A 53,602-nucleotide genomic window follows, 5' to 3' on the forward strand; every position below is an offset into this window, starting at 1 on the left:
TATAAGAACCCAGACAGCAACATAGCGTCGGCCCAGATCCGGCCCACATCTGGGCCGTGTGTAATCCATGTGTACCAGATGTGGGCCGGATCTGGGCAGACACTATGTTGCTGTCTGGAAAACTATAATTTTTTAATTGCTATGTACCCTTGTGAAAAAAAAAAGAAAAAAGAAAATAATATATAATAAAACCTGTAGGTCCACTTGCAGATAATAACACTGAGGAATTATAAAAAGCCACTTAAGTGTACACACCGTACACTTTCATAAATGTCAGACCTGCCAGCCAAAGTGCCTATGATATATACACACACACACATTAACAAACCAATGACATACAGGTGGATGTAATCACACTAAAATGAGTCCAGGCAAAGGTTTATGGAAATGGAAAAGGTTTAGGGAGAAGTGCCCTCTGGTGGCTATCATAGCGCTTCTGCTGGCAGGAGTGACATTAAGTACATCATGTAAAAAAAAAAAAAAAAAAAAAAGTAATGTCAAACTAAGAGTTTTACTTTAAAGTACATTATGTTTTACAAATCTTTTTGTTGTGCTTTAAAGAAGTACACTTAATCTGATATGTTGTAGCCTACATGTTATTCAATATAAAGTTAATATTTTCTGATATTTTTCACAAGGACAGGTAAAATAAAAGACAATATCTATACTTTTGCTTAAACTAACTTTTTTTAGTCGTACTAAATCAAGTCAGTTGATGGAGAAAATGGAATGGAGAAAAAAACACAAGCCTAAAACAGCAAAGGTGCATTACCGTATAGCTGAAAAGTTGTCCTCAATCCGTGTGGAGCCTGAATATTGCAGTCACAAAAATACTACGACGCTTAATCCGTGTGCAGTCCTGACCTGGGGTTGAATGAATGTTCCTTTGCAATCACACTTTTTGCTGATCTTTTAGGAACTCATGTTGAGCTACAAGTTAACCATGATAGTCTGTGATGGTGCCTTCACGTGCTATGGTAATTATGGTAAATACCAAAAGCCGACATGGAAAATGCACATGAACACCCCCTCATGTGGTATTTTCCACTGGGCAACTCGTAGAATATTTTGATGCACGAGTTGCCGAGATGAGATAACCTTTGACCTTTTCAAAATGGCGGAGAGCAACGCAAGAGTCATGAATACTGTTAGCGGATAGTTTTTTTGTTGTGTCATTAACGATTGTAATATAATGCGTTAACACTCAATTTTCAACTTCGCCGCAATTTCCTTGGTTCATATTTAATCATTTTATGTCATGTTTTATTTTTTTTTTAATTATTAATTATGTTTTAATCATCAGAAAGCACCACATTTACGTTTTTTTTTTTTTTTTGTAAAGATAAAAAAGATACTCTACTGACACAGACCTTGCGGGTACTACATTACGACAACAAAAGCACTTGAACACAACACACTGGTAAATACCAGTTCACAAGTGGAAAATATCATCTTTTCCATAGCACGTGAAGGCAGCATGAGTCACTAATTAAGTTCACCTGTGTTTCATTTAGCTCCCTTTGTTTGCCTGTTTATATATAGCACTCAGTGTATTCAGTTCTTTGTCTTGCAATGCACAATGTGTTCTCCAGTGTAGATTACCTCCATTGTTTTGTGTTTATTAAAAGAAGTACTGCTATAGATTCCTCTTCTCTTCATTTGGTGGCTCATTTGTGACTCATTAATTCTTAGTGTACAATTCCACTTGACACCACTTCTTATAGCAGATATTCATCTCACATAAGTGAATAGCTGACAGTTCTTCTTTTTCAAGAAACCATTTCTACAGACTCTGATGTACCAAGCCTGACAAGCCTATATTACACATGCAATTGGACTGTTATTTAATTGTCTTTGAAGGCAGAAGTAAAAATTTCGGAGGGAATGATTCTTCTATGGCATCGATGTTTACATCCCCTTTTAGCAGAGTGAATGCAGCAGGTAAGGTGGGACACTTTTTGCTAAATGTATTTAGTTTATTTCTTTTTATTACTTTTGTTAACTTTAATATTTCATTTTGAATACAGTTGATATGTGTTATTTGCAAGGTATATACCAATAAACATTTTGAGATCATGCACTCCAGACAAATTTCTTTTCAGGTAATGTGACCCATCCCTAATTTATCCAAAATGATCCTGGATCTTAAAACCACATGATTTATTAACACATCACACAAACATATACCACAGCATATTTAACAGACCCAAAAGCACATAGATAGGCTATGATGAGTAATACTCATCAGTTCACTCAATGCATGTGTAAAGTTCAAAACAACTAGAACATGTTATGTTGACATGAAATTTTATGAAATTTGAATATCAGATATCTTAATGAACTCTACAACATATTACAAATGGAACTACAACACATGCAACAGGCTAACAAAAATTCAATAAGAGGAAAATTTAAAATGGTAACCATCTTGTAAAACTTTTTTTCTGTCTGTTTTCTCTAAACACTGTAAATGAACTTAAATTGTGTCCATATTTAAAGCGTTATATTCTGCATCTACATTTTAATAATAATAATAATAATTTGTTACATTTATATAGCGCTTTTCTGGGTACTCAAAGCGCTTTACATGGAAGGGAGAATATCCTCAATCACCACCAATGTGCAGCATCCACCTGGATGATGCGACGGCAGCCATATTGGGCCAGAACGCCCACCACACACCAGCTCAATGGTGGAGAGGAGACAGTGATGAAGCCAATCAGTATATGGGGATGATTAGGAGGCCATGATGGACAGAGGCCAAGGGGCAAATTTGGTCAGGATGCCGGGGTTACACCCCTACTCTTTTTCGAAGGACATCCTGGGATTTTTAATGACCACAGAGAGTCAGGACCTCGGTTTAACGTCTCATTGGAAGGATGGTGCTCTTTGACAGTATAGTGTCCTGATCACTACACTGGGGCGTTAGGTCCCACATAGACCAAGGGTGAGCACCCCCTGCTGGCCTCACTAACACCTCTTCCAGCAGCAACCTGGTTTTCTCAGGAGGTCTCCCATCCAGGTTCTAACCAGGCTTGCTTAACCTCTTACAATAACAAAGGTGTAGGTTGATGACGCATAAGCGGAATTATGGAACTTGCCGTCATGCCGAAGGATCTAATAATGTTTATGGATGAGTGAATACATTGATATTTTTAACATGACTGTGGTATGAAGCAGGTCAAGATTGCTAATGAGAGACAGAGATCAGCGCCACATGCGAGTCCCGCGGATATAAAGGAATAAGGACATTTCATTCTACCGATCTACCCGCAAGTGCTGAATTAATACTCACACATACCCCTTTTCCACCAGCATGAACCGGGTGCCAGTTCAGAGCCAGAGCTATTGCCAGTCCGGAGTTGGTTCGACTGACGAGCTCTCTAAGATCCGGTTTGCCTTTCCACAAGGCCAGAGAGCCACCGCAGAGCCAGATCTTACGTCACTGTATACATCTTATGTTGCCCAGCAACGCTAGCGTGGCAGCGCCAAACACAAACACACCAGGCTTGTTCGAGATGGTTCGGCTTCTCGCAGACCGATCGGCTCATGACATCAAAGCACTGCGAAAGCGATCCAAAAGCACAAGGAGTCGTATGCTCTCCAAACACTCCCGCAGCTCCGATCGGTCCGTGCCGCTCCGATGCATCTCGAACAAGCCTTCCACCAACAATGGAGGTCGTTGCGTTACTATTGGTGCTCATGGCTTTGCGGACCTACATCGGTATCCAAACACGGCGAATCCAACGTGTTCGTGCAGCTCGCCGTAACTTGCATAGACGGAGATTACAACCAAGCTGCTATTAGCTCAATTAGCTGCTATTTGAAAAAATGGCGGTCACAAGTTTCTGTTCGTCTTGTTGGTCACGGTAACCCCGCCCCCAGCCCCTGACGCAAGCGGTTCTTACTTCTAGACCAGCAATGTTTTGGTGCTACTTAAACCAAACCTGCCAAGTGTGAACACACCAAAAAGAAGATGCTATTTAATATATAGTCTTAGTATAAATATTGATTTTAATATAAATATAAGTGCAGAACTGGCTCGAGTTTGGAATTGTTTGCATGTGCATGACGTTATAAGCACTGGCACAGACAAATATACTACACAGATACATTTAAAAATTCAGGTTTCAGCATATTTCAGCAATATTTTGTCACTACTTCATTTTATTGTATTCAGTCCACTAGTACTTAATCCATTTGTGTTGGGACTGCTTGAATCATTTTTGCTGCATTAACTGATAACTAGGCAGTGGATTTTAGTTCCTGCATGCTTTTCATAAAACTGGATTAAGAATGAACTTATTCTCAAAATGTGTGTGTTAGTCTGTGATTACATGCAATGCGTTTGCAGTCGTATTGTGCTGCGTTACGAACGTGTGTCAGACTGTCAGGTGATGGCAGTGGATCCCTCTAGTGGCGCAGCTTTGTGTCATTTCCACTTTGAAGAGCTAGTCTACAGGCAAAGTACCTGGTTCATTGACATCAAATATAAGAATCTCAGTATCTAAATGTAGTATCGCCCTCAGAATGACAGATCTCAGTCCACAACACATACAAATGTGACACATCATTATTTTAATACCTTTATTTTATTTAAATTAGAAACAAAAGTTTGATCAAAAAAGTTGACATAAATAACATCATTGTAATTCACATTTCAATAAGTTACAAAGTTTTACAATTGTTTTAATGTATTTCTTTAAAAAACAGGAAAACCAAAAGACCTCACCCCAAACCATGTTTTTCAAATATGAATAAATTGATAAATAAAAAGATAAAATATTAAAACTTGCCCCCTTATGTCCCCTTAAAAAGTAGAAATCTTACGATGTTTTTTTCTAACAATAATAATCATAATAATAATAATAATAATACTGTAACTATCATCATTGCTTTAATGCAAACTATTCTTATTTCCTTTTTTTAAATAGATTATTTTAAGCTTAATTATTTAAACCTGATTATGGTCATTTACTGTGGCTGGTCTTCTCTCTTTTATTTTTAACATATATATTTTTTTTGTTTTGTATGAAAAATGATACTTTTTTGTATTTGTAGAGCTAAGAAGGTCCATAGGAAGTAGCGTGTTTTTTGTGTTAATACTCTTGACATCTTTCCGTAACTGTGTGTGCTTGTGTGTTTGAATGCGTGTGTAATTTATGTACATGATTTTTTTTATTTGTCCTTTGCATATTCACACATGTGTGTCTGTGTGTGCAAGATAACAAACATCTCACGTTAGCAATTTAACCTGTGCAGCTCAACACCTGGCGTCCGTCTGCTATGTGAATGCTTCAATAATCTCCATCCTGAGAGAGAGAGAGAGAGAGAGAGAGAGAGAGAGAGAGAGAGAGAGAGAGAGAGAGAGAGAGAGAGAGAGAGAGAGAGAGAGAGAGAGAGAGAGAGAGAGAGAGAGAGAGAGAGAGAGAGAGAGAGAGAGAGAGAGAGAGAGAGAGAGAGAGAGAGAGAGAGATTAATTGCATTACACTGATTTAGCATTTGTTCAATGTTCCACTTTGCTGTCTGTCTGCTTGCTGGATCACAGGCAAAAACCACCTTGGACAAGGAGCAGACAGTGACTCAGCTTTCAGTGTGAATCGCTGTTTCATCAGGTACCATAAATGAGAATTACAGCACCCACAGCTTCTCTGCCATGTTAGATGAACTTCCAAAGTACTCCCACTCTTTCCAGTCAAGTGACTCCTGCGACGGTTCTTATAATGAATCGAAAAGATTGTTGCTGAGTCATTGTTGCTGTGTCGGGCTGGTCACGATGCTCAAACAATCAGATCAATGTTTTACAGAGACATGGTGTTCAATATACAAATGTCTCTCCATATTAATCTGAGAAATGAGAAAGTATTTTGAGAGGGATAAAGTTACACACTTCAGCATTGAGGAGGTGAAAGGGCCAAACCTGACCTAAAACCTAAAGAAATGTGAACCTCAGAAGACCAGCCGTCAAACATCTCAGATATGGCATATCAAATGTGCTTTCCACACGCAAACACACACACACACACACACTGTCCATGCAAGTCACAGTGAAGCTCAAGCCTGCTGCATGTGTGCTCTGGAGATCATGTCTATATATTTTGCACATTTATGCGCACATGTGTTTGAATGTGTGTGTGCGATTAGATTGACTTATGAGTGCTTCTCATTGCAGCCAACATGCATCACTCACAGCAACTGGAAACAGGAATTCTGGGAACTTGCTGTAGAACTGAACACCTCTTTTGGAGTACAAACACAATGGCTATAAAAATGAGGTTCACTGATTTGTGATATGTATAGCATCTTCCCCAGAATTGCTGTATTGCTCGTGTTTCCTCCATTCAGGAACTTTCACTGCACTTCCTGTAACCCTCACTATCAAGTGAAGCTCAGGCAGACCCACGATGAAGAAGATTATACTTCACCCAAAAAGAGAATTTTTTTTATTAATCCTCATGTTTTTCTAAATCTGTATGCTCTTTCATGACATGTCAACTTTGGCTTCAGACGACGTAAATATAGTGCAGAAGTCAAATGTTTTACTTTTATGGTACTTTTTGGAACTTTACACAGTTATTAAACTGAACTGAATCAACATTGAACCGACTCGAGCTGAATAAAAATACTAATGAATTTTACAGTTATTGAACTGAACTGAATCAACATTGAACTGACTTGAGCTGAATAAAGATACTAATGAATTTTACAGTTATTGAAATGAACTGAATCAACATTGAACTGACTCGAGCTGAATAAAGATACTAATGAACTTTACACAATTATTAAACTGAACTGAATCAACATTGAACCGACTCGAGCTGAATAAAGATACTAATGAACTTTACACAGTTATTAAACTGAACTGAATCAACATTGAACTGACTCGAGCTGAATAAAGATACTAATGAACTTTACACAGTTATTAAACTGAACTGAATCAACATTGAACTGACTCGAGCTGAATAAAGATACTAATGAACTTTACACAGTTATTAAACTGAACTGAATCAACATTGAACCGACTCGAGCTGAATAAAAATACTAATGAACTTTACACAGTTATTAAACTGAACTGAATCAACATTGAACCGACTCGAGCTGAATAAAAATACTAATGAACTTTATACAGTTATTAAACTGAACTGAATCAACATTGAACTGACTCGAGCTGAATAAAGATACTAATGAACTTTACACTGTTATTGAACTGAACTGAATCAACATTGAACTGACTCGAGCTGAATAAAGATACTAATGAACTTTACACTGTTATTGAACTGAACTGAATCAACATTGAACCGACTCGAGCTGAATAAAAATACTAATGATCTTTGCACTGTTATTGAACTGAACTGAACCAACATTGAACCGACTCGAGCTGAATAAAGATACTAATGAACTTTACACTGTTATTGAACTGAACTAAAAATACATTGAACCGACTGAATAACGACTGTCTTCTGTAGAGCTGCTTTACAGCTGGATTTTATGCATAATTTTGTATTCCTGTTTATTAGAAGCTGCTTTTTAAACAACCTGTAACGTATAAAGCGCTACAGAAATAAAGGTGAAGGTTATTTTATGAGAAAGAGCAGCATGAACATTCCTCCAAATATCTTCTTTTGTGTTCCAAAGAAGAAATAAAGTCATACAGGTTTGGATCAACATGAGGGTGAGTAATCGATGACAAAATGATCATTTTAGGCTGAACTATCCCTTTAATCACATCTGAATTTACCAGTTATGCTCTTATGTTATATGATATACATTCTGAATATTTTACATCGTTCATCTTCATGTCTCACACCCAAATGAAAAGCACTAATAATTATAAGTACACTATTTATAGCACACACTAGGAAAAGTTTAAAAAACGGATCAATAACAAACTGCAGTCACAACGTTCACTGCAGGAATCATCATAGAAATAGAGTGAGAGGGTTGCGCAGCGTGTAGTTAATTTACAAACAAACTGAAAAATTAGTAATTTATCAGAGAAATCAAATTCACAAATGCATCAAACAGTCCCATCGTAGCCACGGCAGAACGGCATGCAGCCCACCTCATGGCCAGTCGCCGGGGGCAAGGGTACAAAAACAAACAATGTTGCTAGGGCAATCCAAACATAGGCAATTGCCAACGGCAACTAGACAGGCCAATCAACTTACTACAACTTCAGAGGTAGTGGATTATGGTTGCTAGGTAACCATAGCCAGGGTCTCCCGTCATTTATGATTGGCCGTTTGGACCTTGTTGTGTGGTTTGTGATTTTCATAGAGAGAATACAAAGAGAGAATACCATGTCTACCATTGTTCAGACAAACAGATAGTCGGCCCCAAACTCAGGCTGGTCGTGATGATCAAACAAGCAGATATTTCGAAGCAGATTAAATTGTGTGCACGATTTATTAATTTGTTCCCTCGATTTCCCTAAATTGTGCACAATTTAGCCTACTATTTTTTTCCTGCATGTCACGTGCACGCTCCGTATATTCTGACAATAAACAGGAGTGTTTATACAAAAAAATATACAGCTTTAGTTAGGTGTTATGACTTTTTTTTCTCTCATTTATCGATGATTACTGATTACACCTGAGACACACTTATGCTTTAATTATGCTTTTAAAGCCTCATCTATGGCTCAAGACAACCCTTGTGAAAAAGACGTGTGCATAATTGGACTGAATGTGCTCTTATAGTGTACTTCAAATCTTAAGTATATATTTTTTAAAACTGTACTTGCAGATAATTTGATATTAATGAAATAAGTGCACTCAAAGTATATGTACTATGACTATATTTCTTAATATACTTATGTACACTTTTTTAAACCTGCAATTAACAGTCAAATTAAAAGTTTTACTTCTTTAAATCATTTTGTTTTAATGATTTACACTTATTTTGATGTATTGACTAACATAATAAAACATGTAAAATATTTGTGTTTCATCTAACTAGTGTTTTATTCAAAATTACATTTAAAGTGAATATATTTGGTAACACTTTACAATAAGTTTTCATTAGTTAACATTAGTTAACTACTTTATTAAACATGAACTAAGAATGAGCAATAAAAAGCATTTATTAATATTAGCATTTACTAAAGCATTATTAAAATCATTATTAATGCACTGTGAACTAACATGAACAAACTATGAATGACAGTATTTTTATTAACAAACATTAACATCGATTAATAAATACTGTAATAAATGTATTGCTCATTGTTAGATCATGTTAGTTAATGCATTAACTAATGATAACAAATTAGACATTGACCTTGACAACATTCCATTGTATGAAAAAAAAAAAAAAAATACCATGGGAGTCAATCTTGCCCCACAACTGTTTGGTTACCAACATTCTTCAAAATATCATCCTTTGTGTTACACAGAAAGAACAAAGAAATGTATACAAGTGTGGAACAACTTGAGGGCGAGGAAATTATGACAGAATTGTCATTTTTGGGTGAACTACCCCTTTAAGTGCAAACTGAATGTGATGTGTATTATTTCCATAAAAAGTGTGTTTTTAAATGTGTGCTCAAGTCTACTTCTTTTTCACAAGGGATAATTAACCATTTTATTCCTATTCACTTTTATAAGTATGTGTTTAGCATCCTTATACAGACAAACCCCTGCAGAACTCTAACCTCGTATCCACTTTCTCTTTCATTTTCATCTTCTCCGTTTTTTTATTATATCCTCCTTTTGCATGTTCACTTTTAAGTAAACAGTAGATCTCTCTCTTTGTAAAGGTTTTAGAAAGTCTGTCCTCTCTTACCAGTCTCTGTCTCAGTAGGGTCTGTTGGCATCTTTTGGCCGTTTCAGCTGCACTTTGAGTCTTTTCATGCCGATCTGAAATCCGTTCATGGCCTGGATGGCCGTCTGAGCACTCGCTGGGTTATCAAAGCTCACAAAGCCTAAGAGAGAGAGAGAGAGCAAAGACAAAGAAAAATGTTCAGTGTCCATGTAAAACTCACCATTGTGATGCAAGAGTGCTGTGGGTGTTCGCAAGAGTGTTGCTATACAGTTGCTAAGGTGCTCTGATTGGCTGTTAGAGTGCATTGCCATGCAGCTGCTTGAATGTGGTAGTCAAGTCACATTTGTTAATATAGTGCTTTAAACAATACAGATTGTTTCAAAGCAGCTTCACATTAATAAACAGGAAAATAACTAGGTAACACTTTATTTTACAGTGTCCTTTTTACACATGTTACATGTAGCTAGTAATTACTATAAATTGTGCATTATTACTGTACATGCAACTAACCATAACCATAAACCAAACCCTAACCCTACAAGTACATGAAGTTAATTAATAATTCTCTGCACTTAAATGCATAATTACACTGTAACATGGACACTGTAAAATGAAGTGTAACTGCTAACTGTCAATGTTGCAAAGTTCATCAATTATTAATACACAAATCTTATGCCGCTGTAAAGCAGCTCTAGCGAAGGCAATAGTGTCATTATTCATCCGATAGTACAGTCAGATCGATAATAGTTCTATTGTGCACCAGAGTTTGAAGGTTAGTATTACGAACACATACGTTTTCTCATTCTTACCGAAGCATTTGCTTTGATTGGTGGCTCGATCGACAAAAACTTTTGCAGAAATGACGTTACCGAATGGTAGAAACATCTGGAGCATTTCAGAGTCAGTGAACTCTTGAGGTAAATGGTAAATGAAGATGTTACACCCCTCAGGACCTGCATCACACACATTAGACTCAATGTAAGCTTTATAGACAGATATAATCATGATGAGAAACAGCTCACATGCAATGATTTATAAAAAATATATATTTCTTGAAAAAAAACCCAATGATTTGCCTCCATACCCCTGAGTAAAAGAAGTGCACTTAATTGTATTGAATGTGTACTTCAAATCTTGAAAGTATATGAACTGTACTTGCAGATAATATAATATTAATTAAATAAAAGGCCACTTAAGTGCACTTAAAGAGAGACACTTTCATGACTATAAGTGCGTTTCATTCGACCGTAAGTGGACTTCACGGGGTATTCCACCATCTTAAGAGAGATCACAATCCGAAGGGAGCGAACATGTTCAGTTCGAAGGGCACTGCAAACGGCGTAGGGAATAAGGGAACATCGATACATCACTTCACACGAAGTGGAGAGCAAAATCCCCCTATTTATGAATGGTTGCGGTGATGAATGTTACATTTTCATAGTCAATCATATGAATATGTAAATCAATTAAAAGTGCTGAGAAGCAGCTGAGGCGCTGTAATTTTGTATTTGACTTCATTTACCTCAGGAGTGTTTATGCATCTGCACGCGGGACAGAAAGCGCTAGATTAGGCCATGGACCATAGATTAAGAACACATTTATACATAGTTCACTTCAACGGATATACCGTGTTCAGGGTTTAGGGAGCAGTGAACACTGCGTAGGGACCCTGTCGAATGGAACGCACCAGATGTTTCTTAACCCACTTAAGTGCACTTATAACATGTGCACTTTGTAATAATATCAAATTAAAAGTTTTACTTTGAAGTACATTTTAAATCATTATGTTTGGTCGTGCTTTAAAGAAGTACACTTATTTTGATGTGTTGTCTAACATAGGAAAGGACATGTAAAGTACTTGATTATAATTTTAACTGTAGTGTGTTACTCGATATTTCATTTAAAGTTAATATAAATGTACTAAATTACAACTTCATTAGTACAAATATATTTAAATACAAGGCATACAAGTTTCAGTAGAAAAGGCATTAAAGGATATTTTTGTTTACCATAAATGCGTGTCAGTATTCTGGAGTACACTTTAACCATATTCCAAATTAATAGAAGTAATTATGAAATTACATTTAAATATGTACTTAATTACTTTAAGTCCAGGTAATTGCATTTAATATAAACTGAAACTGTGATACATTTTTATTTAATTGCAATTAACAGGCATTTCAGTGTCCGAAAACAATACATTCAGTTCACACTCAAGTATGTTGTTTTAAAGTATATTTCCATAATAAGTACTTAAAAGTATGGTAAAGTGTACTTTTACTTCACAGGGTACAGTCTAACTTCTGAGGACGTATAAAAACACTGTGTCTGAAATTGAATACTTCCCTGCTATATGGGGACAGATTTACTAACAGCTCCAGCGCAAACCCTCTTTTGGTGTTAAAAAACTACTGTCAGGATTTACTAAAGACACGCAGTGAATAATTAGCACTGAAAAGGCTGGACATGGATATTTTTACACATGCATTTGTAGGAGTTTCCATTTCAGACGCAAACTTTATGGGAGGAGAGTATTTAAATGAATCACGCAAGGTGATTTACTAAGGTTTGCGCTTGTCAATTTACTGGTATTTGCGCCATTATTTACCGGCCAAAAAAAGCCCGTCTTAAACGAGACGCTAATTTAGTTTGGTAGATTGTGTTGGTCATTATGGAAATGATCCAGTGCTTTTCTGGAATTGCTCTTTCACACTTATTTGCCCTGTTTGGTAAATCTGGCCCATAATATGCAAAGAACAGTACGGCAACAGAGTAGTATGTCAGAATACATATGTATTGTATGTCAGAACAGTAAGCGAAAGGTACCCGGATGACCTACTATTTCCACCGAGATTCGATAGACACTTTACTATCCCATGAGGCACCGGGAGAGTGCCCTACACACATGAACTACACACATTCATACTATATAGAACGTATTCTGTAACATTCTGCGAAGTATGTTTTTAAATCAAACCAATGGACTATAAAGTATGCGATTTCGGACGCAGTGAATATGTCCTTATTTTTTTAACAGGAAATGAAATCACCTTCTCTCTGTTGCTGGGTTTGTTGCTGGGCAACCAGGGTGGGTTGCTGTAGAAACGGCTGGCTGACCAATCCATACGCAGTCGGATAGGCTGCTGTGAGACACAGAGTTTGACACATGCTGAATCAGAGAGACAAAGGCTGATCCGACACAAAAGCCTGTGCGTGAGAGATGCAGCTGCTGTCACCTGTGTAATGCTGCATGCCCGCGTACGCCTGCTGGAGCGGATCTAACTGAAGAGCTGGACTCTGGGCTGGAGAGACCATGAGGACAAAGCATTTAGCATATTCTGAATACATGCGACTGGTTCCTGTGTATGCAAAACTCACCGCCAAGATCTAAGAGGATTGTGGGTGGTTGATATGCAGTTGCTAGAGTGTTCTGGCTAGTTGTTGTTAATTCAAGCCTTCCCAAAGCATTAGGGATTCTCACCTTGATATGGATGAACACCATTGGTGTAGATTTCCAATGCTGGCTGTCCATTGGTGGTTGCCGGGACGTGACTATAGCCGTTCACTCCAATTGGTGGAGGCAGAGCCGACAAAGGTGTTGCCGCCATAGTGGGAGGGGTGTTTGCACCTGTAGCCAATCACAGAGCAGCGAGGAGTTTAGACTGACAAGAGCGCTAAACACTGGCCCTGGTCCAAATGAAACCCTAAGTCTGATAGAGGTTTGCAGCAGAGCTCGCCTCGGTGCGCATTAAGGGCGCATATCGGTTGCTAAAGGAAACCTAAAATGACAAACTAGACAACCTACGGTCCTGTGGACCATTGTAAGTCCACAAGACAGCAAGTGAATATGAAAAGTGCCATTTGGCCACTGAGCTCTTTGCATAAAGACCATTGTGCTGAATGTGCACTTGTAGTGTACTTCAAATCTTAAAAGTATAATTTTAAAAACTGTTCTTGCAGATAATATAATACTAATGAAATAAAAGGCCACTTAAGTGCATTTAAAGAGAGTACACATTCATGACTATTTTTCTTAACACACTGAGGTAGATTTTAAATCGCTAAGCATTAATACTCTTTTGTCCTGCTTTACAGAAGTACACTAATTGTTATGTGATGACTAGCATATCAAAAGACATGTCAATTACTTGTGTTATTCGATATTTCATTTAAAGTTATTATTGTCATGATTCCCTTGTGTGGACTTTTGTTATTTTCCTGTTCTGTGTCATGGTTTGTAGTTGTCTGTGTCATCCTTTGTCATTTTTCTTGTTGATTAGTTCCTGATTGTTCCCCGGTGTGTCTTGTTTGCCAATCTCCCCTTGAGTGTATAAATACCCAAGTGTTCCTCATGTTCTTTGTCTGGTGTTGTCCTTTCTTGGATGTTTCGTTTCAGTGTCTGGATTTTCCTGTGTTTGGATTATTTGGATTTTGTTCTTTGCCTGGTTTCTTGTAATGCTCTGCCTGGATTTACTTCCTGACTGTTTTATTAATAATAAATGTCAAACTGCACCTGAATCCAATGCCCTGTCATTACTGAAAAACCAACCGTTACAATTATTCTCATCATCACTGCAAATGTGTGGGCTAATTACAAATATATTTAAATACATGATCTACAAGTTTCAATATAAATGACATTTAAGTATATTTTAGTTTACCATAAATGCATGTCAGTATTCGGCAGTACACCATATTTCAATTGATAGAAGTAATTTTGAAATTACACACAAAGCTGTACTTAAGTCCTTAATCAGTGGGTGAAAAGCACTCTAAAGTTAAGCTAATTGCATTTTATATCAATTTAAACTATAATACATTATTTAATTGTTAATATTGTAAAGTACTATTCTTCTGTAGTTCTTCTGTAATGCTGCCAGTAATGGTGGTAATTACCAGAAGAGGGTGTGAGTGGTGTGAGGATGCCGTTTGCATTGAGTGCCGCCATGTGCTGCATCTGCAACCCTGCAACTGTTGCAACGGGTGACAAGTAGGCGGACTGGGCCGCCAGCGCCTGTTGCTGAACCAGCTGCGACAGACAGAGGAGAGAGTTAACGCTGGACAACTTCAACATGTGGTTGAGTCTTCAGTTCACTTGCAAGCTAAATCCACAATGACTGTCATTAGTAATGGAAAGGACATGCAAACTCAACAGTATAACGGAGTACAGTATTGTGCAGGGATTGAGTAAAGCTTACGTGAAATATTGGATAAAGGGCTTAAGCTATGAGAATTCATCATAAATAAAAATGTAATTACTGATATTTGTAAAGATAATACTCCAAAGACTAAAATAAACAAGACACTTGAATACTTGGGTGTTCAAAAGCACTTTTGACACAGTGGACATAAAAAAAAAAAGGATTTTAAAACACACTCTCATTATTAGTTTATAACAATGTCTGTATATACTGTACATACAACTGTATACACAAACAGGGGAATAAACATAACCATTTCAATAATTACTGTGTACAATTATTATTATTATTATTGTGGTTATAAAGGAAAAGCCGTTAGCCTCATAGCATAATTGCCTAAGTCATTTTTTTTTTAAATATCACTTAGGCAATTATGCTATGAGGCTAATACCTTTCAAAAATTTGGGTTGGTAAGATTTTTTGAAATAAGTCTGTTATATGCTCACTACGGCTACATTTATATGATCAAAAATACAATAAGAACAGTAATATTTTGAAATATTAATACGATTTAAAATATATTGTGAATATATTTAAAAATGTAATTTATTCCTGTGATCAAAGTTGAATTTTCAGCATCATTACTCCAGTCTTCAGTGTCACATGATCCTTCAGAAATCATTCTGATATGCTGATTTGCTGCTCAAAAAACTATAAATGATAATAATCATGTTAATAATGTTGCTCATCTTGCTACATGGAGAGACTACATGAAATATTTCTACTTTAAAATGTATGTCACAGGCACACCTAGTGAAGGAAAATATTTATTAACCATAGACATGGAATATAGAAAATTTATTTTAATTACATTTTTTTCACTACTGTGTGTGTGTGTGTTTACTCACTGCTTGTGTGTAGGCATTGTATGCGTTAAAGTTGAGCGTCACTGGACTGAAGACGCCGAGCTGTGAGGCGACCTGCTGCATACGCCGAACACCTCTCTCCTTCTCTGTGTCTGCAAACTTCACCACCAGACTGGAGGAGGCGCCCTACAGACAGACAGACAGACAGGCGGACAGACAGACAGACAGACAGACAGACAGACAGACAGACAGACAGACAGACAAGACAGACAGACAGGCGGACGGACAGACAGACAGGCGGACAGACAGACAAGAAAGACAGACCGACAGACAAGACAGACAGACAGACAGACAGGTGGACAGACAGACAGACAGACAGACAGACAGACAGACAGACAGACAGACAGACAGGCGGACAGACAGACAGACAGACAGACAGACAGACAGGCGGACAGACAAGACAGACAGACCAACCGACAGGCGGACAGACAGACAAACAGGTGGACAGACAAGACAGACAGGTGGACAGACAGACAGACAGACAGACAGGCGGACAGACAAGACAGACAGACCAACCGACAGGCGGACAGACAGACAGACAGACAAGACAGACAGACAGACAGACAGACAGACAGACAGACAGACAGACCAACCGACAGGCGGGCGGACAGACAAGACAGACAGACCAACCGACAGGCGGACAGACAAGACAGACAGACAGACAGACAGACAGACAGACAGACAGACAGAGTTAACCGCTGACAGGAGAGCAGGAGGAGATGCATGCTGCATCTCAATTCACCTACTTCTACTATGCCCTAAAAGTATGTACTCTTTTTGTGAAGAAAAAGTACATACTTTTGAGTGTGTAGCAGAAGAGCAGACAAGCTTTGGGACATACTATCACGTCATAAAATTGTCTTTAACGGTTTCTCTCTGTCGCTTAGCCACACGCATCCTGTCATGTAAACTGACCTGTCAATAATCTAATCAAAGATAAAATCCTCCACATTTAATTTAATTTAATTTGCTACTGTATCGGATAGAAATGCAGCATCACACTGATCTGCCAGTCACGGGTCTTTCATGCAAAGACTCTCCTCATATTGATGCATAACGATGCATTTAAAAGTTAATGGCCAAACAGATCTTTAGAAAAGATCACGTTGTTGTTGCAGATGAAATATGCCACGGATAACATTACATAAATATATTTTATCGCCTTACATGTTGATTATTAGTCACTCAAACCCCTTTATCTAAACCTCTCTACTTAACCGTCGGTCGCACACATCTGCCATGTTTTATAGTTTTCTGAACACTTTTTCCTTGTATTTGTAGTTCTGAACTGGATCTGGAACAATATTAGCTGTTATAGTGAGCAAGGATCCACAGTTCGAGAATCTACCGGAAATAGTAGACCATCTGGCATCTGGCATACTCTTTTCAACATACTATGCTTTGGGACACACTTATTTTAATCTCACATACTGTTTAGGATGGATAGTATGGACACTGAGACGCAGGGAATGAGAGGAGAGAGGAGAGACACTCACAGGCAGAGTCCGGCTCCCGTGAAGACTGTTAATGGCAGACTGGGCCTCAGAGTGACTCTGGTACTTCACAAACGCACAACCTGTGAAAACAACATAAACATCAGACTGAGTTTGTGTTTGTTAACACACAGTCTCCCACGCATGTGTACGTGTTTGTTAACAGACCTTTGCTGGTGCCGTCAGGTCCTCTCAGCACTGTGCACTCATCGATGCTGCCGAACGGTTCAAACATCTTCTTCACGTCCTCATCAGACTGTTGCTTTCCCAACATCCCCACAAACAGCTTCCGGTCCTCTGAAAAGAGGGAGAGAGGGAGAAATGGTCATGATCAGTTATTCAACATCATGGACCTGACTTTAATAAACTCCAGGTTTATTAGAGGTATCAGTTTAGTCAACAAAGCCACAGTCCCGTCAGCCTCCAGCAGAGGGCCGGATGAGCCGACTATAATATGAACTCTGTGTGAGTGTGGGTGTGTTGTGTTTTGCTGCATTTACATTTTAAAAGCATTGATAGGGTCAGTTTAACAAATCTTTTTCACTGCTGAAACATCCTTTTAGATTGTTGGTGATATTCAATGTAGTCTATTTTATTCCAAATTTAGCAAACATTCGAACTCACAGGCCTGTAATTACACATTCAACATGTACATCTGCTCTACACTCTTCAAAATAAAAGGTTCCCTGAAGATCCTGTAACAGCCATGGAAACTTTCCATTGCACAAAACTGAAAAATACTGCATCAACTAGAATATTGATAACTCATAAATGCTTTCTAGAATGGCAATTTATCAATGTATTATGAATAATTTACTGTAATTGTGAGAATAACATGTAATCATGTAATCAATGAAAAGTAACTGTAGTCTAATTACTGTCACGTTATGTCTGAGTTTTTAGTTTAGTTTGAGTTGTACTGTTAGGCTATGTTCACACTGTCAATCCAAATCTGATTATTTGTATATCCGATTGGAATCTGATCTAAAATTATTGACTGCCAACACAGTGTATCACAACTGTTCATATCTGTTTTTGTGTGTAGGAACCATAGGAGGCTGGTCTCGTTTATATTGTCATTTTCTGCTCGTCCGGCACTTTGTAACAATACAACCTTGTTTCTGTAGCGACATTCAATGTTTCCTATAACAACGAATCCGAAAATCCGATCATAGCGCTCAGACTGAAACGCATTTTCTATTCAAACGCGATTTGAATAGAATTTCAAACCACATATTAATGTAGCTCTAAATGTATTTGTATTTCACGTGATTTTTTTATTGTTGCCGTTCACACTTGCTAAATCTGATCGGATTTCAATCGGATATGCACAAAAATTGGATTTGGACTGACAATATGAACGAGGCTTTAGTTGGTTTGTCATTGTGGCCTGATTTTTCCCTTTGTTTCCTTGGTTTTCACATTTGCATTAGTTTCTATGGTTATTTATTGTTGGATTGATCTGCCACACCTGATTCTTGTTGTCCTCCCTTTGATTATCCTTAGCCCTGAGTTTGAAGAGTTCTTTGTCCGTTTTCGTCGTTGTTTAATGGTTGTTCTTTTGCTTCGTGTTTGTATTCTGATTTCTCGAGGGTGTATATTGATTTAAGTGTTTATTATAATTAACTGCTGTGTTTAGATCCAGCCTCTTTTAATCCTTGCCTCAACCACTGCTGACAGAAGATCGGATCTTAGAAAGTGTTTCCAGCAGTGGTTCAGATCCTCCTCCTCTCACAGGGGGATCGTTCCTTCGAGGACTTCTTAGCCTGTGTGTTTTTCCAGCCAGGACTCAACTCGCAGACGAAAGCGCTATATCAGCACTACATCATTTGGACTGAATTGTAATTTTAGAAAATGATAAATAAATGTGTAATCATGAGGCTTGAATCCATCAGGGTGATTTGCATCAAAATTAAGGATTATATCAGTCCGATAAAAAAAAAAGTCAGGTAAGTGTCAAACAATAAATGTTTAAATAGCTTGCCATAGCTTTCTGATGGGATAGGACCTTCCTCTCTTTGGATGTGTGCCTAACAGCTGGAGTTTCCCAACATCACTACATTATTCTCTACTCTTACATAGGCATTATCTTTAATGATATAAAGACAATAAAGATTGCTGGATAAAGAGAGCACTTATTATTGATACTACTATCAAAAGATCGATCTTCAAAAGGAAAGCTCAACGTCTGAATTTTAATACCAAGTTCAATCTGCCCTTCAGTTCCTGTCAGAGAGTGAAATACAGAAGTGTGGAGCCACTAACATGGATGTGCAATAAAAAATAGCATTAAAATAGAGCTTTGCATTTTTTATACATTTATTCTGATGGAAAAAGAATCCATTCAGCAGCTCTACAAACGTTCTTTGTTGCTTGTGTGTGTTTTGCGCTGAGCTGATGAACCGAACTCTCGGTCTTCTGCCAGTTATGGTTGTTTTAACCTCATCAACGTCAGTCAGATAATCATGCAAAAAAATAAATAATGCAGGTACCAAGTATGTAAACTTTTCAATTAAAAACAGTAGATTTAGTAGAATCCGTGATGGATTTTATAAATCTGTGGTTAACCTTAATTATCAGCCCACAAATGTGATCATCATATGTGTGATATACACCATTGTACAGTATGTTGATTGTTTTGAAGCTGAGCAGCATGACTGACACATAACAATACTTGCTTATGTGATGTCATGTTTAAGTTTTTTTAAATGAATGTCTTTTATTTTGAAGTTTCTGTTACTGACGGAACTGACGTAACTGATGTAACTGACGTTCCTTCCTGTTTCCTGTTTCCTTGTTTTTTTATTTCATGCCGTCTGATCCTTCTCTATAGTTGTCGTTTATTTTGAACGTTTTATGTCATTCATTTAAATAAACTGCACTTGGCTACACGCCACAACTCAGTCTGGGTGGAAGAACCTGTTTCAGCGGATTACCAAGATGATGTATACGCTGCAACTGGCTGTCATACTTACAAGTTTGGTTGGTAAGTACACACACACACACACCCACCCACGCACACAAACACACACACACAGAGATCATTAAAACTGTCTCTTCTATGTTCTTTGTTTCAGAAGCAATCTCCCAGGGTATTAAATCAGATTTTGTGTTACTAAAAAGACCATATAAATTCCCCGGTAACGCCAGCATCTGTGCGAGAGCTGAATGGAGTAAAAGTTCCCCCACAGAAGCAACTATCGCCACATATCAAAACCAGAACTTCCAGATTGAAAAAGTTTTTCAAGAAGAATTCACATGGAAAGAAATGCACCTGCTTCTCAAGTCAGCCAAATTGACTGACCGTGGGTACTATGAGTTTCTCTGTGATGGGGTTAAAAATTCACTCAAACTGGAAGTTTTCTGTAAGTATTCGCTGTATCTGAATACCTATAAAACTTGAGTCGATTTGTGAGCAGCATCAGCACATGATCAGCGACTGATTTTGATTTAAAATATTCCCTTATAGATGCAATAAATGTGACAGCGGCAGAGATGGACAACATCACCCTCGACTGTCACGCAGACAGTGCCAATGATGTGACCTGGCTGCATAACAGTGAAAGAGTTATGCACTATAAGAAAGATGGATCCATAAACCTTGGTAAAGGCTACGAGGGAAGAGCATATCTGGAGAAGAACTGCTTCAAAACCAGTGATTTCTCTTTGACCATCACTGGAGTTCGCAAGACAGATGCCGGGATATACCGTTGCTTCGTGGATGATGAAACGACTAAAGGATACCCACACGCTTATGCTCTGTCACATGTGAACGGTAAGGCTGGGAAAGGCGATTCAAATCTCATTTTTAACTTGCATCATATGGTCAGACATTACATATTTTACTTGTCAACTTTGGCATAATAACAAGCCTTATTTTCACTCTAAAAAATAAATCTGCTCTTTGATTCACACAGAGAAACGCTCCAGTCCAGGAAACCAAACAGACTCCAACTGCAATGAAGCCCAATCTCCCATTAATTATAAGCATCTCACCATAGTTTTTGTCATTATCTCAATCATCCTTATGTTAGTCATTACATACCTATACATAATACCTAAGCTGAATTGTCAATCCACATCGGCTACAGCCACTTATCATAAGAGTGACGAAAACGACTGTGTGTTGTTGGGTACCGCAACATCACCCAAAAATGACAGTCAGCCAATGGTCAGTCATCCTGTTCAGGAGGAGAGCGGCACCACAGAAAATAAGTATTCCAGCACCAAGCCTTTTTAATCTGGCAGAGCGACGCCAGATACAAAGATACTCTGTAAAGATACATGACACCAGGCCTGTTTCACGGCGCCTGCTCAAGCAAAGCAACAGCATTACTACAACACCAGGCTCACGTTGACCTTTCACAGCATTTTTCTCCTGCAAAATGAACGGCATCTCATTGAAAAAGTAAAGTGAGTGTGAATACTAGTGGGGCCTTTAAGAACTATTACAAATTTGATTGTTGTGAAATGTAATTTATATGAGGAGGAGCGGGACCACATTTACATCTAAATGGTGATGAGTCTACATGATCAAGCCCAAGTGTATACAGTCTTAGACCAGTTTTGGTGATCTAGTTCATTGTTCTGCCATAATGATGTTTTTTTTTTCTTCTTCTTTTGGTGAGAAAAAAGGAGACTTTCAAATTGGCCTGTCAAGATAATTAAATAACCGTCTGATCGCGGTTATCTGATCTATTATTGCACTCTTTTATAAGCTTACGGCACAAGGGGGAGTCATGGACCAAAAGAAATAGACAAGCACTAATTAAGTTTTCCAGCAATATATTCAAAGTCATCTGAAGCCATTCCATAGTTTAAAGTGAGGGTCAGAAGTATATTTCCATCATGACACAGCACAAGGACTATGAATTGGCATCAAATAACTGAATTCACAATAACTTAAATTTAAAACTGTGAAGAAACAAATGATCAAGGATGAGCGTCGAGCGCACTAGGATTTGTGCGCTCGACATTTCTTCGCTTTGTGCCGTGAGCTTTTAAATGCGCACTGTGACTCCATGCGCACCTAAACGTGAAGCGTTGTCGTTTTATCTGTACAGAGTCCCCACGTGGCTACGCGGACGCAATAAATAATTCTGTATTATACATTTTTAAGGCCAGACAAGTAGTTTGTTGATGGTTGATTTGTAAAGAAGGACTTCACACCTGCGCACATATATATTCAAACGCACATACCTATAGACTGAACACGTGATGCGCATGTACGCAACACCGGTGTTTGCGCAGAGGTTGCGTAGGTTTGCGCAGAGATAACTGATAATCGTGTGCACCTTGGAACCTATTTCCGGGAGTGCGTTCTCGAGACACCAGGCACTGTTGTTGTGTGGATGGGCGGCCGGAGCGCGTTGAGGATTTTCCTGTTAGAACGGTGTCATGTTAGCGGCCCCTAAGTTAATAACTAATGATCTTTAAAAATAATGATGACAATGAGCTGGACAATAACTTTCTTCTTAGAGCTGCTGTAAAGCCAAAACAATCTGTTACTGTAATTTCCTATCATCACTGTAAAGCTGCTTTGAAACAATATTCTGATATTGTTAAATGTATGAATACATGAATTAATTTTATAAGAGTACTAATAGTAATTTGTTTTAAACATGTTTAGATTTTATAAAAGATTTTTTTAAGAATTATTTTTGCTCCTGATTTATACAATCACTAAGCCCTAAAACTGACAATCAGCATAACCGCAACTATTTTTTAGACAATTAATCGTCAGCCAAATTTCATAATTATGACAGGCCTACTTTCAGATCAAAAGTATATTTATTTCCCTTTTTCCTGTGAGCTTTTTAGCCTTTCTAATGGTCATTTATTACGTGTTTTGAAAGGAAGACAATCTTTGTAATATTTATAGTGCCTTTGCTATTCCATTTATTTTCTTTTAACTATATTTTAAGAGTTTAAGTGGTTTTTCAGTGTTTAAGGTGTTTAGCTTTATTTTTGTCCAGTGTTACTTTAGAACCAATATATAAAATGACCTATTACACGGCTCTGTGGAATACTTGATTCTGATTGGTCAATAGCGCCATCCAGCGGTAAATTATTCCCAGATAACCACTCAAAACAGATAACGCAGGCTCATCCGGGTTACTGAAGTCAGCAGTGCTGCTAGGAACGGTTTTTCTTCATGGAAGTTTTGCGTTTGGTGAGCTAATAAAATATTCAAACTTAGTCGAATAAATATTTTGTGTACAGTTATTTAATTATGCCATCCAGTATTGTGGACTCGCTCTCTCTTGTTTCATACAAACGCAGCTGCTGCCATTTTGTGACTATTGTTTTGTACACTGTTGGATTATGAGATGCAAACAGGTACGATTTTAAAACAGTTTCATCTCAAATCAATATATCTTATCCCCATAATTATTTATGTGGTGAAATGATGTGTAATAAGTGATATGAATGACTGTATATCGTATATCTTAAATGTCCGTCTAGTTTGAACTTGCCGCATTAGCAACTGCTCTCTCCGCGGAAGCTTTATGTTTAAAGAGCTAATAAAATATTTTAACTCTAAGATCAATATTTCGTGTCTAATTATTTACTTATGTGGCAAAAGTAGCTGTGTATTAAGCGGGATGATGAACATCCAGCCTCCGCTTCGCGTCGGGATCCCCATCATCCTGTCGGGGCTTATTTTGAGAGAACCACCGGCTGGATGTACATTATCCCTTACAAAATGCCCTGTTGCCCGTCAATAAAATATATTTTATATTGAGCAAATTATATTGTTTACACACACACACACACACACACAAGGTTTTTTTTTTTTTAACACTGATAATAATAAAAATGTTTGTGGAGCAGCAAATCCGCATATTAGAATGATTTCTGAAGGATCATGTGACACTGAACACTGGAGTAATGATGCTGAAAATTCAGATCACAGGAACAAATTACATTTTTAAATATATTACAATAGAAATTTTTTTTTTAAGTAAGGGATAATGTAGAGCGAGGCGGTTGTTATAGCGAATACAACCCCGACAGGCTGATCAGGACCCCGACGCGAAGCGGAGGTCTTACCGACCCCACACTTCAAATAAGCCAAATAAACATGTGAATAACAGATGATTTACCTCCTTTCCCCTCACTGTCCGCAGGCTTCACTTGAATGGGCCGATTCATCTGAAAAAAACAAACAAAAAAACAATCAAAAGTTAATGGATAAAACGTCTAAATAATTAAAATGACATATTACCATATTCTATACATGCAACATACCTGACAATTCTACCAATGGATTAATACTTCACATACGCAGCATTTTATAGCAGTGTTTTGCTCAGAGTGGCTTTGCTTTTGAAAGTGAATTTCTGTACAGACACAAACCTTAATGTTGTGGTTACAATTAGGCTATGAGTACCTGCAGACTCACTCATAAACAGTCATTTGTCGCTTGTCATCTACTGGCGTATCAATTCACCTTGCAGAAAGAGTCACTAACGTAAAGACTGACAGTCTGTCTGGAACGAACACTGACAACTGGAGTGATACAAACAGTGAAAAGCCGCAGTGCTTTTGGTCTGTCATATCAGCACTTTCTTGAAATGCTGCTCGACCAATCAGATTCCAGGAACGGAACTTATTGTTGCATAAAAAAAGCTATTGAAAAGTTATTAAACACCATTATTGTCCAATATGTTGACCCTATCACGGGGCATGTTGTCACACTACACTATGAGGTGGATGACAATGCAAACAAGCTGGAGAAGAATATAATACTGATTGGAAAAAAAGTACTATTATGAAAATACTGAGGGCTTCCCTAATATTCCACAACATATCTGTAACTGTCTTCTCAGCAGCATTTTAACAGTAAAACAAATGATAAACAATTCACAAAACAGCAAAAATTGAGAGAGGTAAATATATCTTATTTGTAAAAACTGTCCTAAATAATGAAACGAGCTACATTTCAAACACCTGACCTCTGCAAAGTTACTGGATCATGTGTGTCCTGTAAGCCAATCAATCATATAATGACCCTCACACCTGCAAATCAAATCATACAAGCTGTTTCCTCATTGTAAAAGCAGTTTATTCAGCATAAGCTGCTCCATTGACTCTCGTTGCACGTTTTTAAGATAACCTTGATGACTGCTGCACCATTCCGATCATAAAAATGATCATTCTAGAAGAAAATTTCAGATGGCACTTAGAGGCTTTTGCATCTGAACTCTTCATATGCTCTTCAATACATGTGTATATATGTGTATATATATATATATATATATATATATATATATATATATATATATATATATATATATATATATCAATAACCTTTTGACACTGCTGTCTCTGCACTTAAACTAATGTGCACAGGATTGTAGAGAGATCAGCTTTAGAATGATGGCCATCTGATCAGGATTACAGAGACACGCTGGATTACACTGAAGAGCGTGTGTGTGTGAAAGAGAATGTGTGAAATCCGGCGAGATGTTTGGAATCAGTGTTGCTGAGTGGTTTAAAATGCGTTGCCATGGTGTGGCATACTATGGTGTTGCTATGTTGCTTAATGGCTCAAGACGAAACCACCAGGACTGATCCCACTAATAAACCTGGTTTCAGAGAGAGAGAGAGAGAGAGAGAGAGAGAGAGAGAGAGAGAGAGAGAGAGAGAGAGAGAGAGAGAGAGAGAGAGAGAGAGAGAGAGAGAGAGAGAGAGAGAGAGAGAGAGAGAGAGAGAGAGAGAGAGAGAGAGAGAGAGAGAGAGAGAGAGAGAGAGAGAGAAAGAAACACAGGAAGACATAAAGAACTGTAATCAACCAAAGTATCAAATTAACCATTGGTTGACATTGTGTGTGCATAACTCAGACATATATGTTTTGTTTGCATTGGTAACAGTCCATTGATGCTCTCCATGTGATTTGTCCTGTTCATTTACTGGCGAATGGCAAGTGTTGAGATCGTAATGAATCATTCATAATTGATTTACACATTAGGCTCCTTAAAATCTGCTTAAAATACACCATAATGACACAGATGTCAAAATACTAAATGTAACTCATACACCAACATATATAATTGATAATGAACATAACAAAAATAACTATTTAAATAAAATACACTCCTTAAATATGATAGGAACGTTATTGCACAGTTTCTCCACTTTTTAAAAACTGCATGCGTTCTTTTATGAATATAATATAGATTTTGACCTTAAATTATAATTCATATATATATATATATATATATATATATATATATATATATATATATATATATATATATATATATATATAAATATATATATATATATATATATATATATATATAATTTTTTTACATTTTTAAGTTGAATTTACTGTCCTCATAAACCTAATATAACTTAATTTTATAATATATACGGCAAGGTAACTTACAGTTAACTGGTTTAAAAAGTAGTATTAGACATTCTTTTTTCTTTTTTTTTTAATTACAAACCTTTTTAACAGTGTCAGAGTGAAAGAAAGAGAGAACAGACACGCTCTAGTTTCCTGGAGAGTCTCGAAGCTCATTTGTAAAATGTCACGAGCACAGTGATGTGCTTAGTCATGGAGAGAGATAGTGATACGGAGAATGCAAAGAATAGGGGAGAGGACTGTGCAACTGTGAAGGACAAATTTCAGATAGACAACACAATGAAGACATGAATGAGAAATAAGGGAGAGAGAGAAAAGCAAACTATGAGGAGTGAGAAAGAAATACATAGTTGAGGACCATGATCGAGGAATACTGATACAACATTCACTAAAGATGCATCAAATCTTAAAAAAAACTCTTTAAAAAGGTTATTTTGCTATTACAACCTTTTAGTTGCCATCCCAAGGTCCACTTGCACCATTACAACATATACTACATGTTGCATGAATCGCCACAATGTTATAGACACTACTAAATATTAGTGCACTGCACCTCTAAACATACATGTTTAAAAAAAATTCTTCATGCCTTAAAATATCTTGAATGTAACTCTACACCCTTGCCTCATTTAGTATACGAGGTTCTATGAATATGTAAATGAGCCCCGCCTCCACTCACTCACACAGCTCAGAGATCCACTCGTTGACGATCACACGTTGATCTGATTGGTTACAAGGTAGTTTGTGACGTCAGAAACACCAGCGATTTCAAACCGTGGTTTTGAGACTGTCTTTGGTTCACTGCAGTTTTAAGCAGAAAATACTCATCAATGGTGTCGACTTATGAATTTACACATGGTTTGTCTCAAAGCATATTAAAAACACCATATAGACATATAAACAACATTTACATTAAACAACATTAAAAGCTTGATTTTCAACACAGGGGGACTTTAAGACTGTAGGTGCGTCACAATCAACTCCCTAGTTCGGTAGTCAAGGCACTGATCAGTAGGGCTGTCACTGTACGTTCGAAAATCGATTGCACGATCGATCGGACCAACCAACACAAGTTTCGAAAACGAAAATAGGGAATCGATTTTAACGGCCTTCTCTCGGAGCGCGTCCAGCTCGTCACGATACGCACGTCACACAGCAACTGCAGGCTCTGACCAACACACATAACAGCAAATTATACTTCTGCATAATGTGTCTCTTTTTACTACAAAAATGTGAATTCTGCCGGGATTCAGACAGTCTCATGCACACAGATACAGATTCGGGCTACGGTCTACAATGTCCTACGTAGGTGAAATTTGTTTGACATTTCTAATCGTAAACACAGCCATGTTGAAGCCTGCAGTAATGTTTTTCATTGATGTTATGGCAGTCCACTCTGCTCATTGTTTTTCGAGAATGTTGCTCTCCTGTTTGTCATTGTGCACGAAACTTCACGCCAATAAATCATCAGGAATATTGCTGACTTGTGCGCGTCTCAAGCGCCCTCTTTACGTTCGTCCCAATGCTTGTTAGTTGTCCGTGGATTTGACCATATTTGCCGTTTAAAATGGAAACGTCTTTAGACGTGGAAAATCGATTTTACAATCAATTAAATGAACACTTATGTCTCAAAAATCTAACAGGATTTTTTCACAAAAGTGACAGCCCTACTGATCAGGGAGTCAGACATTTCTCAATTGCAAAATCCTTCCCAGGCCCTGAAACATTCGCTCCCTAAAAAGTCCCACAATGCACCGTGGAAACCCAGGAGTGTCGATGCTCATATGTTCCCTAAATTCTGAAGCGCGAAACTTAACTCACGTGAGCCAACTCACTACACATGATGATACACGATAAATGTTTTTAAAAATACAAACCATTATTTTATCATCATAAAACATACATCACTAGACAGGTATGGATGGTAGTGGTAATGGTGGAGGGGTTTATCTTCGCTGTATGATTAAAATGTCCTTGACAAGGAAAAAAAGGATGTACTGAAAAAAGCTTCTAAAACACTAGGTTAAATATTCCCTTGAGTCATATTCCTGTAACAGACTTATGAAATGAAGCATATCTACACACACACGCATGCAGATCCTCAGGCAGGGAAACTGTCAGCACCTCATCATAATCCTGCTAGATGAGGGTTTCATTTAAACACATCTGCAGGCTTTATATTAAGTCTCTCTCACTCACACATAAATAGATTTTTATGCAGTCTCTCACTCTCACATGCATACACACCTCCTGTACAGTTTACAAAACACACACAGCAGGACGCACACACTCGGTAAATCTCAACCCCTGCAGTAATTCTGAAAGGATTTTTCATGGATTATGGAGTATTAAATCCCAGGATTATTCAAACAAATTGCATTTTACCCTCCATCCCCAGCCAACATGAAGTCATCGGACCAAAGCATCTCACTGGGGGGAGTTTATGTGTGCCGCTGATTTGCTATTTTGTTTTTTTTACATTGGACTACAATAAAAACTACACACACACACACACACACACACGCACACACACACACACGCACACACACAGACACACACACAGTCACACACACAGTCACACACACACACACACACACACACACACACACACACACACACACACACACACACACACACACACACACACACACACACACACACACACACACACACTCATGGGGCATTTGCAGCACATTTTTCTCCCAAACATTTCCATTCCATATTAGTCACTTGTTGCATCATTCATGTTACCTAGCAACCTGTCATCTCCTAGTCAACCGTATCTTAGCAATGATCTCCCCCCTCCCGATGGTTTCTCTCCTAGCTTGTGATTGTGTGTCTGTTTGGCAAAGTATCTGCCTGTCATACTAATATTCCCACCATCTCTTTTACATTTGAAACAAATATATATATGAAACAAATGCAAATGCAACTGTGAGCGGCACTTGCTGCTGCAAAACTCACCATCACAGTGCTAGGGTTTTGTGGGTGGTTGCCAGGGCGTTGCTATGTGTAGGTGGTTGCTAGGGTGTTCTGAGTTGTTGCTAGGAGGCTGCTTACTGGTTTAAGTCAAAAGGGTCCATCTTCAAGTCTTTGCAGTGTTCTTATTGTTAACTTAACCAATTAAAAATCAATATCAGTAATTTAAATAAAGCTGGAATAAAATGAATACTTAAAAATTTAAAATGTCACCATGGCAACTACGTTGAAAATGTTAAAGTTACAAAAAAATTAAGAAAACTGAAATAAAGAAAGAAATTAAAGCTAAATAGAAATAATAAATAAAATGACAAAAGCACACTACAGAAAATACATAATAGGATATAAATAATACTAAAAATCTTTAGATATCCTTAGATGTACGGTAAAAGTACAATAGAAACTTAACAGCACACCTTTCCTCCACCAGCCTCATCATGATTTGATACGTTATGAGTGTCAGCAAGCAGCACTAATGGTTTTCCTCTGTATCAAGGCTCCGTGAAGGTGTGCGTATTATAATCGCTGCACGTTCAGAAACGCAGCTGTTGTTCAGATCATCAGGAACAAAAGCTGACAAAAAAAGGGATACAGAAAGCCGTTGTGTAGCTCCTCTCAAAGAACTTTGCTCTGTGGGTCATGCCAGTTTAACCCTGTCAGATGCTTCGGTGTATTGACAGCTGTATTTCTCTCATTACGGCGAAGATTTATTTCTGATCCCTCGTTTCCCATCCTCCCACAGCCCGGCCCTATTCATCTCTTCACTCTCCTTCATCTCATCTCATCTCTCCTCACTGACCCAATCCCTTTATCCTTCAGATGATGACCAGAGAGCAGAGAAAACGAGATTAACAATTAGGAATTAGAAAACATTATAAACATCAATCTGACTGCAATTTAACATGGGATTTTCATGGAGGATTTCAAATGTATACTTTTAGCAAATGCACTTCCGTTCAAAATGTTGGGGTCTTGAACAGGGCTGGCAACTCTCAGGCGTTCAGCGTGAGACTCACGCAATTGACACTTTTCACGCTCTCACACACATCCATTTTCTCACGCAGAGAAAAATCGCGAAGCAAAGAGGACACTGAGGTTACTTATGATATGAAACAAATTCTCAGCTCTCAGATTCTGTCAATTTTATTACGAAATTCAAACAATAAATACCGTTCTGGCGCTTGTAAATGTGGCGTGACAGATCGCTGTAGCGCCTCAGTTCAAGCGGCACGTGAACCGATCATCTCTTACTCTTTACTACTAGTTATTAGTAAATAAACACGAATGAACAGTAGCTTTGTTGAAAGATACAGAACAACTTACCGAAATGTTTATGCCTCATACATAATATCGATCAATCAGTGTTTTTTTCAACCGTGGAAAGAGGTCAATAAAACAGCTGGAGAACAAAATGTCACATGACGTTACATTTACCTCAGAAAAGCCATTTGATGACCATCGCATAGAGAGGTGTAGGCTATTTTGCTAAATATGTGCCCTATATTACAATATATATAATAACATTATAATATAAAACGCATTATATTTAAGTTGAGTGGTTATTTTTAACCTTTAATAATAATACCAGCTGACAGGGCTCTCTGTATGGTTACAGCATTAGGAGAGAGATTTACAGAGATGAATCTACTGTACCTAATATTTATCCAAATTAATCGATATTGAATCAAGATCGGAATCAAATCACACAAATTGAATTGACTTGAAATCGTGACATTTGTGTCAAGCAATAATAAAAACAGTAGCCTTCCAGTCATTATATCATGTAAACATTGTAACATGTTGTCACTAAACTTAATAAAATTCTGTGTAGTTACCAAATTGACAATCTCAATACACTTACTGTGATAAAAATATTTTTTTTTCTATTGTTTTTTTCTGTGCTTAGTCGAATGTGATTAGCTAATCAATAACTACTATTTTTTCATATCTCCCAGAGGACTACTAACTACTACTATATAGGCCTACAGGTTCATAATTAACATGAATAATGTACAATGTATAATTCATTCTAAAGTAAATATCGTGGTAACCCACTAGTAATGACTTAAGTATTACTAGATCTTTCAGAAGGAATTACTGGTTATTTGGATCAGTATTCTAAACATGAATAACTCTCTAGTAATTATTGAAGTTTTTTTAAATAAAAAAAAATGTGGTAAATTTTGACTGCCACGCGAAGAGCACCAAACCTTCTACGATATGATCTTCTCGTTTCAACCGATAAAAAGCTCAGCGGTTACGTGCAGTGTAGCCTAGGTCTTATAAAGCTGTCTTGGCTAATGCAGCAAGAATATTGGTAGTACATCTCAACAGTGACGGATTTTGGGTTCAGGTAGGCTACGGGCCGAGTCAAGCAGAACTCTAATTATGGAGCACGATTAGACCTAAATATGTTCAACTTTTCTCACGTTTTTTTAAAGAATTAACAACACAAACTTAACAGACTAAAATGACAGCTAGTTATCTGCCTTTTTATACCAAGCTCTAGATTGTATAACAGTACTTTACTAGATAACGATATCATTGCTCAATCAGAATTTACTACACAACCCATCCCAAACTCAGCAGCATGACCTCTAGAAATCCTCTTGGCTTTGCTCTGGACTCTACATTAGCTGCCAGCAGCTGCTGCCTTTGAATTCATGTCAGTGTTTCTGTGTACTGTTACAGCACAGCCTCTGCCCCACCCCCTCGCTACCCACAATCCATTACAGTCCATTATCAGACTGTATATGTCCCAGCACAGTCACTGCGAGCAGTGATATGAGTCTCCTCATCTCTCCACTCGAAGAGACACCGCCTTAGTCACTTCAGGAAGAAAGTGTCTGCCAAGAATATAACTCATTTGAGGATTGAATAGTGCATACAAGTTGTTTTCTATAAGCAGTGAGTGTGTGTGTGGTTCGGGTATGTCCTACGTTATAGGACAAAAATGTCCCCACAATGATGGGAATATTTGAAATCCTTGTCCTTGTACGGACATATTTGGTCCACATGAGGAAAACAGCTAATAAATCATGCTAAGAGATTTTTTTGTTTTTTTTGTTTTTGAAAATGTAAAATGTTTTCTGTGATGGGTTTCTAGGTTTAGGGGTAGGAAAAATGTACCGTATAAAAATTATAATGTCTATGGAAATCCCCATAAAACATGGACACCCAATGTGTGTGTGTGTGTGTCTGTCTGTGTGTGTGCTTAATGGCCACTAATTACATTTAGTCTAATGTGTTTGTGATTTATGTCCTTACCACTACACACACACCCAAAGTCTAATTAGCAAGTGATATATGCCTTCATAAAAACATAAACATGTTCCACCACACACACACACACACACACACACACACACACACACACACACACACACACACACACACACACACACACACACACACACGTTTGTTTCAATACATCAGTGAGGACATTGCATAGACTTCCATTGATTTTAAATTAGATTAATGATATCTTCTATGGCCTAACCCAACCGTTAGTTGCAAAAAAAGAAAACGTGCAAAAACATGTATAAAGACTATAAGCCTTATAACCCACAGTAAAATGTCCTCACTAGTCGGTTTTTCGTAATATTTTACTATATAAATTAGGACATTTGGCCCTCACAAGTATAGCCAATGCTGTACACATGTTGGGTTTTCATGTTTTATGGGGACTTTCCATAGACATAATGATTTTTAAGTTGTACAGACTGTACATTCTTCCCCCATACCCTAACCTTACCCATAAATCTTCCCATCACAGAAAATGCCCTAGGGTTACATAATGTAAACCCCAACCGGGGTTGAAGGGGTCACATCAAGACGCTGTGTCATGGTGTTGCTGCTATGGAAACGCCTTCAGGCGTGACTAGTGTCTGAAGCACATGTAGAACACGCCGATCTTGATTGGCTGACGGCAATAGTATGACGTCACATGGAGCGCATGTGCGTATTAAAGGGCACCTGCATTAGACGTTATGCGCACGCATGTCCAAGGCATAGCAGCGCAACACAGCATCCCGTTCCCTTAGGGAATCAGGGTTAATGTTACGTTTGTTTTTATTAACAGGGTTAATGTTACGTTCACACGTAACCCTAAGACGTTCAAGGAACTCAACACTGCATCATGGTGTTGATGCTATTGGAACATAATCCCAACTACTGCTACAGCTACCTGCTACAACTAGGCTATGAACTGTGTACAATCATAGTGAGCTAGGTATAACAACTCTACGGCCAAGCCCAGAATTAGACACAGGTAGACCAAGTCCAGAGAGGAGGACAGGCACCTGCCTATAGCTCAGGAGCAGAGCTGTCTAAGGCAATCCACCAACACAGTCACCACTATGTCCCAGTAATATGCTTATTCATAGACTAAACAGCAGAGGAATCCGGAGTGCAAACTCTACAGAGCTCACTAACCCTAACCCTAACCCTAACCCTAACCTGTCATGCACAGCTTACAGATGCGCTTTAGGCCTACAGGTGGTAGAGAGAGCGGTCACCTGATTCTAGTGATAGCCCTGCTCAGATCTCCATCACAGCCATCCCATCAATAGTTGCTATGTTTACTGCTTAATACCTCCAGTCAACCACAAATAAAGGGGTCGCATCATCTCACAATGACCACTCCATCTGAAAAGTGGTTGTTTCACAGCAGAACAGCTAAAGAGTGAAGGGGTCACATCATCTCACTGCGACCACTAATTTAGTAAGCTTCTTCCTCAGCAGTTTACTAATAAACCTCCAGAAATAGAGGGAGAGCAACCAAAAATGAAGGGGTCACATCATCTCACCACAACTGCTCCTTCAGTAAGCTGCTGCCTTAGCAGGGAGGCCCATGTGCAATCCCTCGATTGAAGCCGCCACACTGCCTCATCAGCACAGGGCCTGTACCACGAGGTGCAGACATTTCACTCTCATCTCTCAAGAAAAGAGACAAGCGAGAGTGGCGCTCCTTCATCACAGTGAGTGGATTTTGCTGCCTTAAGAGCCGAACGCACTAGCTCCATTCCCATAGGCATGGAGGGAGCCTTCAAAGAGGATGCAGTGCCAGGGGAGACGTAGCTCACAAGCAACTCTTCAACCCGGTGCAAATCTAATTCCTCAGAACTAGACACGCCACATAATATGCTCTGAGCCATGTTGGCCACAGTGGCCACAGAGCAGGCTTCCTAAGCCAGCATGAGAGCAATGGGTTTAATAAATCTCCATCTTGTGTTGTAAGTATTTGCAAAGCAAGCTTCCAAATAAAAAAAAGAGACTTGCCCCCCAAAAAAAGTGGCTATCAGGAGAATAAAAAAAAAGAGAGTACTCTTGTCAGACTGCTCCCCCAGCTCCTCCTACAATCCACCGTATCAATCCCATATTGTTGCCTTGGCAGCAACGAGACTCAAACTGCGAAGTGCAGATGCTTGACTCTCATCTCTCAAGAGAGAGTCAAGCATAAGTGGAGCTTCCCACAGCGAGCGTGAGAGCCGAACTCAATCGGTGCAAACACTTGATTCTCATCGCTCTACAGGGGTAGGCAAATTCGGTTCGGCAAGTTCGGTTCAGTCTGGATGAGTCTGGTCCAGAGTTTAGCTCCAGTCCAAGCGGCTCTCAATGACTGAACTTGCCTACCCCTTCTCTTAGAGAACCAAGCAAAAACAGATCTTCCTGCTGCAAATGCATCGCTATGAGTGCATCCAACTCCCTCAAGAGTCAAACGTGCTCCTTGCAGACGCTAGAATCTAACCTTTGAGAGAGAATCAAGCAAGAACAAATATATACAGAACAACAGATATAGAATGAATAAATGAAATGTATTTACATTGAACAAAACAATAATACTAGAATAACTTAAGTTGTTAAAAGTAGAGTCCGTTTTCACCAAACCATAAGAAACCAACTGTAGTGATAATGCAATAAAGAGTTATGTGGTTTGCTGGAAAGTTGAGTCTTTAAAAGTAACTCTTCAATCCAGCTGTTTGGTGATCACCATTTGGTTGTTGGGTTAGCGAACCCGTTTGTTTGACATGCTGCCTCCTTTATGCTGTCCACATCCTATCATTTATATACCCAAGATCATTTAAAGACATACACACACAAAAAAAAGATAAGAGGAAAAAAATGGCTAAGACAACATGTACACCAATTAAAACTCCAAATATAAAAGCACTATAATATATTGAGCAAGTAAAACACATGTCCTGCGTGAGGCCTGGATTGCGTCAACGCCATGACGCAGCGTTGCGTTCCCTAGAAAGGAAACTTTCTGCATTTTTACATTTTCAAAAAACATAATTTATTATCATTTATAAGCAGTTTTAAATCAAAAGTTTAAAAGTTAGTTAAATAGTAAATGTATAACTATACATAAGTTTATTATCACTCTAATTCTATGAGAACAGCGAAGTCCACACCACAGCTATAATGATAACGGCACTGAGGAATGATATCAGAGCAATGTTTCAATCTGATGAATGATAAAAAAACATTGACAGCCAATCAGAATCCATTCAACTTTTAAGAGATTGAACATTGTAAGTAGCAGCGCATGCTTATAATAAACATAACGTTATCGTTTGTTGGTGTGGACGCTAATATAGTTATCGCTATTGTTATCTTTATAGGTATAATAATAGTAATCATCTGTTGGTGTGGATGGTACAATAGTTATCATTATAGCTATAATTACAGTTATCGTTATAATTATTGGTATAGTCATTGTTATAGTAATTGCCCATTGGTGTGGACATTCATTTAGTCATCGTCATAGTTATTATACGTTGATGTGGACGCTATAGTTATCTTTATAGATATTGTTCTTTGTGTGAATTGGCCTTTGCTCTTAAAACATACACACAGAGCATGTAATGTACCAGTGATATATATACAACCAGTGTTCGAATTGTGTCAAAACTCTTGGGGGTTCCACATATTTTCACAGTATTTTTGTGGGTTGACCTCTAGGGGGGTCCGGGGGCATGCTCCCCCGTAAGAAAATTTTGTACATTTTAAAGATAAATTTATTAATCTGGTGCACTTTGAGTCCCCCGAATCTGCTGTTAAAAATAAATAATCCACCCGCCAACCTCCCGAACCTATATGATATTCTCTGATTTAGATATCTGCATCTGATCATCCCATTTCAATTATTCAAATTCTCAGTGTTAAGCATGATAATATGATAAAATATCACACTGAAGTAGGCTGAATTAAAAGTAAGATTTATTTAAAATAAAAGTTCTTCTTTTGTCAAAATTACATTTCCAGTCTAAACAGAGGCTTTACTCCCTTCAAACTTAAATTGTCAATGTTTCATTACATCACTGTTGGAAAACACTCTTTTTTAGCTTTATAAAGGGCATTTCTTTCCCTAGTTTTTACTCTCTATACTCTTTCCCTACTCTCAGGGAACTGAGGTTATGTTAGTAACCGAGTACGTTATTTCGAAAATTGTTTTAATCAGGGCATTTGTCCGGTTAGGCAAGTACAATTCTATTTCACTTGTCCCTTAAAAAACACACGCACGTGTCCCGGACAAGCGTTAATGTCGAAATTCTATTCAGATCAGTAAATTACCAAACAATCATAAAAGAAAGAAATATTATCTTACCGTCATCGTGAGGTATCCACTCGGTTACGAGAATTTTCACTCTCGTGAAAGTGCTTGTCTATAGCACGGAATTTATTTCTCGTACCATTTATTCGCCAAAAATAGTTTTTGCGTTCATATGATACGCACTTTATGGCGTGTAATACGCACGAACTCCACACCCCTAGTCCTACCCAAGGGGTTTGCAGTGCGTATCATTTACACGAAAAAAAACTATTTTTGGCATATAAATGGCACGATAAATAAAATGTATGTTTATAAATTCAACAGTCTGTAAATCTAATTTGAATTACTTTCTAATGGGAACGGCAGCGCAATACTTTGATTAATATATATATATATATTACCTATTAAAATATGTTTCTATTATTTTAGTTTTAATGAAAAACCAATTTTTTTGGGCCTTAAGGGGGGGTCCCTTGATGCTTATGGGGGGTCCCGGACCCCCCCAGCCCCCCCTCAATTCGAACACTGTATACAACCCAGAACTGCATCCAGAGAGATTGTTATCATCAGTACTGCTGACCAAAGTGAACTACTAAACACACCGCAAATGTACTGTTGTGGAGAAAACCCACACACAAACACACACACATATTATCTGAGTTACACCACAGAAGCATTACAAAGTGAACTGCTCATAATAGCACTTCCCAGAGGAGAGCGAGGCCACGACACACACATAAACACAAACACACTCCTCACTAATATGATGCTTCATTTGCACAAAAGACAGAGGGGAATGAAGAGACAGAGACAAAAGCCCCTTTTCACACAGTGCATTGATCCTGTGTGAACGCAAACACGTCCCGGATTGATGCTGGGATCGATGCCGGGATGGGTACCTAGTAACATTGCCGGGATCAGTCCCGGAACACGCCCTGTGTGAACAAAAGCCAGGACCAATTCTGTAAGGGGTGTGTCGTAGTGATGACGCACGTGCCATCGCACGGGCCTTTCTACAACCTATGCTACAGCATTTGGGGAACGAGCCACTCTGCAAATCCAGTGGCGCTACTGGGGAGTATGGACTCGTCTTCGTGTAGAGATGACGAAGAGGAGTTATCAGCAGAACTGACATCTGACAGGAGTTATCACATCCTGACGTCACGTGTCTTTACGGGATCTTTATGTGTGTGAGCGCACTGACAGATTCCGGAAAATCACTGACAGTGTGAATGAACTAAAATCAAATGATCCCGGGACAAATCCCGGGACACATTATCCATGTATTTTCTGGAATCTCTGTGTGAAAGGGGCAAAAGGGGAGGGACAGGAAAAAGCAAGGATGAAAGGAAAAGATGCAAGTTGTATAACGTCTGTCTTAGGCTGCCTTCAGTTATTGCCCGTGGTCTTTTCTTTCTCTCCTGAAATTAAACCAGTGTTTGTGCTTCAGTGATGCACAGAAAGGGCCATCTGTCACCCCCAGCCATCAATACGGCAGAGATAGCCTATATTCCAATATAAAATCTGATAAACTATAGGACCAATATCACATATATAATTTAATATCACATATATTTTGAGTTGGCGTGCATAATAGGACAGAGATGAAGACAAAAACATGCAAATTCAAAAGGAAATAAACAAGAAAAGAATAGGAGGACAGGGACAGAGTTTGAGAAATGACTAGAACATGTAACAACAGGGGGAAGAGACCAAAGAAAAAGAAGAAAGTATGTAAGTATCCATACAAAGACTGTCAGAGGGAAGGACTGACAGCAGAAGGGGGCGGGGGGCGGGGGGCGGGATAGAGAAGATTGTTGGAGTGATCTTCATCGAAAGGTCAGCCTGGTGTCACGCTGGTAATAGGATTAATTACTGCATTTGCACCCCACCAACCCTGAATCCCATTGTGATTACTCTCCAATCCCGTTCTGTGACAAACAGCCACCCTCAGGCTCTGCTCTGCACCATGTTTACATTTTATTGCTATATTTCTGAGAGTCTGCAGCTTGAAAAGGTGTGGGGAATAATCCAAATAATCTCCATGGCTACATACAGCTCGTCATAATCCAGATGGCACACACTCTCTCTGAGAGAAGACGAGTCTTGCTATGTGTCCAGGACACACACACATACTCAGAGATGGCAGATCATGAAAGGGGATCAAACACTGCAAGACCCCTGTCATGCCCTCTACACACACACACACACACACACACACACACACAGAGAGAGAGAGAGAAAGGACTTACCCCTGGCAGGGTTTTCTGTTCATGAAGAGCACTTTGTGCTTTAACGGCTGACTCCCGTGCACAATACGTCAGAAAGGCACATCCTAAAACAGAAAGACAGACTGTTACTATTTATTGACAGTTTATATTTGCAATGTTTTTTTTTTATAAATAAACATCATTTTCATTCATGAAATTATTACATTTTGAAATATATTAAATAATAATAATAATATTATTATTATTGCTGTTGTTGTTGTCATCAATCATATTAATATATTATTAATTATATTAATTTATTATAAGCAATGACCTTCATTTTAAATTGAAATTCAGTTTCGAATCAACTTTTTATTTCATCCTGTACTTTTTATAGAATCATAAATATTCAGCATCATTACACATGAGGAGTGACAGAAATGTAATTTCACACTCATTACATTTTCCCAGTGAGCCTTCTGGGATAGCTTACCACACACACACACACACACACACACACACACACACACACGCATGCACACACACACATGCACACACACACACAAAGCTACAAAGAAAGCAGGCAGCAGCAGCTTATGCCTCCATTTCTCTGATTGAAAACTTGACGTATAGAGTAGAGTAGTAGAGTATATAAGCACATGCAAACACTTCTTTAGAACTGTGTGTGTGAGTATTCTGGCAAACCCTATACATTACACAGTATCCGAAATCCTTGTCTCTGTGGGGACATGTGATGTTTTTTGATTTTTTGAGTAATTTTTTTTGCATTTTTGACATTTTTATTACTTACTGTTTTTTTTTATAAATGTCTTTTTATTAAATGTTTGTTTTAAGTACTTCATCTTAAACTAAATGTAACGGTACACAACTGAGGGTTCGGTACAGCAGAGGGGAGAAAACTAAAACTAAAATTGCTTTTTTTTATTATTACAGTGGTTTAATGAACAAATTGTGTCTCTGTCTTTAAATGAATTCAGTTATAATTAAAAGTTTCTTAAGGATAAAAAAATTATCTCTGCTAATGCTTTAAACTATATAGTCATGTCAAGTCAAGTCATGTCACCTTTATTTATAAAGTGCTTTTTACAATAAAGATTGTTTTAAAGCAGCTTTACAGTGATAACAGGAAAATAATGCAACAAAGTTAGTTTCTGCTGTACAGCAGCGCTAAAATATCTTCTATCTATATAGGGAGCCCTTACTTGCACATTACTATAATATTAAAGGTTAACAACAGAGCCCAAACTATTAGCCTAAATTTATTTTTAGATATAATAATCAAAACTCAAATAACAAACTGTAAACTGCATTGCATTAACTTCTAAATGTAATTGTAAAATTATGTTTTTACTTATTTTACTTATTTTTTTTTATATTTTATTGAAATATTTTAAACATACTAAATAATCAAGACATCACTAACAGGTTAAGTAAAATATAAAGAATATGTAGGCTAATATAGTGCTTAGCGAAAGAGTTCATTTCTCTAGCTGACTAAGCTGTGGACACTGAATGACTTGCCTGAGGTAAATGTGACATTGTTTACAAGCTGTTTGACTGATCTCTTTCCGCCGTTAAACACTGATTGAGCGATTACACGAGATATAACACGTTTCAGTAGTTACTGTATCTTTCAACATATCTTCAGATGTTCATTAATGTTTATTGAGATGATCGCGTTCACTCGCGCACCACGCGCGCTGCTGCTTAAACTGAAGCGCCATAGTGATCCATCACATTGATGACGGCACATTAAAGGGACGATATGTAAGATTTTTGTAATAAAATATCCAAAAATTACTTGCACAGAGTGATATATTTCCTGCAGTTGTGTATTTATGTACAATATGTGTACAATATCCCAAAAGTTCCCAAAGATTTTTAAATTTCAGAGAAATTCCAATTTTAAATAATGGCTTGTCAATGACGTAGCGGCACGCTCACGCTGTTGTTGCTTCGTTCAAACATTATGGACCAAGGAGAGCAGACTTTGGGACAAAAGGAGAAATAAAACGGGGATCAATATCAGCGTGGCGTTTTCGAGATGCCGAGAGCTCCACGTCCGCGACTAACTTCGACTTGACAGAGCTTCACGAGTCACGACTTGACAGGGATGCCGCTTTTGCATGTACTTTATTAGACAGGTGAGCAAATGTACATAAAACAAATCAATATTATATAGCTCAACATGATGAAATGTTAGAATATTCTAATTTTGATCTAGCTTACTGCTAGTCTCATACAGATAAACTAACACATTATAACTTTCAACACACTCAAATGCAGTTTGGTGTGATAGTGTAGACCAAGTGAAACAGTGCTGCGTTACCTCACAAGTTTCATTCGTCTAATAAACTGACCTGTGTGAGTATTAGCACTTGCTGGTAGTTCGGTAGAATGAAATGTCCTCATTCCTTTATATCCGCGGGAGACGCGTGTGGTGCTGATATGTCTCTTATTAGCTCGTCATCAACCTACGCCTTTGTTATTGTAAGATTTTAGTGACCCCTAGCGGTGAAAGAAATTACACATTGTAGCTTTAAAGAGCATCAAACCAGAGCCCGTCTACGGAGAGCCTGGTCACTCCCTATTAAGTCCTATTGTACCAAATTTTGGTTGTAGTTCCACCAGAGTTTCACTGGGGGGCGATCACCCATGAGTGCAAAATGAATGGGAGTCTATGGAGCTAGACGGCTAAATTTGTCTCTTTCACCCGATTGCCGTTGAGAAATCTCAGATTTGATTGTAGGTTTTGCAAGTTCAACATGGGTTAACTTATAGGTCGAAAGTTGAATGAACGAGTACTTATGTCCTTTCGATTTCTTACAGGTTGAGTTGTTGTTGCCCATAGCACGCTAGCTTTCTGCTAATGAACGCTGATTGGTCAGTGAGGGACTGATTACGACCAGAGATACCGCTTGATGGCATCGTGGCATCCGAAGCGGGACCAGAAACAAACAAAACAAAAACTCGTCTAGCACGTGTATTTACCTGCGTCAGCTGTGTTGTCGATGCCTCGAGAGAAAAGAAAGTGCAGAGCGCGAAAGCACCAAAGTGACTGAAGGATTGCCTTAAAGCAGTATCTCTGGTCGTACGATGTGTATGACGTCATTGACATTTTAAAAGACTTTTTAAAGCAAATAAGTGACTCAAAAAAATCGAACACCCAGCAATGTGTCATTTCTTTGCATCTCCTTTCGAATACAACATTCAAATTACTAGACAAAAAATTATATCCTGAGAAAAGTGGATTTTGAGGGGAATAGCTCCATAGACCTCCATCCATTCTGCACTCGTCCTGTGAGCGCCCTCATATGGAACCAGAGTGGAACTGCAACCAGTTCAGAAGCCGGAAGTTTACTGAGAGTGGAAGTTCTCCCCTTATTAGACATTCTCTGGTCAAACCGGTATTGTTTGAATTTCGTGATAAAATGGACATAATTTGAAAAATGACACTGTTTGCGATTATTGGTGGTTAATGGTAATGGTGGTTAATGGTAGCTACAATGCTGTATTCGTCTCACATAAGACACGAAAATTCGCGGTTACACACCTAATTAGGCTACTATTTAATCAAATGTCAAGTAGGAAATTTCTTTTTGTGACATAAGTTAAAGTGAGGTCAACTGGGCAAGGCACGTTCAGTGCGCCATGAGAGTATCCCGATACGTACCATGGGCGGTGTATCGCAGTTTTTCAGTTTGGTGTGAATATCGTTACAACACTAATATATCATGCTGATGGGTTGACCCAACATGACCGCCTCTGCTTCAATCCCTCCCACACCTGCTCCGAGAGATCAGAGGTTAAATCTCAGCTGAACATTGTGTTTATTACTGAATTTATCATTATAGATAGTCATAGATGCCTCATTAGCGGCTGTTTGGGCTGTTCCTACGTAAGCCGCCCATGACTTTGCATTTTCCATTAAACAGAAAAGTCGAATTTTTAACGAATACCTCAGCTCAGCTTCCATATAATGAAATTGAATGGCGACTACAGGGTGTTTAAAGGGATACTTCACCTCTGGGAAGATGCATGTGTATTTAAAATAGGTCATTTAAGTAGAAGAAATGTGAAGAAATTTTTGAAGACTGAGAAAAGCCAGAAAATGAATTTTTGGCTTATGTGGATGAAAGACAACAACTCCCAGAATGCACTTGCTTCGCTGTCTTAGGAGGCCACGCCTACCGGTAAGAGTGCGCAGTTTAAAACAACAAAGCTAGCCTACGTGATGAGTTTGCGAGGGATTTAGAGATAGCCCAAAATGTCCGGGATTCGGCTTTTGCGTTCTACAGTCGCCATTCATTCATCATGTTTACTGTGGCGAGCAGGACGAGGCTGACGGCCGCGGGAGAACAGCGCGAGGCCGGTGGCATGATTACTGAGACGCGCCGGGTCTCCCATTTCTCACGGAGGAGCGGGAATTTTTCTTAGCAATGGTAAAACGCACATCAACCGATCACTTGTTCAGCGTTCATGTAAACACTACATTCAAATTCACCAATCGGAATGAATTCAGTTAGATTGAAACAAAAGGTGTGCATGTAAACAAGGAATAGCGACCGCAGAAAGCAAAAGCTGAATCCCGTACATTTTGAACGATCTCGCCCGCCGGACAAGTCCGGGAAAAGGAGGATGGTTACTTACTCAGCTTTCTCCTACTATTCAGCTTTCTCCACAGAACAAGAGCCTGCTAGCTTAGCTTCCAAAGAAAGACGGCTGACACTGTGTACATTCTGTGAGTGAGATCCCACCCTGTATGGGCGGGCTGAAAACATGCGGAACAACGCCATCTACTGGCTGTATTCTTTAGCCTCTGGCCAGAAAATCCTCCGATGACGCAAAATGACGATTTTTGCGTCATCGGAGGATTTTTTCCAGACAAAAAATACATAAATCTCTTGTCTCAGGGGGATATGAGGGTGGAAAGCATGGTAATTCTAAAATACTACAGGTTTTCTACTAATACAAAGCTTAATGCTAAATCCTGAAGTAACCCTTTAAGCTCCAAAATGCTAAATAAGAAACACACAAAGCATTTTAGCACCAAAACTAGCTCTTAAATCTGCGAAACGTTAGGAGTCAAGAGGGCGGGGTGGCGGAGGGATGCAGAAAACTGTTGAGGTAACAAGGTGAGTCGGCTCTGGCTGTGTATACCTCCTCTCGAGCTGATTAGATAGACCGTTTGAATGTGCTCCTCCCGAACTCTGTTTATAAAACATTTGTCGCTTGAATTCTGCAATCTCTTGAGATGCAGACATGTAAGAGGCTGACAATTAGCTGAACATATACTAGTTTAATAAGTGACACTTAGCCTACATTTTAAAACCTTTATTTGAATATGGTAACATATTTATTTCAAAATCTTAATTTGAATATGGCAACAAGATACCTAGTTACAAGATACAAGATCACTGACAGAGACTCCTCCCCCATCAGCCAATCACTGTGAGCACAGTTAGTAAGCGTGCTGACATCATCCATAGCAACAGGGTCAACCCCGGCCTTACTCTTAGCTTAAGACTTCTCTCTATTCTTTAGTAAAAGTTGGTCTCAGCAGCTTTGGGAATAGGTTTTAAGAGAAAACTCTTAACGAAGATCTTTTACTGCCATTGAGGAGAACTCTTAGTGGTAAGATAAAATGTTTTGTAAATACGGCCTCAGTAGTCCATTTGACTTGTGCGCTATATTTCATGTTAAGTCATATGATGCGTGAAGAACAGACTTAAATCTGTATGACATTTCTCTTCACTGGAGCATAAAAGAAGATATGTGGAGAGTTTTTTTTGTTTTTTTTTTGGTTTGGTTACCAATATTCTTCAGAATATTTTATTTTATGTTTCACAGAAGAAAGAAAGTCATAGGTTTGAAATGATGAAATGAGGAAAGAATTAACTATTTTCTTTCAAAGTCATTATTAAAAAAATGACCAAATGTCATTTGAATCCTATTTTTTTTATGTGCTCTGCGACCAAATATCACTAACATCAAACCTATTGCAACACATCTAATGCCACCACAAAGAATTTCAATTAACTACTTAAATCATCATATTACTTCAGGACTTGGACTATAGTGCATGAGTTATGAATGATTATCACTTTTTGTCCTACTGCTGCTTTAATGGCACTAATTAGAAAATAAATCACCTTTTGTGTTCCAAGGAGAAAAATAAATGATGCAGGTTTGAGGGTGAGTAAATGATGACACATTTTTCATGTTTGGGTGAACTATCCCTTTAAGGTATTTCTTTGTTTATCACCTCAGCGGCTTAAACCACTGAGAAATCCACATGATTAAATCCCGGTCAAGCCCCCAAACATGGGTTCATTCAACCCTGGAAGACATGAGTGTAAGCAAACACCCAGAACAGAGTTAAACAGCAGAGTGGAAACCTAATATTCAACCGCAGGTTCATAAAGATGACAACAGAGAGATGGTGAGAGAGCTTTCCTGGTATACTGTCCCTTTTTATAGTAAGAACTCATGCTGTGCTGTGCACTGTCACGCTTGAAGCTCCTGCAGGCGTGTGCTGCTCCTGTCCCTAGCATCACACCAGCCCATGACGAAAACACAGGCAAATCACTGATATACAGACAAGTATATTGTACAAGAAAATGCCCTGTTTGTTGCCCTCCCTGTTTGCAGGTGATGATTTTATTACAAACACTTCAGAAGCTCGAGTCAAACGAGCATGCACATGAGCACTACTGTAAAGAGAGGGTTAAATAACACTGTTTATTTAAATACACACCACACGTGTGAGTCGTGACTGGGTACGTTCAGCCCCCGTCCCCTCCACACAGCGCTGAAGCCTGAAACTCGTGCCCGTCTCCTTACCTTTGTGCATGCCCGTGTACTTGTCCTTGATCACAGTCAGCTCGTAGATCTTGCCGAACTGCTCAAAGATGGGCTTCAGGTCCTTCTCCTCCAGATTGCGTGGGATTTGCCCGATGAAGAGTTTGATGGCGTCGGGCTCCTTCATTGGGTCGATGATGCGGAGAAAGTCAGAGGCACTGCCTGGGTCAGGACGCGAGATGAACGTGCAGAGAGTGAGCGACAGAGAGAGAGAGAGAGAGAGAGAGTATGGAGGTGTGGATGGTGCCTGTGGAGGCGGGGTGTGATCAAAACACAATGAATGGATGAATGGATCCTCACTTTAAGCATCACTTTAGCTTCATTATGTTATAGAGTAATACTTTAAAATATATGTATGTTATATGTAAATGCATTCGGCATTATGAGTGTACAAAAACAATACTTTTTTATCAAAATATTCATCAATGCTCATTTATAATTACACTGTTGTTATCTGTTTTTGGATATGCTAAAAATGATCATTAACCAAGAATAATAAATGCTGTAGGGTTTATTGTTAAATCATGTTTACCATTGTAACTAATTGTTAACATATAAGCCTGCAACCTTAACCTAAAGAGTTACCAATACTGATTGTAAAAATAAGTGGTAAATACCCCACAAATATGATCGTTTAAAATGGCCTCAGTATGACCTAATGTAGCAAGGTTGATTCAGTCATTTTAAATAATATAGCTTGTTTGATAATGCCAATTTTAGGTTACCAGGCATCTTAATTTATTACTATAGAGCTGTTGTTTATTAGCCTCCCTGCTTTATGTATAGCTAAAATAGAGGCATTCAAATTGAAAGCCAACCGAGTATTTCATAAATAAATTAACAAAAAAGAACAAATCATGCGTTCGAATAGTTCTAAATGCTGAACAATAACGAGAGCTCTTTCGCTTGTCGATACAGTGATTATACAGAAACAATTATGGAATCGTAACGTATTTAATAAAAGATTCCCAGAATGATGGCAGATCATCTGCTCTTTAATTTCCACAGACAGCGATACAGATATAGAGTGCACGAGCGCATCCTTTGTTTAGGCAGCGGGGGCTGTGAAGCTCTTTGTCCGTCACCGTTAACCGGCAACAGACCGTATTTACACAAGAGGAAACACACACATACACACACTGATAAAAACTAAAAACAGCTCACCTAGAATGGTTTATTATCAAAACCTCTGTAAATCCCCGCGCTTGTCGTTCTGTATCTCCAGAGGTCCGCGCGTGACTGTTGCTCACGCTCGCTGTCACTCACACACTATTTCATTTGTAAATCACAGTTTCGGTCAGTATCTCTGCTATGATGTGCTATTATTAGTATTGTGTAAGCTATAAAATAACGCAATTGAAAGATTCATCCAAAGCACCTCTGTTGCTCCCCGTATCTCATCTGCGCGGTTTACTATGTGTTTGTTCTCGTTTCCACATCTCTAATTAAGATGTGACGTCACACGCCGGTGTCTCCCTCTCACGAGCTGTTGACAAGTTCGTGATGAAGCAGGCAGGGATCGTCTGCAACTTACACTTCTGCTAGCAAAAACAAACAAACCAGAGGACACCATTTCAATCAATATAATTTGAAAAGATATTGTTTAAGATAAAGTCTCACATAAACAGCCGTTCCTTCTCAATTAAATAGCGATTTTAATGTGCTTGACAAAACTGCCTGGAGTGGTGCAGGGATGATGTATTTTTGTAGGCCAAAACCGGAAACGAGTGAGAATTTTAGCACATTTAGTAGGCTAGCCTACACTATGACTTGTAGTTTTTGGGGTTACTGAAAAACATTGCCTGAAAATTATGTAACATTATAGGCTACGTACAGTAGCCTATACATTTAAAGAATAGCTACATAGGCCTACTTTACAGATCAAGTCTGCATGAAACAGAAGTTACTATAGTCTTTTTCTTCCCTATTGTGACATAGCCTATATTGAGTGAAATGGCTTTTTGAACAAGAACAAATGTAGGGCCGGACCTGATTTTGTCCATCGGGAATTGATTGGATGGTTGTGGTTTGCTATTGGTTGATCTGATGTGAGTGACAGGTTTCCACGCCCTCATGCCAGTAAACACATCATCAAAGAGAAGTTATTTTGATTAAAGATTGCACATGGATTTAAAAAAAAAAAAAAAAAATGATGATGTGCACCGATAAATCATAATAAACACTGCAATTATCCTTACAAATAAATAAGAATCATCAATTTTGATTTCATGGTGATTTCCTACTTTTAGGGAAAACCCAAGCACCAAAAATCTTGCACTGGTTTTGGTGTAAACATTAGCTTCTCTTTTTGATGAGATCATGCTATTGGTTGACAGTCCCTGAACCTCCCATTGTTCTAGCCTTGAGCTCTGACCGTGGTGCTGAAGGATTCGTGCGCGCGCTTTACAACTGCTGTCATCCCTGGAGCGTCACGCGCCATTAACTAATGTATAAAGCACATCATATTGGAATTTAATGTTAGAGGAGGATTTATAAAACAGTCCGGGCTATCTAAATGGACGAACAGCGTTTGAAACCCTTGTAAAACACACACAAAAAATCTTTACAATTTGATCAAGCCTTCAGCACCACGGCTAGAGCTCATGATATGCCGAATAACGTAATTAAATCGCATATATAATGTAGAGATAAAAACACACAAAATGCTCAATTGTACAAAGACAATTTATTATTGTTACAGACAGAAGCACTGGATAGAAAAAAAAAAGAAAAAAAGTGGTGGCTTTAGAAGTCAATGTTGTATGTGTTAATTCTGTTCATATCACTTGTCGTAAGCCTCAGTCGTCACGTCATCAATCTATTTTAAGCAATTTAGCTTACAGTCTTTCAGACGTAGATTTAGGGGTTGTTAACTAAACACACATTCTGTATTCTGTCTGGAATGCATCAGATCTCACAGTGTAACTAAAGTGTTTTTGTGTTCCAATGCGCTGCTTTTTTAATTGTTGTACATACAAATGTATTTACGTTCCTTCCTCATCAATCCATACAATTTGCATAGAGAAAATGATTCAAAATGCACAAACAAAAAACTTCACTGTCATTTTTATTTTTGCTAAATTACTTCTAGTTTTTTAATACTCAAGTCCAATTTAAAATTGTACCTTTTACTTTCACTCAAGTAGGCTATATTTTTTACTAGATACTTGGAAAATCTTTACTCAGTATCAATACTGCAAGTGGCTTCAGAAGGCCTTCATTAGCCCCCTGGAGCCGTATGGATTACTTTTATGATAGATGGATGTGCTTTTTTTGGGCTTCAAAATCTCATTGTTCACTCCCATTATAAAGCTTGGAAGAGAAGGATTTAAAAATATATATTACTCAGACTGTGTTTAGCTGAAAGAAGAAAGTCATATACCTTGAGGGTGAGTAAATCATGGGATCATTTTCATTTTTCGGTGAACTATCCCTTTAAGGTGGATGAATTGTTTGTTCTTAATATTATTAATAAGAGATGAAACAATGTAATATCAATTAGTTTTTCACATTGCTTTTGCTGCAGAAACAGGACATTTTAACCCTTGAGTCTCGCTTGGAGCCCCGTGACCTAAATGTGCTTGGTGGGATGAGACAGGTTTCAGAGTGATTTACTGTGAAAAGGTCACCATCTGCCTCTAGTGCCCCCAGATCCAGATCCCCGACCCCTCCTCTTCACACATGCTGTATGGGCATAAAGCCTACATTATCTCAGACAGGACTATGAATTAGATGGTCTTGGGAAAGATCTACCTTGATAATACGTGATAATAATAAGTTGTTGCTCACATGTATGAGCAGAGAACGGCATCACTGAACCCTGCTGGTGAGACTGGATCATTGCTGCCGAGTATAAAGGTTCTTAAAGTCCCCCTGGTCAGTAATTTTATCCCTTAAAACTCATCTTTAATCACCAAAATGACATATTTAAAGAGAAGAAAATATATGCCTTAAAATAGCTTGAATGTAACTCTACACCCTTTAGTATACACGGTTCTATGAATATGCCAATGAGCCCCGCCTCCACTCACTCACACAGCTCAGAGCTCCACTCGTTGACGATCACACGTTGATCTGATTGGTTACAAGGTAGTTTGTGACGTCAGAAACACCAGCGATTTCAAACCGTGTTTTTGAGAGTCTTTGGTTCACTGCAGTTTTAAGCAGAAAATACTCAGCAATGGTGTCGACTTATGACACATGGTTTGTCTTAAAGGAACACTCCACCGTTTTTTGAAATAGGGCTTATTCACCGTCTTTCCTACATTTAGATAGGTGGGTTAACGCATTTTTGTCTCAGTGCATGCATTGTTTTAGTTTGGCAGCGCCGCCGATAGCTTAGCTTAGCATAATGCATGGAATCCTTTGTTGCCAGCTAGCATGTCGTGAGTAAAAGTGATAAAAAAAATAAAAAATAAAAATGAATTACTTCTTGTGGCCTGCGTATTCACAACGAGTACAAATAGCGATGCAGATTAAGACTAGGCGATTTCCTAGGCAGACATTGACATGGGACTATATTGGGGTGAAGCACAGGCGAAGCACAGGCGAAGCACTGCTACTTGGGCGCAGAGATAGCACACTCACCACCAGTTCGTGTTGACTCTCATCCTCACGTCCTCAGGCTGTTGAGCGATCGTTTTTTTTTTTTTTTAATCACTTTTACTCACGACATGCTAGCTGGCAACAAAGGATTCCATTCATTATGCTAAGCTAAGCTAGCGGTGGCGCTTCCAAACTAAAACAATGCATGCACTGAGACAAAAATGCGTTTGCCCACCTATCTAAATGTAGGAAAGACGGTGAATAAGCCCTATTTCAAAAAGCGGTGGAGTGTTCCTTTAAAGTCGCCATGAACTGGAAGTTACAAACGACTTTTCTCCAGTGTTGTGACTTATTTCCAAGTGAAACGGAATATTGAATAGAGGGCAGGGTTTTACTTTAGCGCTCCTCCTTTCCATAGCTTACTCAGACTCAAAAACGGTTTTAGGGGAGTTGCCACGCCCTCGCGCCATATCACATGACAGGAAGAGAAGAGAAGTCGTTTCGAGGGGGGAGGGAAGGATAACATATTTGATTAAAGAATATAAGGGCACAAGAATTTTTTTAAATTAATGAAGTGCACAGATAAATCATTTATAATAAACACTACAATATTACATATAAAAATACGAATTGTAAAATGGTGACTTTAAAGTACTGTATATTAAAAACACAACACAGACATATAAACAACATTAAAAACTTAATTTTAATTGGGATCTATGTTTCCATGAAGAACCTTCATATAATCTTTCCATTGCACAAAAGGTTCCTTATATATTTCTTTAAAATGTTCTTCTTGCCATTGAAGAACCATTTTGGTTCCCAGTGAACCATTCAGTAAACAGTTCTTAAAAGACGTGACTAGAAATACACTTGAAAAGGTTTTTGTCTAATGGGCTTTATAAGTAATAACTTTCAATAACATTGATTTACATTATATCACCATATAGTATTCTATTAGTTAATCTACATGAACGTTTTATTCATATATATATATATATATATATATATATTTTTTTTCACATACAAGTGACCACAAAAGGTATTTGATGTGTGATTGTCACTGCATTAGACACAAAAATTCAAACCACGTCATCGGCAAAGAAATTATGCTTGACTTTTTCCTCAGGAGTAACTTTACTTATTGTGCAACCTGTATGTAATTAAAATATTTATATTAACATTTATTTCTATGAGATCAGCATAGTTTCAGCACTGATGAGAAAACAGCAGTACGGTTTTAGGTTTGTTTATTATGAATAATAATTGTGGTAAAATCTGCACACACTGTTTATTCCATATCAAAGCAACATAAATGTATAACAATGACAAGTTGATCTTGAATTTCCAAAGACAGTAAGTGATCCATTTAAGAAAAAAATAAATTATATGTATTTTATCATAGATAAATAACTATGTCTCCTGTTTCGTATATAAAAGCATATTTTTATTCATCTAAAGAGTCTCTGCTACCAGTCTAAACGCATGTGATAATATACATACAAAATATGTACATAAACTCTCACATACACACACACACACACGATGGGTTTCCATGTTTTATGGGGACTTTCCATAGACATAATGATTTATATACTGTACAAACTGTATATTCTCTCCCCTTACACTAACTCTACCCCTAAACCTACTCACTCACACAGACTCGCTCGCTCACTCACTCAGACTCACTCACTCACTCACTCACTCAGATTCGCTCGCTCACTCACTCAGACTCGTTCACTCACTCACTCACTCACTCACTCACTCACTCACTCACTCAGACTCGCTCACTCACTCACTCGCTCGCTCACTCACTCACTCACTCACTCACTCACTCACTCAGACTCGCTCACTCACTCACTCACTCGCTCGCTCGCTCACTCACTCAGACTCGCTCACTCACTCACTCAGACTCGCTCACTCACTCACTCCCTCACTCCCTCACTCACTCACTCAGACTCGCTCACTCACTCACTCACTCACTCACTCACTCACTCAGACTCGTTCACTCACTCACTCACTCACTCACTCACTCACTCACTCACTCACTCACTCACTCACTCACTCACTCAGACTCGCTCACTCACTCACTCACTCGCTCGCTCACTCAGACTCGCTCACTCACTCACTCACTCGCTCGCTCGCTCACTCACTCAGACTCGCTCACTCACTCACTCAGACTCGCTCACTCACTCACTCCCTCAGACTCGCTCACTCACTCACTCAGACTTGCTTGCTCACTCACTCAGACTCGCTCACTCACTCACTCACTCACTCACTCAGACTCGCTCACTCACTCACTCACTCACTCACTCACTCAGACTCGCTCGCTCACTCACTCACTCAAACTCGCTCGCTCACTCGCTCACTCAGACTCGCTCGCTCGCTCAATCACTCAAACTTGCTCGCTCACTCACTCAGACTCGCTCACTCACTCACTCAGACTCGCTCACTCACTCACTCACTCAGACTCGCTCACTCACTCACTCAGACTCACTCACTCACTCAGATTCGCTTGCTCACTCACTCAGACTCGCTCACTCACTCACTCACTCACTCACTCACTCACTCACTCAGACTCGCTCACTCACTCACTCACTCACTCACTCACTCACTCACTCACTCAGACTCGCTCGCTCACTCACTCACTCAAACTCGCTCGCTCACTCGCTCACTCAGACTCGCTCGCTCGCTCAATCACTCAAACTTGCTCGCTCACTCACTCAGACTCGC

At 38.6% G+C, this 53,602-nt stretch overlaps 3 protein-coding genes across 8 annotated transcripts in view; 1 reads left to right on the top strand and 2 right to left on the bottom strand.

Annotated features, from left to right (window-relative positions):
• Nucleotides 1-873, bottom strand: part of LOC311276349 (extracellular superoxide dismutase [Cu-Zn]-like) — a 1,837-nt gene extending 964 nt beyond the window's left edge. The window contains exon 1 of the mRNA XM_084385969.1: nucleotides 773-873. The gene's annotated coding sequence lies outside the window, so the exon portion shown is untranslated. The remainder of the gene's footprint in view (nucleotides 1-772) is intronic.
• A 4,156-nt stretch (nucleotides 874-5,029) lies between these two features.
• celf3b (cugbp, Elav-like family member 3b) lies at nucleotides 5,030-47,776 on the bottom strand. Of its 5 annotated transcripts, none has more exons than XM_084385173.1 (14): nucleotides 47,489-47,776; nucleotides 46,307-46,571; nucleotides 39,485-39,567; nucleotides 24,429-24,477; nucleotides 17,491-17,619; nucleotides 17,326-17,405; nucleotides 15,812-15,955; nucleotides 14,659-14,791; nucleotides 13,244-13,390; nucleotides 12,999-13,064; nucleotides 12,813-12,905; nucleotides 10,572-10,715; nucleotides 9,784-9,922; nucleotides 5,030-5,312 (listed from the first exon to the last, which is right to left on the bottom strand). In XM_084385173.1, exons 2-13 carry the CDS (start codon nucleotides 46,449-46,451, stop codon nucleotides 9,795-9,797), a joined length of 1,341 nt encoding a protein of 446 aa, XP_084241299.1. In that variant the 5' UTR covers nucleotides 46,452-46,571; nucleotides 47,489-47,776; the 3' UTR covers nucleotides 5,030-5,312; nucleotides 9,784-9,794. The 5 variants fall into 5 exon arrangements, with proteins under 5 accessions (XP_084241299.1, XP_084241300.1, XP_084241302.1 ...); XM_084385174.1 differs by having other exon boundaries at nucleotides 46,307-46,486; nucleotides 47,489-47,767; XM_084385175.1 differs by having other exon boundaries at nucleotides 5,178-5,312; nucleotides 12,813-12,902.
• LOC311275887 (uncharacterized protein) lies at nucleotides 20,110-22,444 on the top strand. Of its 2 annotated transcripts, none has more exons than XM_084385178.1 (4): nucleotides 20,110-20,308; nucleotides 20,400-20,687; nucleotides 20,792-21,097; nucleotides 21,240-22,444. In XM_084385178.1, exons 1-4 carry the CDS (start codon nucleotides 20,263-20,265, stop codon nucleotides 21,560-21,562), a joined length of 963 nt encoding a protein of 320 aa, XP_084241304.1. In that variant the 5' UTR covers nucleotides 20,110-20,262; the 3' UTR covers nucleotides 21,563-22,444. The 2 variants fall into 2 exon arrangements, with proteins under 2 accessions (XP_084241304.1, XP_084241305.1); XM_084385179.1 differs by having other exon boundaries at nucleotides 20,125-20,308; nucleotides 20,403-20,687; nucleotides 21,240-22,068.
• Nucleotides 47,777-53,602: the final 5,826 nt, after the last annotated feature.

This window comes from Rutilus rutilus, assembly GCF_951802725.1.
Source record: "Rutilus rutilus genome assembly, chromosome: 17".
Taxonomy (NCBI): Eukaryota; Metazoa; Chordata; class Actinopteri; order Cypriniformes; family Leuciscidae; genus Rutilus; species Rutilus rutilus.

What these genes read in the sequence shown, in the direction of transcription:
- LOC311275887 (XM_084385178.1), top strand. Translation starts at nt 20,263, where the DNA reads ATGATGTATACGCTGCAACTGGCTGTCATACTTACAAGTTTGGTTG. An exon ending in CATACTTACAAGTTTGGTTG is followed by an intron (nt 20,309 to 20,399) that starts GTAAGTACACAC and finishes TCTTTGTTTCAG; the next exon opens with AAGCAATCTCCCAGGGTATT. An exon ending in TGCTCTGTCACATGTGAACG is followed by an intron (nt 21,098 to 21,239) that starts GTAAGGCTGGGA and finishes TGATTCACACAG; the next exon opens with AGAAACGCTCCAGTCCAGGA.
- celf3b (XM_084385173.1), bottom strand. Translation starts at nt 46,451, where the DNA reads ATGAAGGAGCCCGACGCCATCAAACTCTTCATCGGGCAAATCCCACGC. An exon ending in GGACAGTGAGGGGAAAGGAG is followed by an intron (nt 17,620 to 24,428) that starts GTAAATCATCTG and finishes CCCTCTTTTCAG; the next exon opens with AGGACCGGAAGCTGTTTGTG. An exon ending in ACAATGCCTACACACAAGCA is followed by an intron (nt 14,792 to 15,811) that starts GTGAGTAAACAC and finishes TGTCTGTCGCAG; the next exon opens with CTGGTTCAGCAACAGGCGCT.